Raw genomic sequence first — 72,089 nt, forward strand, 5'->3', positions numbered from 1 at the left:
TAAAACTTGATGTCTAAACAGCAGTCTATGACAGACACAGCAGACAAAATCTGGCCCATCTTTAACCTTATCCAAAAACTGTTTGATAACAAAGTCAATTTCTTTTAACATTTCCTTACGTTGCTGTTGATTTAATTTGACCCGCACTGAAACCTTTTTTTTATGTTCCATGTTACCATGATACCTTCTTCTACCAATCTCTTTTAATTTCTGCCTGTGCTGCAAATTAACCTTAAATTTCTTCTTACTCATTGCCTTTACATTTTCTTTATGCACCAAATTAAATTTATATTTTTCTTTACTTGAAGTCTTAAGTTTCTCTTGATACAGTAAATTATATTTATATTTCTCTTTATACAAAGTCTTACGTTTCTCTTGATACACCAAATCATATTTATATTTTTCTTTACTCAAAGTCTTACGTTTTTCTTGATACACCAAATCATATTTATATTTTTCTTTACTCAAAGTCTTACGTTTTTCTTGATACAGTAAATCATATTTATATTTTTCTTTACCCAAAGTCTTAAGTTTCTCTTGATACAGTAAATCTTTTTTATATATTTTTTTACTCAAAGTTTTACGTTTCTCTTGATACAGTAAATCATTTCTATATTTTTCTTTACTTAGCGCCTTTTTCTTCTGTTGATATAATGTATCAAATTGATATTTCATTCTCAACAATGCCTTTACTTTTTCTCTATGCAACCAAACTTCCCTGTACTTTCTTTTTAAGGCTGCAATCTTTTTCTCTTTATAAGAGATTTTTGTACAATACATTGCTTTACTTTTCAATTTCATCTTGTCTTTATATTCTAAATCTTGCTGGTAATCCATCACTTTTTTAAACGCAACTTTCTTCTTTAAATGTCGAGAACAAGTGCTTGAACCAATTGTTTCTTTACTGTCATTTGTTTTATTAGATTTTCTTCTCCACTTGTATGCTTTGTCTGATGCATCATTAACTTTACAAAAACCATAGCAAAACTCTTGATCACCCTGCAAGACACAAGTAATAACCTCAAAATGCTGACCATCACATTTCAGATATATTCCTTCATTTATACCAGTGGAGCTTGTACACCCATATTTTACCCATTCCTTGCCATTATGCACATACAAATTCACCCCTAATGCATTTGCAGTTGCCTGTATTTCTATTTCAGAAGCTTCATGTCCAACATACTTCATACAGGACTTCTTAACATAGTCAGACACAGAAGAAAATCCTTTCCCAACCAACCGTTTACCCTCTTTGTTCTTCTCCAAATAAGAAACAGCAGCCAGTCGTACTCTGCGATGACTCCTCTGGGAACCGCTTAAGACGTGAGACACTGCTCTGAAAAAACTGTTCCCATCTTTTACAATCTCTTCAGTCTTACACACACTCCCCAAAGGTCCAGAAACCGTGGATCCTTGTGTGTCCTGTTTCACAAATGTAATATCATACTTGTTGCACAAAGCTTTTGAAACATCTGTACACACAGGATTAAATGACAATTGTTTATTATCATTATGAATAATGACACTATCATCATCCAGTACGTAACTGTTTGCAGTTTTTGTACTGTCTAAGACAACATTAGGTTCATTTGTTGTCTTATTTCGAACACTATACCCTTGAGAAATGGAGACCCTTTCCTTACAGTAACCATAACAAAGTTGTGTTTGTGGTTGCTTAACACAAACAACTGTCTCATAATGGTTACCATGAATATTTTGTAGATACACACACTGATTTGAGAACCGACCAGCAGTACATTTATATTCAAGCCATTTATCAATATAATATGTAACAATGTTCACACCCAAACAGTCTGCTGCAGCTTGAATTTCCACTTCAGTTGCCCAGGATCCAACATATTGCATCCTTGATCTTTTAATATACTCATTTATAGAGGAATTTTCATTTCTCAAAATGTTACAATACATTTGAGGATTCCTTTCTAACTGTTTCACTACAGCAAGCCTAAATTTCCTGTGCCATTTCTGAGTCCCACTTACAGCCTGACTAATAGCCCGGAAAAAACAGTTTCCGTCCCCGACGATGGGTTCCACCTTGCATGGGATCCCCAAGTCCCCAACCAAGTCAGATGATGACTCAGCTTTCTCGCATTCTACGTTCAAGTGTTTGCAAACAGCTTCCGACACCACTTTTGAAAGAGGATTAAACTTTAACGCTCTAGTCCTCACATTGGTGACAAACACATCTGAAGTTACAAGATCTTCATGAGTTTCTTGTATCTTTTTACAAGATGAACTGCTCTGAGGTTTCTTAGGCTTTTGCCCTCTTGATTTATCTGTACACAAGACTTCCTGAACACAGACAGGTTTTAACAAATTACTGCCAAATGGACCAAATGAAGTCTCATTTCTGTGCGTGTGAATTTGCACACCACTAATTTCAAATTCCTTGGGACTGGTTCTCTTTTGCCTAGCATATCTCTCAATATAATTAAAAAGATCATCAAAGCTGTTTAAATACAAAACGTTGCTTTTCCCTGAAACACTTACCATTCCATTACAATCACGTGCATGGGAATCTACAACGGCATACTTTCCATTCTGACTTATAAGAGCGCAGGTACTTCCATTTATAGTCAGAACACAAGTTTCATATGTGGCGCACATCTTTTGCAATCCTTCACGGAGAGTAGTGTGCGCACCAGAATCTATAAACTCACCCTGGAAAACATCTACATCTCCAGCAACAAAATCTCCATACATCACATCTAAAGTACACCCGTCAATATCAACCTGCTTCGGCAAGTCTAAAACACAGAGCGTTTCCTTCCTACCACTAATCAGATTGTTGTCCCGCAAATAAGTGTACAAGGCGTCACCTCTGACAACAACATTATCTAATGTGTCAGAATGCCATGAAAAAACACTATCCATCTTGTGCTTTGCTAAAGCAACAAGAGTCACAGCTGCACACTGCAGTCCTCCGTACTTAAACCGATCATCGCCCTGATGGAATGATCCTCTAACTGATTGCTGACTACTTGAACTGGCACCATGATGTTCGTCTGTGACCTGCGTGTCAGCAATGACTGTGGTACATGCTTCTAAACCAAAGCTACTCTGTTGTACAGAAATCGCAGACATGCCATACTCCGTCGCATTTAATGATTTCCGAAGATTCATAATGTGAATCATTAAATCATTGAAGCAAGTGTTAAATACCACTACAGATGTACCAGTTTCTGACGCCAACCCCTGTAAATTTCTTATTCCACAGTCCACAATGACAAAATAAGATTCATGATGGATAACCAGGCTACATGAACCCTCAAGATTAAGAATGCACATTCCATTTCTCAACAAATACATCTGTAACTCCTCACTAAATTCCTCCTCCAGATTCAAATTAAATTGACCATATGTAGTACCCCCAATTAGTACTTTCCATTTTTTACCAAAAATACTTTGTCGCTCCACCAACTTGCAAAACTCTGGCTTTGTGCCTCTCTGAGGTCTTTCTGTATCAAGATATTCTGCCAACTTCTGACCTTCCGCATCAACTGCATCGACATCCGATGATTTCCAAGTGCAAATTGGAGAAGTTTGGTGTTTTATAGCTGCTACAACACTACTGGACATTAAAATATTGCTAACAGACTGATTACTATGACTAACTGTTCCTAAAATAAGAGAAGGGGGGAACCGCTCTGAACACCTGCAAGAACTGGAGTTAACACACTGACCTCTTGTTTGGCTGCACTCGAAATCCACCGACACCTCAAGCATCTACAACGACATTAGAAAACATCATTTCTTTTATTTGTATTCATTTCTTTACATTTACTACCAAAAATGTTGTTATACAAACCTCCCGGTCAGAAACGAGCTCGGACGGACGGACAGACACCAAACCAGGACAGTCAGACGCCTCCTGAGGATGGGGAGAACGCACCACATCGCAGACATCCACCTGTTTGGATGTTGCCTCAACCTATAAAACAAAATCATTACATTAATTCATCTGATTTTAAACCAAGATTCCAAATAATTTAAACCAAGTGTTTTCAGTAATACACTTTAAGGTTTCATATTGCTTACACATTTAACATAATAAAAAGCTAAATATGGACCACACTTACATTCTTCTTCACAGACACAAGCCCCACACCAACAGCGGCAGGAGTTACGCTCGGTGTGGCTGAAACCTGAAAGACAAAGACAAATAAATTAATTATGAACAATTATCCTCATTGAAGATCTGAAAAGTTAACTCGCTTAAGGTTTTACAAACCTGCTGTCTCACACGCCTGGTCCTTAAGACAGCTGGGTTCTTGACACGTTCCACAGGCTTCATCTATAACACAAACAACATGTCAGATCTGTGTCTTTTCTAAAAGACAATACTGAGACTGTTTTTAAATACACTTTGCTGCAACTTACCTCGTTGCCTGTGTGAACATCTGCCACTGCCACTGGAGAAACTTTTTCCATGGCAACCAACAACTCAGGTGAAAAACGAACAGGATTCAGAGGGATGTAACACTCCTTCAAAACTGGAGTAGCAATCTGTTACACAAAAAATGAAATAATGAATATACTAATCACATTAAAAATGCTTTACAACAAGTGGTTGTGAAACACTCACCTTATCAGGAACCACCCTTTCCTTGGGTGAATCAGAGTCAGATTCCCCCGAATGGCTCCTCTATAAAAAGAACACACAAAAGCCATTTCAGAACATTACACACCAACTTAAATCCCATCCTTGCATAAAAGTACATCGGGAACAACAAACTTCCTTACCTTCCTGCCGTATCTCACGGTTGTCCACTCTGGAGGGGGTGGACGTGGAACTCGTTCCACTCCCTTCACAACCACACGCGACACAAACCGTGGCTTATACGGAACAGCTGCCTGACTCGTGGCCAGTGGCTTGGGTGCAGACAGCTCCAGGAACTGATGCGCAAACACCCAAATGCGATCACTGAGGATGCGCATCCCCTTGTTGTCGTCAAGGTGAATCTAAACCAAAATAAAAGGTATATAAATCAGCAAAACAACAGACAAGTAAAATAAGTATTGAATATAAATTCTCACCACTTTCTAACTTCAGAATAAGATTGTACTTACTCCATCATAACTCCACAGATCGACGCGACTTAGGGGGAAGTCCTCGGCAATGGAATAAAACGGCATCTCTGAAAAGAAAAATATGTATAATTATACAAACATCCTTTTCACCAAAGACAACTGCCATCAAAATACTGGAAATGAACTCAGAATTATTTTACTCCATACTTAGATTTGCCGAAACACGATGATACTCCTGCTGGAATAGCTCCTGTTTCTCCATGGATTCCGTCAAGCGTGGAATCATACCGATACAGAACACCTAGAGGAAGAATTGCATTATCAAATTACTTTATTTACAAATACATCAACTACTGATGCTTGGTGTTTTAAGTTTTTTTATTTCTCTTTTGTTACGTTTATTCTTCTTATTCCTTTTTTAATGTGAAGCACATTGAATTGCACTTGTGTCTGAAATGCGCTATATAAATAAACTTGACTTGAAAATAAAATAACACACCTTAGTGCAGTGCTCACGAACTGCCTCAAGGTACAACTTAAAGGCCCGTCCTGCCTCTTGGTGGTTGATGCTGGACGTGAGGTTGTTGGATGGAGCAAAAACGCAAATAGCGTCAGGACGACGAGGAAGTACGACCTTCTCAACCTCCTTGCGCAGCTGATCTGCGTCAGCCCCTGGAGTCGACATAAAGGCAAAAGATACGAAACCTCCTTGCATTTTAACAATGCCATCTGCCAAGGACCGCAAATGGGACGCCCCGATAACAAGAACCAGCTATGGGAGGAAAAAAAAAAAAAGACAAATTATAGCAAACTGACAATAAGCAATCCATTTCTACATTGTATATTTGAATAGCATGAAAATTTTCATACTTTCTTATCAAGGCTCCCATCCGGAATGACCAGCTTGTGACGACGCCCAGTATGCTCGCTGATTGGCCATTCGTTCGCTTTGTGTCGCCGCCCAGTTCCGCGGCCTATAAAGGAAAAGATATATATTAATCACTGAAAACAATATATATTAGCACACAGAATATACAAATACTCTCCATTCTTTAATAATATATAAATGATACTCACGGCCAACAAAGTCACTGGATGGCGTTGGTACGCCAATGCGCTGAACAGGCAAAGCCTCAGCACGGCGACGAGCAGCTTGAGATCTACGACTAGTTCGTGGCATCTGCAAATTGACATTAGAGAAATATGACAAAAACATAAGAGATTACAGCACATTCTCAATGATGAGAAGACAATATACAAAAAGACAACTACTAAAATCTGTTAAAAATACATATATTTACAAGAGCAAATACTACCATTTATCCTAATTATGAAAGTAAGCAGTAATGTTAAGTTGACTGCAAATGATTTGAAAGTTTTCTGCACAGTGAAAGCCAGTAAATACATAAAACCATTGAAAAGGAACATTCAATCCTCATGGATAAACATGAAAAAAAAATTAACTAGGACTGCACTCTCCAACTTATGATATCATGATACTTTTAACAAGTATAAAAGTTTTAATATATATATATTTAATAGTATAACAGATAAAACCAAGCTCCTCTGCTCTCTATTGATCATTCCAAACATGAAACAAAACAATGCAAGCCCTTGCAAGCCCCCTGGTGTGTGCGCGCTAACTGGTGTGAACTCACGTGCACAAACTCGTCCACAGAGGGGGAAGGACCTGAAAGTTGTTTAATTTCGAATTTTCCGACTTTCAGGTCACTCCCCCTCTGTGGACGAGGTTGTGCACGTGAGTTCACACCAGTGTGCGCGCACACAAGCTAGGGGCAGACTCACGCTCAGCTTGGAACACGTGGTTGGTGACTGTTCTGCTCAGATAATAGAGAAATAATAAACCTAACGTGACTGGTTAAAAACAGCCGGGAGCGCTCGATTTTTGCAAGCATGATTACAGGCTTTAGAGAAAGCTACAGAATTTGGGAATTTTCCTAAACAGCCCATTTAATATTCTACTTCCAGAATCCCAAAACAGTTCAAGCTAATATGACTAAATAAAGGTTGCCGACGGCAGCTTTAAGAGGTATGAATCAGCCTTTAGTTTAAATAGCTTATCAAAATCAGTCACTTATTTTTAAAACAGCAGCACAAAAAAAAAAAAAAAAAAAAAAAAACACAACACACCTTTGCGGCTTATTAAAAGAAAACTCTGGTATTTTCAACATTAAGCCTCTTTTCTGAGTCGTCTGCAATGTTTTAAAACCCCCCTCAGCGCTTTTTTGATGTAGGCCATGTTTGTAGTTCTCTCGCACCAGAAATGCTGCTAGGTGTATTGCATTTCCAGTGCGAGAGAACTACAAACATGTCTTCCTTCTCTCAGAAATGAGGCTTAATGTTGAAAATACCGGAGTTCTCCTTAAAAACGCATGTAATTTAAATACCGTCTACATTTGCTACACAATTATCAATAAAACAAAATCCTTTTTAATTTCAACCGAAGAAAAGTGAACAGACTGTATTGAAAATCGTCGTAGTACAGCGCCCCGTCCCTATCCACCATGTTGGCAGTATGCTAGCGTAAGAACGCCAGTCTCCCCGTTCGTTTACATTGCAGCCTTTTGTTAGCAGCCATGCTATTAAACGCAGCACGAGGCACGCAAGCCACCGACAGCAAGCCACCGACAGCGACCCAAAAAACACAGTATTAACGCCCTTACCTTATACAGTTAATATTACATTAATTCATTATTTCGTATATTCTCTTTACAAAAAGATTGATAGTTTCAAACTGAGTAATTTTTAATAAACTTCAAAGCATTAACTATCAAAACAGAATCACGGTCAACCTTAACTGATTAAAACAAAATAACTTAACAAAACTTACCTCGGAAAGATAAAGTCCAACAATCGAAGATTTGCAGAAAAATGAAGAAAAAGCGTTCAGCAGTTTTTCAACTGTTTGAAAACTTTAAGCTCACGAACGTCCAAGACATTCATGAACTGAGAGCGGTTGACCAAACCCAACTATTTAAAGCAGGCGCGGCCAGCCCCGAAAGAATCACGTGATACAGAACACAGGCTATAGGAGGGTTTCACATGACGTCACAGTGCTGCATCGCGAGACTTAACTATGAATATAAACTCTTTGACACTCTTGGTTTCCAATAATAATCTGTAGCCTAATGGATATTTCACATGTTTCTGAACCTCAACACATTTTATGACGCCGGTTCGAATCCAGCTTGTGACATTACTTAGAGGGGATAGAGAATCCAAATCGTCTTTTTCCCGTTTTTGGTGTTAGTCCTGAGTCTCCCCGCTGTGGGGAGTACTCATGAAGTGCCAGCAAGTGTCAGAACCTCTGTTTCAAGTACTCCCCTTTTTAATATATATCCCCCTATCCATTTTTGTGAAAAAGTGACGTAACTTTATCAGCAATCGCGCCCCCCCCCGCACCCAAGTCCACAGCCACTCCGTTTCAGACACGCCCCTTTGGCGAGAAACAGGAACTTGTGTACCTTCCGAGGCTGTAAAAGCGGACTACGATCAATACAAATTCTTCCCCCAGAAAGCAATGTTCGCAATCAATGGCTTTTATTTATTTTTAAAAGCTTCCCCAACCGCGGAGTTTTCCTTTGCGCTGCGCTGCGCATTTCACTGACTACAGTTTCACAAAGCTCCGTTCCGAGCAGCTCATGGTCAGTTCCGACAGGAACAGACCCAGACTGCAGCAAGCTGTGCGCACCGCTGAGAATGTGATGGGCTGCAGCCTCCCATCTATCCATGACCTGCACCTCTCCAAGACTATGGGGCGAGCAGGTCGGATCACAGCTGACCCTTCTCACGCTGCACATGGACTATTTGCACCACTCCCCTCGGGCAGGAGGCTTCGGTCCATTCGGACCAGAACCTCCCGTCACAAAAACAGTTTTTCCCCCTTGCAGTTGGACTTATGAACACTTCATAATCACCTCATAACCTGCCCCGGTCACTTTACCATCATTAAAATTGCACTAATGAAGCTGCACAGTTGTTGCTCTGTATATTGGATACTGTGTATTGTTGTACACACCTTGTACATTTTATATTCATACATTTTCTATTCTTTATTTTTTATCCTATGTTACATGTTTGAACCTTACGCCGCAGCAAATCCCTAGTTAGACCTTCGCAACTAGTGAACACTGTTCACTAACAATGGCAATAAAACGAATTCTGATTCTTATGAAACAAGCAACGGAAACTTATATTTCATAATGAAGTTGCCAGATAAGCTCTGAAACGACGGAAAAAAACGCATTCTAAACCCAGCATAGTAACAGCTGTTTCAGAGAAGTTTTTAGGGGGGTTCTGAGCCATTACATACCCAACCAATTTTTTGGGGATACATATCACATCACAGAACAAGGATTAATGCCCCATTCAACCATTCTCTATCACCTTTAATTATTTATATAACAGACAGTTGTTTATAAATGACTTCAGTTTTACCAGGTGTCCAAGTGTTCAATCATGAATTGCAAACTTATAAAATCTGATAAAACATGATTTTATTCAAATACGAGATTTGTCGCACGCTCCGCCCGGTGGACGGGTGCGGGAGACGCGTGCCGGCGTCGATGACCACGTCGGGGCGGCGGTGCCGGCGGTCAGGCGGTCGCCAGGCCGGAGCTGCGCTTGTTACCATGTTAGATTGCTTGTCGCGGGTTCGAACCCGACTTGAGACGTCCCTACATGTGTGTTGTTAAAAATTATATCTGTTTTTCCTGGTGTCCATGTGTTAATTCATGTGTTCCAAAACTTCTAAAATCTGATAAAAATGATTTTTTTCAAATACAAAAAATACTCAAAACTGTTATTTCTCTATAATGTGGCATATTGAATATTACACCACATAGCTTATAGTTTAACCCACTGCACAGGACTGAAGCAATGCATAAAGTTAAGAAGTTTTCAATAGATGAAACATATAAAATGTTAGACTTATATATTTTTATTACATTAATATAATAATTCCAAACCAAATTTGTATATTTAAAACAATTGCATATGTTAGCCTCTAAATCTCACATGCATCATCCAATTTGCACCAAACTAGATATGAATGACCTTTGTTAACATCTAAAGAGCCCAATAGGATTATATTGGAGTGTGACTCCAGTGCGCCCCCTAGATTATTTAAACAGCTATATCTCCCTGAGACATCATCCGATCTGCACCATATTTTTTGTGCATCATTACAAAGCAACACTTGACACATTAACGTTGTTAATTTTTTACTTCACTAAACCCCGCCCCCACAAAACAGGAAGTGACGGTAACTCACGTCAGGAAGGTGAGATATCGCTCCAACTTTGAACACGTGCCGCTGGTGTCGTACTGTCGTGGACTGAAGGCCATTTGGGAGATTCGTCGCACGCTCCGCCCGGTGGACGGGCACGGGAGACGCGTGACGACGTTGATGACCATGTCGGGGGGGCGGTGCCGGAGGTCAGGCGGTCGCAAGGCCGGAGCTGCGCTTGGCTGCGAGGGCCGTTATCACTGCTTGCAGTTCTTGTTATTAGGCCCGAGCAGCTAAGCGCTGCGAAGGCCTATTGTAACTGAAGGATTTCACTATTTTTTTTTTAGGCCCGAGCAGCTAAGCGCTGCGAAGGCCTATTGTATCTGTAGGATTTCACTATTATTATTATTATTCTTCTTATTCTCGTTTCTTTTCCGCGCGGAATCGCAAATGGGGATGCCTGAACGTATTCGAAAACTCCCCAAACTTTACCCAAAATTGTCCCCCGCGTGAAATCACATGATTTTAATGTACTCGAAAGTGGGCGTCGCCAAACTGCTCTATAGCGCCACCTAACGTGAGATAGACCGAACCGTACGTCGTAGAGATCTGAAACTCGGTATGTACGTAGATCTTCTCAAATCAAGAACAAAAGTCTCTTGGAGGTATGCTCTAAAACGTACAGGGAGGCGGCCATTTTGGGTCAAAGGGCAAATTTTGGCCATTTTTCATATTTACACACCTCGCAGGAAAATTTTCACGCCCCAGGGATTTTGAGCTACACACTTCATTTTTTGTCAGTATGTAGTTAAGGGATGGGGGAACAAAAGTTATCAGAAGACTTGAGTTTTTGAGCATGTTTAGGGGGCTTGGCCAAGCGGCGAACTTGGCGTACTCGCCAGTGTAAACGAAACGCTATATCTTTCACCTAAAAAGTTTAATCTGCACCAAACTTGGTATGAGTCATCCATGTTGGATGCTTGTCAATCCTATGTGGTCATATGCTGACGTCATCTAAGCCCCGCCCCCTCAGAACAGGAAGTCACTTTTTTTACTTGGAAAGCTCCATTTCTGGCCCCCTTCACCTAATCAACATGATCTTGTGTCAGAATACAGATAACAAGTTGGTCTAACTTGCTTTAAAGCACCAAAAGTTTTCAGTTGAAGGCGTGGCTCTGGCTGCTTTGTGAAGTCAGACATCACGCCGTTACCATACGTTTGGCTCTAAATTCTACAGTTTTTAGCCGAGATGCACCAAACTCACTGGGATCGATCCTAATCCACCCCCCAACAGGTCTGCAGTCCAATATTTGATGGGCGTGGCCTAATGCCTCCACAGCGCCCCCTAGAACATCTAAAAACATCAGATCCAAGCCATGCTTTCACCGACAATCATGAAACTCAGCACACCTGTGCGTCTCTTCAGGACCTACAAAATAGTGTGGGCGTGGCAGAATGTCACATTCCAATCCCTCGCCGTTTGCATACGTTCAGCTCTAAATCTCACATGCATCATCCGATTTGCACCAAACTAGATATGAATGACCTTTGTTAACATCTAAAGAGCCCAATAGGATTATATTGGAGAGTGACTCCAGTGCGCCCCCTAGATCATTTAAACAGCTATATCTCCTTGAGACATCATCCGATCTGCACCATATTTTTTCTGTATCATTACGCAGCGGCGCTTGACACGTTGGCGTGGTACATTTCTGACGTCACTAAACCCCGCCCCCACAAAACAGGAAGTGGCGGTAACTCCTGTCTGGAAGGTGAGATATCGCTCCAACTTTGAACACGCGCCACTGGTGTCGTACTGTCGTGGACTGAAGGCGATTTGTGAGATTCGTTGCACGCTCCGCCCGATGGACGGGCGCGGGACACGCGTGACTGCGTCGATGACCACGTCGGGACGGCGGTGCCGGCAGTCAGGCGGTCGCAAGGCCGGAGCTGCGCTTGGCTGCGAGGGCCGTTATCACTGCTTGCAGTTCTTGTTAGGCCCGAGCAGCTAAGCGCTGCGAAGGCCTATTGTAACTGAAGGATTTCACTATTATTATTATTAGGCCCGAGCAGCTAAGCGCTGCGAAGGCCTATTGTATCTGTAGGATTTCACTATTCTTCTTATTATTATTATTAGGCCCGAGCAGCTAAGCGCTGCGAAGGCCTATTGTATCTGTAGGATTTCACTATTTTTTTTTTTTTTTTTATTCTTTTTCTTTTCCGCGCGGAATCGCAAATGGGGACGCCTTAACGTATTCGAAAACTCACCAAACTTTGCCCAAAATTGTCCCCCGCGTGAAACTGCATGATTTTAATGGAGTCGAAAGTGGGCGTCGCCAAACTGCTCTACAGCGCCACCTAACGTGAGATAGCCCGAACCGTACGTCGTAGAGATCTGAAATTCGGTACGTACGTAGATCTTCTCAAATCAAGAACAAAAGTCTCTTGGAGGTATGCTCTAAAACGTACAAGGAGGCGGCCATTTTGGGTCAAAGGGCAAATTTTGGCCATTTTTCAGATTTACACACCTCGCAGGAAAATTTTCACGCCCCAGGGATTTTGAGCTACGGACTTCATCTTTGGTCAGTATGCAGTTAAGGGATGGGGGAACAAAAGTTATCAGAAGACTTGAGTTTTTGAGCATGTTTAGGGGGCTTGGCCAAGCGGCGAACTTGGCGTACTCGCCAGTCTAAACGAAACGCTATAACTTTCACCTAAAAAGTTTAATCTGCACCAAACTTGGTATGAGTCATCCATGTTGGATTTATGTCAATCCTATGTGGTCATATGCTGACGTCATCTAAGCCCCGCCCCCTCAGAACAGGAAGTCACTTTTTTTCCTTGGAAAGCTCCATTTCTTGCCCCCTTCACCTAATCAACATGATCTTGTGTCAGAATACAGATAACAAGTTGGTCTCACTGGCTTTAAAGCACCAACAGTTTTCAGTTGAAGGCGTGGCTATGGCAACTTGGTGAAGTCAGACATCACGCCGTTACCATACGTTTGGCTCTAAATTCTACAGTTTTGAGCCGAGATGCACCAAACTCACTGGGATCGATCCTAATCCACCCCCCAACAGGTGTGCAGTCCAATATTTTATGGGCGTGGCCTAATTTCTCCACAGCGCCCCCTAGAACAACTAAAAACATCAGCCCCAAGCCATGCTTTCACCGACAATCATGAAACTCAGCACATCTGTGCGTCTTGTCAGGACCTACAAAATAGTGTGGGCGTGGCAAGAATGGCACATTCCAATCCCTCGCCGTTTGCATACGTTCGGCTCTAAATCTCACACGCATCATCCGATTTGCACCAAACTAGATATGAATGACCTTTGTTAACCTCTAAAGAGCCCAATAGGATTATATTGGAGTGTGACTCCAGTGCGCCCCCTAGATAATATAAACAGCTATATCTCCTTGAGACATCATCCGATCTGAACCATATTTTTTGTGCATCATTACGGAGCAGCGCTTGACACGTTGGCGTGGTGTATTTCTGACGTCGCTAAACCCCGCCCCCACAATACAGGAAGTGACGGTAACTCCTGTCTGGGAGGTGAGATATCGCTCCAACTTTGAACACGTGCCACTGGTGTCGTACTGACGTGGACTGAAGGCGAATTGAGAGATTCCTCGCACGCTCCGCCCGGTGGACGGGCGCGGGAGACGCGTGACGGCGTCGGTGACCACGTCGGGGCGGCGGTGCCGGCGGTCAGGCGGTCGCAAGGCCGGAGCTGCGCTTGGCTGCGAGGGCCGTTATCACTGCTTGCAGTTCTTGTTATTATTATTCTTTTTCTTTTCCGCACGGAATCGCAAATGGGGATGCCTAAACGTATTCGAAAACTCCCGAAACTTTGCCCAAAATTGTCCCCCGCGTGAAACTGCATGTTTTTAATGGAGTCGAAAGTGGGCGTGGCCAAACTGCTCTACAGCGCCACCTAACGTGAGATAGACCGAACCGTACGTCGTAGAGATCTGAAACTCGGTATGTACGTAGATCGCCTCAAATCAAGAACAAAAGTCTCTTGGAGGTATGCTCTAAAACGTACAACAAGGCGGCCATCTTGGGTCAAAGGGCAAATTTTGGCCATTTTTCATATTTACACACCTCGCAGGAAAATTTTCACGCCCCAGGGATTTTGAGCTACGGACTTCATTTTTGGTCAGTATGCAGTTAAGGGATGGGGGAACAAAAGTTATCACAAGACTTGAGTTTTTGAGCATGTTTAGGGGGCTTGGCCAAGCGGCGAACTTGGCGTACTCGCCAGTGTAAACGAAACGCTATAACTTTCACCTAAAAAGCTTAATCTGCACCAAACTTGGTATGAGTCATCCATGTTGGATGCATGTCAATCCTATGTGGTCATATGGTGACGTCATCTAAGCCCCACCCCCTCAGAACAGGAAGTCACTTTTTTTACTTGGAAAGCTCCATTTCTGGCCCCCTTCACCTAATCAACATGATCTTGTGTCAGAATACAGATAACAAGTTGGTCTAACTTGCTTTAAAGCCCCAAAAGTTTTCAGTTGAAGGCGTGGCTATGGCTGCTTGGTGAAGTCAGACATCACGCCGTTACCATACGTTTGGCTCTAAATTCTACAGTTTTTAGCCGAGATGTACCAAACTCACTGGGATCGATCCTAATCCACCCCCCAACAGGTGTGCAGTCCAATATTTAATGGGCGTGGCCTAATGCCTCCACAGCGCCCCCTAGAACATCTAAAAACATCAGATTCAAGCCATGCTTTCACCGACAATCGTGAAACTCAGCACACCTGTGCGTCTTGTCAGGACCTACAAAATAGTGTGGGCGTGGCAGAATGGCACATTCCAATCCCTCGCCGTTTGCCTACGTTTGCCTCTAAATCTCACACGCATCATCCGATTTGCACCAAACTAGATATGAATGACCTTTGTTAACCTCTAAAGAGCCCAATAGGATTATATTGGAGTTTGACTCCAGTGCGCCCCCTAGATAATATAAACAGCTGTATCTCCTTGAGACATCATCCGATCTGCACCATATTTTTTGTGCATCATTACGGAGCAGCGCTTGACACGTTGGCGTGGTGTGTTTCTGACGTCGCTAAACCCCGCCCCCACAAAACAGGAAGTGACAGTAACTCCTGTCTGGAAGGTGAGATATCGCTCCAACTTTGAACACGTGCCACTGGTGTGGTACTGACGTGGACTGAAGGCGATTTGGGAGATTCGCCACACGCTCCGCCCGGTGGACGGGCGCGGGAGACGCGGGACGGCGTCGATGACCACGTCGGGGCGGCGGTGCCGGCGGTCAGGCGGTCGCAAGGCCGGAGCTGCGCTTGGCTGCGAGGGCCGTTATCACTGCTTGCAGTTCTTGTTTATTCTTATTCTTTTTCTTTTCCGCGCGAAATCGCGAATGGGGATGCCTGAACGTATTCGAAAACTCCTGAAACTTTACCCAAAATTGTCCCCCGCGTGAAATCACATGTTTTTAATGTACTCGAAAGTGGGCGTCGCCAAACTGCTCTATAGCGCCACCTAACGTGAGATAGCCCGAACCGTACGTCGTAGAGATCTGAAACTCGGTATGTACGTAGATCTTCTCAAATCAAGAACAAAAGTCTCTTGGAGGTATGCTCTAAAACGTACAAGGAGGCGGCCATTTTGGGTCAAAGGGCAAATTTTGGCCATTTTTCATATTTACACACCTCGCAGGAAAATTTTCACGCCCCAGGGATTTTGAGCTACGGACTTCATTTTTGGTCGGTATGCAGTTAAGGGATGGGGGAACAAAAGTTATCAGAAGACTTGAGTTTTTGAGCATGTTTAGGGGGCTTGGCCAAGCGGCGAACTTGGCGTACTCGCCAGTGTAAACGAAACGCTATATCTTTCACCTAAAAAGTTCAATCTGCACCAAACTTGGTATGAGTCATCCATGTTGGATGCATGTCAATCCTATGTGGTCATATGCTGACGTCATCTAAGCCCCGCCCCCTCAGAACAGGAAGTCACTTTTTTTACTTGGAAAGCTCCATTTCTGGCCCCCTTCACCTAATCAACATGATCTTGTGTCAGAATACAGATAACAAGTTGGTCTAACTTGCTTTAAAGCACCAAAAGTTTTCAGTTGAAGGCGTGGCTATGGCTGCTTGGTGAAGTCAGACATCACGCCGTTACCATACGTTTGGCTCTAAATTCTACAGTTTTTAGCCGAGATGCACCAAACTCACTGGGATCGATCCTAATCCACCCCCCAACAGGTGTGCAGTCCAATATTTGATGGGCGTGGCCTAATGCCTCCACAGCGCCCCCTAGAACAACTAAAAACATCAGCCCCAAGCCATGCTTTCACCGACAATCATGAAACTCAGCACACCTGTGCGTCTTGTCAGGACCTAAAAAATAGTGTGGGCGTGGCTTAATGGCACATTCCAATCCCTCGCCGTTTGCATACGTTCGGCTCTAAATCTCACAAGCATCATCCGATTTGCACCAAACTAGATATGAATGACCTTTGTTAACCTCTAAAGAGCCCAATAGGATTATATTGGAGTGTGACTCCAGTGCGCCCCCTATATCATGTAAACTGCTATATATCCTTGAGACATCATCCGATTTGCACCATATTTTTTGTGCATTATTACGGAGCAGCGCTTCACACGTTGGCGTGGTACATTTCTGAAGTCGTTAAACCCCGCCCTCACAAAACAGGAAGTGACGGTAACTCCTGTGTGGAAGGTGAGATATCGCTCCAACTTTGAACACGTGCCACTGGTGTCATACTATCGTGGACTGAAGGCGATTTGGGAGATTCGTCGCACGTTCCGCCTGGTGGACGGGCGCGGGAGACGCGGGATAGCGTCGACGACCACGTCGGGTCGGCGGTGCAGGCGGTCAGGCGGTCGCAAGGCCGGAGCTGCGCTTGGCTGCGAGGGCCGTTATCACTGCTTGCAGTTCTTGTTAGGCCCGAGCAGCTAAGCGCTGCGAAGGCCTATTGTATCTGTAGGATTTCACTATTCTTATTATTATTATTATTATTATTATTATGATTCTTTTTCTTTTCCGCACGGAATCGCAAATGGGGATGCCTTAACGTATTCGAAAACTCCTGAAACTTTGCCCAAAATTGTCCCCCGCGTGAAACTGCATGATTTTAATGGAGTCGAAAGTGGGCGTCGCCAAACTGCTCTACAGCGCCACCTAACGTGAGATAGACCGAACCGTACGTCGTAGAGATCTGAAACTCGGTATGTATGTAGATCGCCTCAAATCAAGAACAAAAGTCTCTTGGAGGTATGCTCTAAAACGTACAAGGAGGCGGCCATTTTGGGTCAAAGGGCAAATTTTGGCCATTTTTCATATTTACACACCTCGCAGGAAAATTTTCACGCCCCAGGGATTTTGAGCTACGGACTTCATCTTTGGTCAATATGCAGTTAAGGGATGGGGGCACAAAAGTTATCAGAAGACTTGAGTTTTTGAGCATGTTTAGGGGGCTTGGCCAAGCGGCGAACTTGGCGTACTCGCCAGTGTAAACGAAACGCTATAACTTTCACCTAAAAAGCTTAATCTGCACCAAACTTGGTATGAGTCATCCATGTTGGATGCATGTCAATCCTATGTGGTCATATGGTGACGTCATCTAAGCCCCGCCCCCTCAGAACAGGAAGTCACTTTTTTTACTTGGAAAGCTCCATTTCTGGCCCCCTTCACCTAATCAACATGATCTTGTGTCAGAATACAGATAACAAGTTGGTCTAACTTGCTTTAAAGCCCCAAAAGTTTTCAGTTGAAGGCGTGGCTATGGCTGCTTGGTGAAGTCAGACATCACGCCGTTACCATACGTTTGGCTCTAAATTCTACAGTTTTTAGCCGAGATGCACCAAACTCACTGGGATCGATCCTAATCCGCCCCCCAACAGGTGTGCAGTCCAATATTTGATGGGCGTGGCCTAATGCCTCCACAGCGCCCCCTAGAACATCTAAAAACATCAGCCCCAAGCCATGCTTTCACCGACAATCATGAAACTCAGCACACCTGTGCGTCTTGTCAGGACCTACAAAATAGTGTGGGCGTGGCGAGAATGGCACATTCCAATCCCTCGCCGTTTGCATACGTTCGGCTCTCAATCTCACATGCATCATCCGATTTGCACCAAACTAGATATGAATGACCTTTGTTAACATCTAAAGAGCCCGATAGGATTATATTGGAGTGTGACTCCATTGCGCCCCCTAGATAATATAAACAGCTATATCTCCTTGAGACATCGTCCGATCTGCACCATATTTTTTGTGCATCAATACGGAGCGGCGCTTGAAACGTTGGCGTGGTATATTTCTGACGTCGCTAAACCCCGCCCCCACAAAACAGGAAGTGACGGTAACTCCTGTCTGGAAGGTGAGATATCGCTCCAACTTTGAACACGTGCCACTGGTGTCGTAATGACGTGGACTGAAGGCGATTTGGGAGATTTGTCGCACGCACCGCCCGGTTGACGGGCGCGTGAGACGCGTGACGGCGTCGATGACCACGTCGGGGCGGCGGTGCCGGCGGTCAGGCGGTCGCAAGGCCGGAGCTGCGCTTGGCTGCGAGGGCCGTTATCACTGCTTGCAGTTCTTGTTCTTATGATTCTTTTTCTTTTCCGCGCGGAATCGCGAATGGGGATGCCTGAACGTATTCGAAAACTCACCAAACTTTGCCCAAAATTGTCCCCCGCGTGAAATCAAAGGTTTTTAATGGAGTCGAAAGTGGGCGTCGCCGAACTGCTCTACAGCGCCACCTAACGTGAGATAGCCCGAACCGTACGTCGTAGAGATCTGAAACTCGGTGTGTATGTAGATTGCCTCACATCAAGAACAAAAGTCTCTTGGAGGTATGCTCTAAAACGTACAAGGAGGCGGCCATCTTGGGTCAAAGGGCAAAATTTGGCCATTTTTCATATTTACACACCTCGCAGGAAAATTTTCACGCCCCAGGGATTTTGAGCTACGGACTTCATCTTTGGTCGGTATGCAGTTAAGGGATGGGGGCACAAAAGTTATCAGAAGACTTGAGTTTTTGAGCATGTTTAGGGGGCTTGGCCAAGCCGCGAACTTGGCGTACTCGCCAGTGTAAACGAAACGCTATATCTTTCACCTAAAAAGTTCAATCTGCAGCAAACTTGGTATGAGTCATCCATGTTGGATGCATGTCAATCCTATGTGGTCAAATGATGACGTCATATAAGCCCCGCCCCCTCAGAACAGGAAGTCACGTTTTTTCCTTGGAAAGCTCCATCTCTGGCCCCCTTCACCTAATCAACATGATCTTGAGTCAGAATACAGATAACAAGTTGGTCTCATTTGCTTTAAAGCACCAACAGTTTTCAGTTGAAGGCGTGGCTATGGCGGCTTGGTGAAGTCAGACATCACGCCGTCACCATACGTTTGGCTCTCAATTCTACAGTTTTGAGCTGAGATGCACCAAACTCACTGGGATCGATCCTAATCCACCCCCCAACAGGTGTGGGGTCCAATATTTTATGGGCGTGGCCTAATGCCTCCACAGCGCCCCCTAGAACATCTAAAAACATCAGCCCCAAGCCATGCTTTCACCGACAATCATGAAACTCAGCACACCTGTGCGTCTTGTCAGGACCTACAAAATAGTGTGGGCGTGGCGAGAATGGCACATTCCAATCCCTCGCCGTTTGCATACGTTCGGCTCTAAATCTCACACGCATCATCCGATTTGCACCAAACTAGATATGAATGACATTTGTTAACCTCTAAAGAGCCCAATAGGATTATATTGGAGTGTGACTCTAGTGCGCCCCCTAGATCATTTAAACAGCTATATCTCCTTGAGACATCATCCGATCTGCACCATATTTTTTCTGCATCATTACGGAGCGGCGCTTGACACGTTGGCGTGGTATATTTCTGATGTCACTAAACCCTGCCCCCACAAAACAGGAAGTGACGGTAACTCCTTTCTGGAAGGTGAGATATCGTTCCAACTTTGAACACGTGCCACTGGTGTCGTACTGACGTGGACTGAAGGCGATTTGAGAGATTCGTCGCACGCTCTGCCCGGTGGACGGGCGCGGGAGACGCGCGACGGCGTCGATGACCACGTCGGGTCGGCGGTGCCGGCAGTCAGGCGGTCGCAAGGCCGGAGCTGCGCTTGGCTGCGAGGGCCGTTATCACTGCTTGCAGTTCTTGTTAGGCCCGAGCAGCTAAGCGCTGCGAAGGCCTATTGTATCTGTAGGATTTCACTATTATTTTTCTTCTTCTTATGATTCTTTTTCTTCTCCACGCGGAATCGCGAATTGGGAGGCCTGAACGTATTCGAAAACTCCTGAAACTTTGCCCAAAATTGTCCCCCGCGTGAAATCACATGTTTTTAATGTACTCGAAAGTGGGCGTCGCCAAACTGCTCTATAGCGCCACCTAACGTGAGATAGACCGAACCGTACGTCGTAGAGATCTGAAACTCGGTATGTACGTAGATCTTCTCAAATCAAGAACAAAAGTCTCTTGGAGGTATGCTCTAAAACGTACAAGGAGGCGGCCATCTTGGGTCAAAGGGCAAATTTTGGCCATTTTTCATATTTACACACCTCGCAGGAAAATTTTCACGCCCCAGGGATTTTGAGCTACAGACTTCATTTTTGGTCAGTATGCAGTTAAGGGATGGGGGAACAAAAGTTATCAGAAGACTTGAGTTTTTGAGCATGTTTAGGGGGCTTGGCCAAGCGGCGAACTTTGCGTACTCGCCAGTGTAAACGAAACGCTATAACTTTCACGTAAAGAGTTAAATCTGCACCAAACTTGGTATGAGTCATCCATGTTGGATGCATGACAATCCTATGTGGTCATATGCTGACGTCATCTAAGCCCCGCCCCCTCAGAACAGGAAGTCACTTTTTTTACTTGGAAAGCTCCATCTCTGGCCCCCTTCACCTAATCAACATCATCTTGTGTCAGAATACAGATAACAAGTTGGTCTCACTTGCTTTAAAGCACCAACAGTTTTCAGTTGAAGGCGTGGCTATGGCTGCTTGGTGAAGTCAGACATCACGCCGTTACCATACGTTTGGCTCTAAATTCTACAGTTTTTAGCCGAGATGCACCAAACTCACTGGGATCGATCCTAATCCGCCCCCCAACAGGTGTGCAGTCAAATATTTGATGGGCGTGGCCTATAGCCTCCACAGCGCCCCCTAGAACAACTAAAAACATCAGCCCCAAGCCATGCTTTCACCGACAATCATGAAACTCAGCACACCTGTGCGTCTTGTCAGGACCTACAAAATAGTGTGGGCGTGGCGAGAATGGCACATTCGAATCCCTCGCCGTTTGCATACGTTCGGCTCTAAATCTCACACGCATCATCCGATTTGCACCAAACTAGATATGAATGACCTTTGTTAACCTCTAAAGAGCCCAATAGGATTATATTGGAGTGTGACTCCAGTGCGCCCCCTATATCATTTAAACAGCTATATCTCCTTGAGACATCATCCGATCTGCACCGTGTTTTTTGTGCATCATTACAGAGGAGTGCTTCACACGTTGGCGTGGTACATTTGTGACGTCGCTAAACCCCGCCCCCAAAAAACAGGAAGTGACGGTAACTCCTGTCTGGAAGGTGAGATATCGCTCCAACTTTGAACACGTGCCACTGGTGTCGTACTGAGGTGGACTGAAAACGATTTGGGAGATTCGTCGCACGCTCAGCCCGGTGGACAGGCGCGGGAGATGCGTGACGGCGTCGGTGACCACGTCGGGGCGGCGGTGCCGGAGGTCAGGCGGTCGCATGGCCGGAGCTGCGCTTGGCTGCGAGGGCCGTTATCACTGCTTGCAGTTCTTGTTAGGCCCGAGCAGCTAAGCGCTGCGAAGGCCTATTGTATCTGTAGGATTTCACTATTATTATTATTATTCTTATTCTTTTTCTTCTCCACGCGGTTTCGCGAATGGGGAGGCCTGAACGTATTCGAAAACTCCCGAAACTTTACCCAAAATTGTCCCCCGCGTGAAACTGCATGTTTTTAATGGAGTCGAAAGTGGGCGTGGCCAAACTGCTCTACAGCGCCACCTAACGTGAGATAGACCGAACCGTACGTCGTAGAGATCTGAAACTCGGTATGTATGTAGATCGCCTCAAATCAAGAACAAAAGTCTCTTGGAGGTATGCTCTAAAACGTACAGGGAGGCGGCCATTTTGGGTCAAAGGGCAAATTTTGGCCATTTTTCATATTTACACACCTCGCAGGAAAATTTTCACGCCCCAGGGATTTTGAGCTACAGACTTCATTTTTGGTCAGTATGCAGTTAAGGGATGGGGGCACAAAAGTTATCAGAAGACTTGAGTTTTTGAGCATGTTTAGGGGGCTTGGCCAAGCGGCGAACTTGGCGTACTCGCCAGTGTAAACGAAACGCTATATCTTTCACCTAAAAAGTTTAAACTGCACCAAACTTGGTATGAGTCATCCATGTTGGATGCATGTCAATCCTATGTGGTCATATGCTGACGTAATCTAAGCCCCGCCCCCTCAGAACAGGAAGTCACTTTTTTTACTTGGAAAGCTCCATTTCTGGCCCCCTTCACCTAATCAACATGATCTTGTGTCAGAATACAGATAACAAGTTGTTCTAACTTGCTTTAAAGCACCAACAGTTTTCAGTTGAAGGCGTGGCTATGGCTGCTTGGTGAAGTCAGACATCACGCCGTCACCATACGTTTGGCTCTAAATTCTACAGTTTTGAGCCGAGATGCACTAAACTCACTGGGATCAATCCTAATCCACCCCCCAACAGGTGTGGGGTCCAATATTTGATGGGCGTGGCCTAATGCCTCCACAGCGCCCCCTAGAACAACTAAAAACATCAGCCCCAAGCCATGCTTTCACCGACAATAATGAAACTCAGCACACCTGTGCGTCTTGTCAGGACCTACAAAATAGTGTGGCCGTGGCGAGAATGGCACATTCCAATCCCTCGCCGTTTGCATACGTTCGGCTCTAAATCTCACATGCATCATCCGATTTGCACCAAACTAGATATGAATGACCTTTGTTAACATCTAAAGAGCCCGATAGGATTATTTTGGAGTGTGACTCCAGTGCGCCCCCTAGATCATTTAAACAGCTATATCTCCTTGAGACATCATCCGATCAGCACCATATTTTTTCTGCATCATTAGGGAGCGGCGCAAGACACGTTGGCGTGGTATATTTCTGACGTCACTAAACCCCGCCCCCACAAAACAGGAAGTGACGGTAACTCCTGTCTGAAAGGTGAGATATCGTTCCAACTTTGAACACGTGCCACTGGTGTCGTACTGATGTGGACCGAAGGCGATTTGGGAGATTCGTCGCACGCTCCGTTTGGTGGACCGGCGCCTGAGACGCGTGACGGCGTCGATGATCACGTCGGGGCGGCGGTGCCGGCGGTCAGGCGGTCGCATGGCCGGAGCTGCGCTTGGCTGCGAGGGCCGTTATCACTGCTTGCAGTTCTTGTTAGGCCCGAGCAGCTAAGCGCTGCGAAGGCCTATTGTATCTGTAGGATTTCACTATTATTATTATTATTATTATTATTCCTGTTTCTTTTCCGCCCGAGATCGCGAATGGGGACGCCTTAACGTATTCGAAAACTCACCAAACTTTACCCAAAATTGTCCCCCGCGTGAAATCAAATGTTTTTAATGGAATCGAAAGTGGGCGTGGCCAAACTGCTCTACAGCGCCACCTAACGTGAGATAGCCCGAACCGTACGTCGTAGAGATCTGAAACTCGGTACGTATGTAGATCGCCTCAAATCAAGAACAAAAGTCTCTTGGAGGTATGCTCTAAAACGTACAAGGAGGCGGCCATTTTGGGTCAAAGGGCAAATTTTGGCCATTTTTCAGATTTACACACCTCGCAGGAAAATTTTCACGCCCCAGGGATTTTGAGCTACGGACTTCATCTTTGGTCGGTATGCAGTTAAGGGATGGGGGCACAAAAGTTATCAGAAGACTTGAGTTTTTGAGCATGTTTAGGGGGCTTGGCCAAGCGGCGAACTTGGCGTACTCGCCAGTGTAAACGAAATGCTATAACTTTCACGTAAAAAGTTAAATCAGCACCAAACTTGGTATGAGTCATCCATGTTGGATGGCCGACAATCCTATGTGGTCATATGCTGACGTCATCTAAGCCCCGCCCCCTCAGAACAGGAAGTCCCTTTTTTTACTTGGAAAGCTCCATCTCTGGCCCCCTTCACCTAATCAACATGATCTTGTGTCAGAATACAGATAACAAGTTGGTCTCACTTGCTTTAAAGCACCAACAGTTTTCAGTTGAAGGCGTGGCTATGGCGGCTTGGTGAAGTCAGACATCACGCCGTTACCATACGTTTGGCTCTAAATTCTACAGTTTTGAGCCCAGATGCACCAAACTCACTGGGATTGATCCTAATCCACCCCCCAACAGGTGTGCAGTCCAATATTTGATGGGCGTGGCCTAATTCCTCCACAGCGCCCCCTAGAACATCTAAAAACATCAGCCCCAAGCCATGCTTTTAACGACAATCATGAAACTCAGCACACCTGTGCGTCTTGTCAGGACCTACAAAATAGTGTGGGCGTGGCGAGAATGGCACATTCCAATCCCTCGCCGTTTGCATACGTTCGGCTCTAAATCTCACATGCATCATCCGATTTGCACCAAACTAGATATGAATGACCTTTGTTAACATCTAAAGAGCCCAATAGGATTATATTGGAGTGTGACTCCAGTGCGCCCCCTATATCATGTAAACAGCTATATCTCCTTGAGACATCATCCGATCTGCACCATATTTTTTCTGCATCATTACGGAGCGACGCTTGACACGTTGGCGTGGTATATTTCTGACGTCGCTAAACCCCGCCCCCACAAAACAGGAAGTGACAGTAACTCCTGTCTGAAAGGTGAGATATTGCTCCAACTTTGAACATGTGCCACTGGTGTCGTACTGTCGTGGACTGAAGGCGATTTGGGAGATTCGTTGCACGCTCCGCCCGGTGGACGGGCACGGGAGACGTGAGATAGCGTCGACGACTACGTCGGGTCGGCGGTGCAGGCGGTCAGGCGGTCGCAAGGCCGGAGCTGCGCTTGGCTGCGAGGGCCGTTATCACTGCTTGCAGTTCTTGTTATTATTATTCCTGTTTCTTTTCCGCGCGAAATCGCAAATGGGGATGCCTGAACGTATTCGAAAACTCCTGAAACTTTGCCCAAAATTGTCCCCCGCGTGAAACTGCATGTTTTTAATGGAGTCGAAAGTGGGCGTGGCCAAACTGCTCTACAGCGCCACCTAACGTGAGATAGACCGAACCGTACGTCGTAGAGATCTGAAACTCGGTATGTACGTAGATCGCCTCAAATCAAGAACAAAAGTCTCTTGGAGGTATGCTCTAAAACGTACAAGGAGGCGGCCATTTTGGGTCAAAGGGCAAATTTTGGCCATTTTTCAGATTTACACACCTCGCAGGAAAATTTTCACGCCCCAGGGATTTTGAGCTACGGACTTCATTTTTGGTCAGTATGCAGTTAAGGGATGGGGGCACAAAAGTTATCAGAAGACTTGAGTTTTTGAGCATGTTTAGGGGGCTTGGCCAAGCGGCGAACTTGGCGTACTCGCCAGTGTAAACGAAACGCTATATCTTTCACCTAAAAAGTTCAATCTGCACCAAACTTGGTATGAGTCATCCATGTTGGATGCTTGTCAATCCTATGTGATCATATGCTGACGTCATCTAAGCCCCGCCCCCTCAGAACAGGAAGTCCCTTTTTTTACTTGGAAAGCTCCATTTCTGGCCCCCTTCACCTAATCAACATGATCTTGTGTCAGAATACAGATAACAAGTTGGTCTAACTTGCTTTAAAGCACCAAAAGTTTTCAGTTGAAGGCGTGGCTCTGGCGGCTTGGTGAAGTCAGACATCACGCCGTTACCATACGTTTGGCTCTAAATTCTACAGTTTTTAGCCGAGATGCACCAAACTCACTGGGATCGATCCTAATCCGCCCCCCAACAGGTCTACAGTCCAATATTTGATGGGCGTGGCCTAATGCCTCCACAGCGCCCCCTAGAAAAACTAAAAACATCAGCCCCAAGCCATGCTTTCACCGACAATCATGAAACTCAGCACACCTGTGCGTCTTGTCAGGACCTACAAAATAGTGTGGGCGTGGCGAGAATGGCACATTCCAATCCCTCGCCGTTTGCATACGTTCGGCTCTAAATCTCACATGCATCATCCGATTTGCTCCAAACTAAATATGAATGACCTTTGTTAACATCTAAAGAGCCCGATAGGATTATATTGGAGTGTGACTCAACTGCGCCCCCTAGATCATTTAAACAGCTATATCTCCTTGAGAGATCATCCGATCTGCACCATATTTTTTCTGCATCATTACTGAGCGGCGCTTGACACGTTGGCCTGGTATATTTCTGACGTAACTAAACCCCGCCCCCACAAAACAGGAAGTGAAGGTAACTCCTGTTTGGAAGGTGAGATATTGCTCCAACTTTGAACACGTGCCACTGGTGTCGTACTGTCGTGGACTGAAGGCGATTTGGGAGATTCGTCGCACGCTCCGTCCGGTGGACCGGCGCGTGAGACGCGTGACGGCGTCGATGACCACGTCGGGGCGGCGGTGCAGGCGGTCAGGCGGTCGCAAGGCCGGAGCTGCGCTTGGCTGCGAGGGCCGTTATCACTGCTTGCAGTTCTTGTTCATCTTCTTTTTCTTCTCCACGCGGAATCGCGAATGGGGACGCCTTAACGTATTCGAAAACTCTTGAAACTTTGCCCAAAATTGTCCCCCGCGTGAAACTGCATGTTTTTAATGGAATCGAAAGTGGGCGTCGCCAAACTGCTCTACAGCGCCACCTAACGTGAGATAGACCGAACCGTACGTCGTAGAGATCTGAAACTCGGTACGTATGTAGATCGCCTCAAATCAAGAACAAAAGTCTCTTGGAGGTATGCTCTAAAACGTACAAGGAGGCGGCCATTTTGGGTCAAAGGGCAAATTTTGGCCATTTTTCATATTTACACACCTCGCAGGAAAATTTTCACGCCCCAGGGATTTTGAGCTACTGACTTCATTTTTGGTCAGTATGCAGTTAAGGGATGGGGGAACAAAAGTTATCAGAAGACTTGAGTTTTTGAGCATGTTTAGGGGGCTTGGCCAAGCGGCGAACTTGGCGTACTCGCCAGTGTAAACGAAACGCTATAACTTTCACCTAAAAAGTTTAAACTGCACCAAACTTGGTATGAGTCATCCATGTTGGATGCATGTCAATCCTACGTGGTCATATGCTGACGTCATCTAAGCCCCGCCCCCTCAGAACAGGAAGTCACTTTTTTTACTTGGAAAGCTCCATTTCTGGCCCCCTTCACCTAATCAACATGATCTTGTGTCAGAATACAGATAACAAGTTGGTCTAACTTGCTTTAAAGCACCAAAAGTTTTCAGTTGAAGGCGTGGCTATTGCGGCTTGGCGAAGTCAGACATCACGCCGTTACCATACTTTTGGCTCTAAATTCTACAGTTTTTAGCCGAGATGCACCAAACTCACTGGGATCGATCCTAATCCGCCCCCCAACAGGTGTGCAGTCCAATATTTGATGGGCGTGGCCTAATGCCTCCACAGCGCCCCCTAGAACAACTAAAAACATCATCCCCAAGCCATGCTTTCACCGACAATCATGAAACTCAGCACACCTCTGCGTCTTGTCAGGACCTACAAAATAGTGTGGGCGTGGCGAGAATGGCACATTCCAATCCCTCGCCGTTTGCATACGTTCGGCTCTAAATCTCACATGCATCATCCGATTTGCACCAAACTAGATATGAATGACCTTTGTTAACATCTAAAGAGCCCAATAGGATTATATTGGAGTGTGACTCCAGTGCGCCCCCTATATCATGTAAACTGCTATATCTCCTTGAGACATCATCCGATCTGCATCGTATTTTTTGTGCATCATTCCGGAGCAGCGCTTGACGAGTTTGCGTGGTATATTTCTGACATCGCTAATCCCCGCCCCCACAAAACAGGAAGTGACGGTAACTCCTGTCTGGAAGGTGAGATATCGCTCCAACTTTGGACACGTGCCACTGGTGTCGTACTGTCGTGGACTGAAGGCGATTTGGGAGATTCGTCGCACGCTCCGTCCGGTGGACCGGCGCGAGACGCGTGACGGCGTCGGTGACCACGTCGGGTCGGCGGTGCAGGCGGTCAGGCGGTCGCAAGGCCGGAGCTGCGCTTGGCTGCGAGGGCCGTTATCACTGCTTGCAGTTCTTGTTATTAGGCCCGAGCAGCTAAGCGCTGCGAAGGCCTATTGTAACTGAAGGATTTCACTATTTTTTTTTTTATTCTTATTCTTTTTCTTTTCCGCGCGAAATCGCGAATGGGGATGCCTGAACGTATTCGAAAACTCCTGAAACTTTACCCAAAATTGTCCCCCGCGTGAAATCACATGTTTTTAATGTACTCGAAAGTGGGCGTCGCCAAACTGCTCTATAGCGCCACCTAACGTGAGATAGCCCGAACCGTACGTCGTACAGATCTGAAACTCGGTATGTACGTAGATCTTCTCAAATCAAGAACAAAAGTCTCTTGGAGGTATGCTCTAAAACGTACAAGGAGGCGGCCATTTTGGGTCAAAGGGCAAATTTTGGCCATTTTTCATATTTACACACCTCGCAGGAAAATTTTCACGCCCCAGGGATTTTGAGCTACGGACTTCATTTTTGGTCAGTATGCAGTTAAGGGATGGGGGAACAAAAGTTATCAGAAGACTTGAGTTTTTGAGCATGTTTAGGGGGCTTGGCCAAGCGGCGAACTTGGCCTACTCGCCAGTGTAAACGAAACGCTATATCTTTCACCTAAAAAGTTTAATCTGCACCAAACTTGGTATGAGTCATCCATGTTGGATGCATGTCAATCCTATGTGGTCATATGCTGACGTCATCTAAGCCCCGCCCCCTCAGAACAGGAAGTCACTTTTTTTACTTGGAAAGCTCCATTTCTGGCCCCCTTCACCTAATCAACATGATCTTGTGTCAGAATACAGATAACAAGTTGGTCTAACTTGCTTTAAAGCACCAAAAGTTTTCAGTTGAAGGCGTGGCTATGGCTGCTTGGTGAAGTCAGACATCACGCCGTTACCATACGTTTGGCTCTAAATTCTACAGTTTTTAGCCGAGATGCACCAAACTCACTGGGATCGATCCTAATCCACCCCCCAACAGGTGTGCAATCCAATATTTGATGGGCGTGGCCTAATGCCTCCACAGCGCCCCCTAGAACAACTAAAAACATCAGCCCCAAGCCATGCTTTCACCGACAATCGTGAAACTCAGCACACCTGTGCGTCTTGTCAGGACCTAAAAAATAGTGTGGGCGTGGCTTAATGGCACATTCCAATCCCTCGCCGTTTGCATACGTTCGGCTCTAAATCTCACAAGCATCATCCGATTTGCACCAAACTAGATATGAATGACCTTTGTTAACATCTAAAGAGCCCAATAGGATTATATTGGAGTGTGACTCCAGTGCGCCCCCTATATCATGTAAACTGCTATATCTCCTTGAGACATCATCCGATTTGCACCATATTTTTTGTGCATCATTACGGAGCAGCGCTTCACACGTTGGCGTGGTACATTTCTGAAGTCGTTAAACCCCGCCCTCACAAAACAGGAAGTGACGGTAACTCCTGTCTGGAAGGTGAGATATCGCTCCAACTTTGAACACGTGCCACTGGTGTCATACTATCGTGGACTGAAGGCGATTTGGGAGATTCTTTGCACGTTCCGCCTGGTGGACGGGCGCGGGAGACGCGGGATAGCGTCGACGACCACGTCGGGTCGGCGGTGCAGGCGGTCAGGCGGTCGCAAGGCCGGAGCTGCGCTTGGCTGCGAGGGCCGTTATCACTGCTTGCAGTTCTTGTTAGGCCCGAGCAGCTAAGCGCTGCGAAGGCCTATTGTATCTGTAGGATTTCACTATTATTATTATTAGGCCCGAGCAGCTAAGCGCTGCGAAGGCCTATTGTATCTGTAGGATTTCACTATTATTTTTCTTCTTCTTATGATTCTTTTTCTTCTCCACGCGGAATCGCGAATTGGGAGGCCTGAACGTATTCGAAAACTCCTGAAACTTTGCCCAAAATTGTCCCCCGCGTGAAATCACATGTTTTTAATGTACTCGAAAATGGGCGTCGCCAAACTGCTCTATAGCGCCACCTAACGTGAGATAGACCGAACCGTACGTCGTAGAGATCTGAAACTCGGTATGTACGTAGATCTTCTCAAATCAAGAACAAAAGTCTCTTGGAGGTATGCTCTAAAACGTACAAGGAGGCGGCCATCTTGGGTCAAAGGGCAAATTTTGGCCATTTTTCATATTTACACACCTCGCAGGAAAATTTTCACGCCCCAGGGATTTTGAGCTACAGACTTCATTTTTGGTCAGTATGCAGTTAAGGGATGGGGGAACAAAAGTTATCAGAAGACTTGAGTTTTTGAGCATGTTTAGGGGGCTTGGCCAAGCGGCGAACTTTGCGTACTCGCCAGTGTAAACGAAACGCTATAACTTTCACGTAAAGAGTTAAATCTGCACCAAACTTGGTATGAGTCATCCATGTTGGATGCATGACAATCCTATGTGGTCATATTTTGACGTCATCTAAGCCCCGCCCCCTCAGAACAGGAAGTCACTTTTTTTACTTGGAAAGCTCCATCTCTGGCCCCCTTCACCTAATCAACATCATCTTGTGTCAGAATACAGATAACAAGTTGGTCTCACTTGCTTTAAAGCATCAACAGTTTTCAGTTGAAGGCGTGGCTATGGCTGCTTGGTGAAGTCAGACATCACGCCGTTACCATACGTTTGGCTCTAAATTCTACAGTTTTTAGCCGAGATGCACCAAACTCACTGGGATCGATCCTAATCCGCCCCCCAACAGGTGTGCAGTCAAATATTTGATGGGCGTGGCCTATAGCCTCCACAGCGCCCCCTAGAACAACTAAAAACATCAGCCCCAAGCCATGCTTTCACCGACAATCATGAAACTCAGCACACCTGTGCGTCTTGTCAGGACCTACAAAATAGTGTGGGCGTGGCGAGAATGGCACATTCGAATCCCTCGCCGTTTGCATACGTTCGGCTCTAAATCTCACACGCATCATCCGATTTGCACCAAACTAGATATGAATGACCTTTGTTAACCTCTAAAGAACCCAATAGGATTATATTGGAGTGTGACTCCAGTGCGCCCCCTATATCATTTAAACAGCTATATCTCCTTGAGACATCATCCGATCTGCACCGTTTTTTGTGCATCATTACAGAGGAGTGCTTCACACGTTGGCGTGGTACATTTGTGACGTCGCTAAACCCCGCCCCCAAAAAACAGGAAGTGACGGTAACTCCTGTCTGGAAGGTGAGATATCGCTCCAACTTTGAACACGTGCCACTGGTGTCGTACTGAGGTGGACTGAAAACGATTTGGGAGATTCGTCGCACGCTCAGCCCGGTGGACAGGCGCGGGAGATGCGTGACGGCGTCGGTGACCACGTCGGGGCGGCGGTGCCGGAGGTCAGGCGGTCGCATGGCCGGAGCTGCGCTTGGCTGCGAGGGCCGTTATCACTGCTTGCAGTTCTTGTTATTCTTATTCTTTTTCTTCTCCACGCGGTTTCGCGAATGGCGACGCCTGAACGTATTCGAAAACTCCCAAAACTTTACCCAAAATTGTCCCCCGCGTGAAATCACATGTTTTTAATGTACTCGAAAGTGGGCGTCGCCAAACTGCTCTATAGCGCCACCTAACGTGAGATAGCCCGAACCGTAAGTCGTAGAGATCTGAAACTCGGTATGTACGTAGATCGCCTCAAATCAAGAACAAAAGTCTCTTGGAGGTATGCTCTAAAACGTACAGGGAGGCGGCCATTTTGGGTCAAAGGGCAAATTTTGGCCATTTTTCATATTTACACACCTCGCAGGAAAATTTTCACGCCCCAGGGATTTTGAGCTACGGCCTTCATATTTGGTCAGTATGCAGTTAAGGGATGGGGGAACAAAAGTTATCAGAAGACTTGAGTTTTTGAGCATGTTTAGGGGGCTTGGCCAAGCGGCGAACTTGGCGTACTCGCCAGTGTAAACGAAACGCTATATCTTTCACCTAAAAAGTTTAATCTGCACCAAACTTGGTATGAGTCATCCATGTTGGATGCATGTCAATCCTATGTGGTCATATGCTGACGTCATCTAAGCCCCGCCCCCTCAGAACAGGAAGTCACTTTTTTTACTTGGAAAGCTCCATTTCTGGCCCCCTTCACCTAATCAACATGATCTTGTGTCCGAATACAGATAACAAGTTGGTCTAACTTGCTTTAAAGCACCAAAAGTTTTCAGTTGAAGGCGTGGTTATGGCGGCTTGGTGAAGTCAGACATCACGCCGTTACCATACGTTTGGCTCTAAATTCTACAGTTTTTAGCCGAGATGCACCAAACTCACTGGGATCGATCCTAATCCACCCCCCAACAGGTCTGCAGTCCAATATTTGATGGGCGTGGCCTAATGCCTCCACAGCGCCCCCTAGAACAACTAAAAACATCAGCCCCAAGCCATGCTTTCACCAACAATGATGAAACTCAGCACACCTGTGCGTCTTGTCAGGACCTACAAAATAGTGTGGGCGTGGCGAGAATGGCACATTCCAATCCCTCGCCGTTTCATACGTTCGGCTCTAAATCTCACATGCATCATCCGATTTGCTCCAAACTAAATATGAATGACCTTTGTTAACATCTAAAGAGCCCAATAGGATTATATTGGAGTGTGACTCCACTGCGCCCCCTAGATCATTTAAACAGCTATATCTCCTTGAGACATCATCCGATCTGCACCATATTTTTTCTGCATCATTACTGAGCGGCGCTTGACACGTTGACCTGGTATATTTCTGACGTCACTAAACCCCGCCCCCACAAAACAGGAAGTGAAGGTAACTCCTGTCTGGAAGGTGAGATATTGCTCCAACTTTGAACACGTGCCACTGGTGTCGTACTGTCGTGGACTGAAGGCGATTTGGGAGATTCGTCGCACGCTCCGTCCGGTGGACCGGCGCGTGAGACGCGTGACGGCGTCGATGACCACGTCGGGGCGGCGGTGCAGGCGGTCAGGCGGTCGCAAGGCCGGAGCTGCGCTTGGCTGCGAGGGCCGTTATCACTGCTTGTTAGGCCCGAGCAGCTAAGCGCTGCGAAGGCCTATTGTTTCTGAAGGATTTCACTATTATTATTATTATTATTTTTCTTTTTCTTTTCCACGCGGAATCGCGAATGGGGATGCCTTAACGTATTCGAAAACTCCCGAAACTTTGCCCAAAATTGTCCCCCGCGTGAAACTGCATGTTTTTAATGGAGTCGAAAGTGGGCGTGGCCAAACTGCTCTACAGCGCCACCTAACGTGAGATAGCCCGAACCGTAAGTCGTAGAGATCTGAAACTCGGTATGTACGTAGATCTTCTCAAATCAAGAACAAAAGTCTCTTGGAGGTATGCTCTAAAACGTACAAGGAGGCGGCCATTTTGGGTCAAAGGGCAAATTTTGGCCATTTTTCATATTTACACACCTCGCAGGAAAATTTTCACGCCCCAGGGATTTTGAGCTACGGACTTCATTTTTGGTCGGTATGCAGTTAAGGGATGGGGGAACAAAAGTTATCAGAAGACTTGAGTTTTTGAGCATGTTTAGGGGGCTTGGCCAAGCGGCGAACTTGGCGTACTCGCCAGTGTAAACGAAACGCTATATCTTTCACCTAAAAAGTTTAATCTGCACCAAACTTGGTATGAGTCATCCATGTTGGATGCATGTCAATCCTATGTGGTCATATGCTGACGTAATCTAAGCCCCGCCCCCTCAGAACAGGAAGTCACTTTTTTTACTTGGAAAGATCCATTTCTGCCCCCCTTCACCTAATCAACATGATCTTGTGTCAGAATACAGATAACAAGTTGGTCTAACTTGCTTTAAAGCACCAACAGTGTTCAGTTGAAGGCGTGGCTATGGCGACTTGGTGAAGTCAGACATCACGCCGTTACCATACGTTTGGCTCTAAATTCTACAGTTTTGAGCCGAGATGCACCAAACTCACTGGGATCGATCCTAATCCGCCCCCCAAGAGGTGTGCGGTCCAATATTTGATGGGCGTGGCCTAATGCCTCCACAGCGCCCCCTAGAACATCTAAAAACATCAGCCCCAAGCCATGCTTTGAACGACAATCATGAAACTCAGCACACCTGTGCGTCTTGTCAGGACCTACAAAATAGTGTGGGCGTGGCTTAATGGCACATTCCAATCCCTCGCCGTTTGCATACGTTCGGCTCTAAATCTCACACGCATCATCCGATTTGCACCAAACTAGATATGAATGACCTTTGTTAACATCTAAAGAGCCCAATAGGATTATATTGGATTGTGACTCCAGTGCGCCCCCTATATCATGTCAACAGCTATAACTCCTTGAGACATCATCCGATCTTCACGGTATTTTTTGTGCATCATTACGGAGCAGCGCTTGACAAGTTTGCGTGGTGTATTTCTGACATCGCTAAACCCCGCCCCCACAAAACAGGAAGTGAGGGTAACTCCTGTCTGGAAGGTGAGATATCGCTCCAACTTTGAACACGTGCCACTGGTGTCGTACTGTCGTGGCCTCAAGGCGATTTGGGAAATTCGTCGCGCGCTCCGCCCGGTGGACGGGCGCGGGAGACGCGGGACGGCGTCCTTGACTACGTCGGGTCGGCGGTGCAGGCGGTCAGGCGGTCGCAAGGCCGGAGCTGCGCTTGGCTGCGAGGGCCGTTATCACTGCTTGCAGTTCTTGTTCTTATTCTTTTTCTTCTCCACGCGGTTTCGCGAATGGGGAGGCCTGAACGTATTCGAAAACTCCCGAAACTTTACCCAAAATTGTCCCCCGCGTGAAACTGCATGTTTTTAATGGAGTCGAAAGTGGGCGTGGCCAAACAGCTCTACAGCGCCACCTAACGTGAGATAGACCGAACCGTACGTCGTAGAGATCTGAAACTCGGTATGTATGTAGATCGCCTCAAATCAAGAACAAAAGTCTCTTGGAGGTATGCTCTAAAACGTACAAGGAGGTGGCCATTTTGGGTCAAAGGGCAAATTTTGGCCATTTTTCATATTTACACACCTCGCAGGAAAATTTTCACGCCCCAGGGATTTTGAGCTACAGACTTCATTTTTGGTCAGTATGCAGTTAAGGGATGGGGGCACAAAAGTTATCAGAAGACTTGAGTTTTTGAGCATGTTTAGGGGGCTTGGCCAAGCGGCGAACTTGGCGTACTCGCCAGTGTAAACGAAACGCTATATCTTTCACCTAAAAAGTTTAAACTGCACCAAACTTGGTATGAGTCATCCATGTTGGATGCATGTCAATCCTATGTGGTCATATGCTGACGTCATCTAAGCCCCGCCCCCTCAGAACAGGAAGTCACTTTTTTTACTTGGAAAGCTCCATTTCTGGCCCCCTTCACCTAATCAACATGATCTTGTGTCAGAATACAGATAACAAGTTGGTCTAACTTGTTTTAAAGCACCAACAGTTTTCAGTTGAAGGCGTGGCTATGGCGGCTTGGCGAAGTCAGACATCACGCCGTTACCATACGTTTGGCTCTAAATTCTACAGTTTTTAGCCGAGATGCACCAAACTCACTGGGATTGATCCTAATCCACCCCCCAACAGGTGTGCAGTCCAATATTTGATGGGCGTGGCCTAATGCCTCCACAGCGCCCCCTAGAACATCTAAAAACATCAGCCCCAAGCCATGCTTTCACCGACAATCATGAAACTCAGCACACCTGTGCGTCTTGTCAGGACCTACAAAATAGTGTGGGCGTGGCGAGAATGTCACATTCCAATCCCTCGCCGTTTGCATACGTTCGGCTCTAAATCTCACACGCATCATCCGATTTGCACCAAACTAGATATGAATGACCTTTGTTAACATCTAAAGAGCCCAATAGGATTATATTTGAGTGTGACTCCACTGCGCCCCCTAGATCATTTAAACAGCTATATCTCCTTGAGACATCGTCCGATCTGCACCATATTTTTTTTGCATCAATACGGAGCGGCGCTTGAAACGTTGGCGTGGTATATTTCTGACGTCGCTGAACCCCGCCGCCACAAAACAGGAAGTGACGGTAACTCCTGTCTGGAAGGTGAGATATCGTTCCAACTTTGAACACGTGCCACTGGTGTCGTACTGACGTGGACTGAAGGTGATTTGAGAGATTCGTCGCACGCACCGCCCGGTGGACGGGCGCGGGAGACGCGCGACGGCGTCGATGACCACGTCGGGGCGGTGGTGCCGGCGGTCAGGCGGTCGCATGGCCGGAGCTGCGCTTGGCTGCGAGGGCCGTTATCACTGCTTGCAGTTCTTGTTAGGCCCGAGCAGCTAAGCGCTGCGAAGGCCTATTGTAACTGAAGGATTTCACTATTTTTTTTTTTATTCTTATTCTTTTTCTTTTCCGCGCGAAATCGCGAATGGGGATGCCTGAACGTATTCGAAAACTCCTGAAACTTTACCCAAAATTGTCCCCCGCGTGAAATCACATGTTTTTAATGTACTCGAAAGTGGGCGTCGCCAAACTGCTCTATAGCGCCACCTAACGTGAGATAGCCCGAACCGTACGTCGTAGAGATCTGAAACTCGGTATGTACGTAGATCTTCTCAAATCAAGAACAAAAGTCTCTTGGAGGTATGCTCTAAAACGTACAAGGAGGCGGCCATCTTGGGTCAAAGGGCAAAATTTGGCCATTTTTCATATTTACACACCTCGCAGGAAAATTTTCACGCCCCAGGGATTTTGAGCTACAGACTTCATTTTTGGTCAGTATGCAGTTAAGGGATGGGGGAACAAAAGTTATCAGAAGACTTGAGTTTTTGAGCATGTTTAGGGGGCTTGGCCAAGCGGCGAACTTGGCGTACTCGCCAGTGTAAACGAAACGCTATTTCTTTCACCTAAAAAGTTTAATCTGCACCAAACTTGGTATGAGTCATCCATGTTGGATGCATGTCAATCCTATGTGGTCATATGCTGACGTCATCTAAGCCCCGCCCCCTCAGAACAGGAAGTCACTTTTTTTACTTGGAAAGCTCCATCTCTGGCCAACTTCATCTAATCAACATGATCTTGTGTCAGAATACAGATAACAAGTTGGTCTCACTTGCTTTAAAGCACCAACAGTGTTCAGTTGAAGGCGTGGCTTTGGCGGCTTGGTGAAGTCAGACATCACGCCGTTACCATACGTTTGGCTCTAAATCCTACAGTTTTGAGCCCAGATGCACCAAACTCACTGGGATCGATCCTAATCCGCCCCCCAACAGGTGTGCAGGTCAATATTTGATGGGCGTGGCCTCATGCCTCCACAGCGCCCCCTAGAACAACTAAAAACATCAGATCCAAGCCATGCTTTCATCGACAATCATGAAACTCAGCACACCTGTGCGTCTTGTCAGGACCTACAAAATAGTGTGGGCGTGGCTTAATGGCACATTCCAATCCCTCGCCGTTTGCATACGTTCAGCTCAAAATCTCACACGCATCATCCGATTTGCACCAAACTAGATATGAATGACCTTTGTTAAAATCTAAAGAGCCCAATAGGATTATATTCGAGTGTGACTCCAGTGCGCCCCCTAGATCATTTAAACAGCTATATCTCCTTGAGACATCATCCGATCTGCACCATATTTTTTGTGCATTATTGTGGACCAATGCTTGACAAATTGGCATGGTACACTGTACACTATAAAGCCCTTCCTACTCAAACTTTTGGATAGCCACACATGATATGTTGAATAGCCTTCAAGAAGTTCTCGCCAATCCTTCGCCACAGAACAGGAACTGACAGTCACTCAATTTTTTCCATTTTATTTATTAACAAGAGTGCATATTAATAACAGTACATCTGTAACATGTCAGAATTTCCATCTTTAGTCCTGGTGAACAGTTTTACATTTGCACCCTAAAAAAGAAAAAAATAAATATATATATATATATATATATATATATAAACAAAATGTTAAACAAAAGCAACAATTAAGAACTCCTGTCTGGAAGGTGAGAAATCATTCCAGCTTCAAACACATTCCACTTGTGTCATAATGTTGTGGAGTGAATCGCATTTGGGAGATTCGTCAAATACTCTGCCTCGTGCTCGGTTGCAGGAAAGGCGTGAGACGATTGATGACGCCACTGGAGCGGCAGTGTTGGCCCTTTTGCAGTCAAAAGGTCGTAGCGTTGTTCAGCAGCGACACTTTCTGTGTGTCATAACAGACCAGAATTAATCACATCGACACCAACAAAAATTTCTATTATACTCATGTTTCTCATAACTTCTTTACATTGGCACAAAACATCTTTGAACGCACACTTTGCCAGTCCAGAGTTTAAAGGTTTTCTACTTGTCATCAAAATTTGTTCAAACTTGTCAGCACAAATCAGCAGGGCAACACAGGGATTCGAACCCCGTCCCACAAGTGGGAGTACCAATACCATTGCCTTTTGCTTTTTTTAATGCTATATGACAAGGCAAAGCAAAACTTGCATTAAGAACAGCATGCTAACTTCTGTATTTTAACTTATATTAATAGCCGTTTATCAGTACTTTCAAATATATTTCTGTGGAAGTTAAATAAATGCCGTCTTAATGCAAGAAACGAAACCTTTACACAATAAAGAGTTTTGTTTACTGTTAAATAGAACACAAATTTTATGCAAATTTCATAACATAGATAATTAAAGCGCTTAGCATTGTCACAACCACTTTGCTAATGTGCCACCTCCAGGACAGGCGGAAGGGCCACTATTAGTTCCTGGAAGGATGCAGCCTCACGGTCTGCATCCTCACCCATCTTAGTCTCTGCCTTCATCTTCAGTCCTGACTTACTGAGCGGCAGCTCCTTCCGTGCACAGAAGTATGCATTGGGATGCTTCCTCCTGATGTGAAGTGAGAGCCCCCTTGGGACAGGAAAGAGACGGGGCAGGTCACACAGGCAAATCGTGGCGGAGAATCCCCCTCTTGCCTGTGAGCTGTCACAGCGTTCAACATTTTGGGATTCAGAATTCTCATTTTTTTAAACCTTGTAAAATATACAGAAAACATAAACTTCATTTAAAATAAAAACTAATAGTTCTATAAATAACATGTACAAAAATACACTCCCCCCCCCAATATAGTCTCATCTGTACTTAAACAAAAAATAATTATTTCATTAAAAACTACATCAGCTTAAAACCACACTCCGGTGTTGTTTGTTTATGTGCTGTGTGCATTGGAGTTGTTAAGCTCCTTGAGAATGTTTGTGGATTTTTATGTACAGTGTGCAATGGTAAGCCGAGGCCACCTTGTTTATCAGTGCTCGCTGTCGTCTGTCCTTGTTCTGGTGTCGTGTTGTTTCCCTGGTTCTGTGTTACTTTGTTATGTTGCTTGGAGGGTTTTGAATAGTTAAAAAACCATTAAAATAAATAAATACTTTCCCCCCCAAATATACTCTCCATCTGTACTTCAAAAACTATAACAAATAATTACTTCATTAAATAACTAAATCAGCTTAAAACCACACAGAATTCCTTCATGATCACTAAAATATGTTGGAATTACCACTGCTTCTCCCTCATAAACATCTGATTTAACATAGATGTGATCTATTAAACTACCCCTTTCAGTAGTTGCTTCCTGGACTATTTGAACATATCCTCTGGTTTTAACACAATTTAAGATAGTTGATGACTTTAAAATATCATCATTAAAATCTCCCATCAATGCTATTGTTCCAGTTGCCAATTGCTCCAGCCAGTCAAGCATCTTTACTAAATTTGTTTTAAATAATGACAGAGGATACTGTGGTGAGCGATAAATTACAACCATTTTAATGTTCAAATGCAAAAAGTTATAAATTAAACACTCTAAATTAACCTGTGGTGGCTTTAAAACTTCATATTCCACACCATCTGCAGTATACATGCCAACACCGCCATGTTGTTGGTCTTGCAACCTAATCAACGATGGCTGGGTACCATCATACGATAAACGTCGGGGACAGTTGTTGAAACTGTAACCATCAATCTTTACCGTATCAGCTTGAGGTTCAAGAATCCATGTTTCTGTTACAGCAATACATTTAGGTTTCCATTGCTGAGTACAAAAAGCTAAATCTTTAACATGTCGTTTTAAACTTTGGATGTTCATTAAGAAGACAGTAAAAGCACATGTGTCAAATCCGCTGAACTGTGTAGGTCCACACATCAAAAGGGGTGTCATACTCTGGATAGCAACTGTAATGTCATCCTTACAATAAATCCTTTTTTCATTAAAGTCTTGAATGGTCAAACCTGAAAGACTCCTAACTCTGCTTAGAGCAACATAAGCTTGACCAGGTGCAAAGATTTTGTTTAGACAAACAACAGCTTTGTCTACAGTTAAGCCTTGTACTTTGTGTACCGTACAGGCCCACGCCAATTTTAGTGGAAATTGTCGTCGCAATCCACCTTTAACAGTGGCTCTTTCCTCCTCTGGTACAATAGGTGTGGAACCAACCACATCCGAGGACCCATACACACACGTTTTCCTTCTGTGGATGCCTACACGATCGTCATCAAATCTAACATAAACCAATTTAGGAAACTTGTCCTTTTCTGGTATTATGATATCTGTCACAGTGCCACAAACACCGTTAACTAAACCATCCCCGACATCCACGTTTTTACACAGCATAACACGTGCACCCTTACCCAACAACAGAACCTCTGCCAAACCAGTATGTAAAGCTTTGGTGTGACTCCCTTGCAACAACCGCAATTTGCCTGTTTTTTTATCGTTTACAGAATCCTGTGCCTCAATTTTCACATATTCTGGGCAACTCTCAAACAACCGTTTCATATTATGCTCATTTACTTGTTCATTTGTTGCAAATATATGTAAGGCTGAGCTGACCTCACCCGTTTCACAAACTTTTAAAACGTTTATGTCACCAGGTAGCATAGGGGTCTCTTTTGAACGAGTCCTCATCCGGTTTAACAGCTGGGAAAAGACAAAATCTTTTTGCCGAACTATTTCCGTTAGTTCCACAACTTTAAATAAATCAGACCACAAGTTGCTGCCAACTCCATCAGAATACAGCGGTTTGCCTTTGACAGGAGGTAACTGGAAGAAATCTCCAACTGCCACTACGCTAATGTTTCCAAATGAGCCTACGTTTCCCGTTTGTTTGATTTGCCGCAATCTACCATGCACATATGATAGCAAATTGTGATCGACCATTGATATTTCATCTATGATGAGAATATGTACATCACTATATTTCAGACGTAATGAATTGAGCTTCTCTTCTCCCAAAGGAGTGTACGGTAAGCGTACATCAATTCCAATAGAAAATGTTGTGTGAATTGTTGTCGCTTCCAAATTATACGCAGCAATACCTGTAGGAGCAGTCAATAAAACAGGTGTGTTGTCAGGGTATTGACACATTGGTGACAATAATCGTTTTGATTCATATTCAATTGCTCTGATCAAATGACTTTTACCTGTGCCAGCACCTCCTGTAATCAAAATGTGTAACGGTTCAGGATTTTTTCCATTTACCTTGTCTAAACACCACTGCCTGATTTGGTAAAAAACAGAGAACTGTCTTTCATTCAAAGATCTAATTAATGCTAAGCCTTCGATTCTACTCAGCATGCTCTTTTTCTCAAATACATTTCCCTTGGAAGATGAGCTTAAATCTGGGATGTGTTCTTTTTCATCACTCAGTGTTGCTTTTATTTCTTTCATTCCTTCCACACCCTCCAACCGCTCCATCTCCACTTCAGGACACAACTCACACCATGCATTTTCAAGCAGTACGTCGCCAACCACCTGATCTGCTGCCTCCAGGTTAAAAGATTCCACTTCAAATTCACTTCTATTTAAATCTACGACAGACTTCACTAAATGTTTGGTTCCATCAATAAATTTAACCACACCAAGTCTATAAAATTGTTCAAATCTTTCACAACCTGAAGGCTTCAGATCACCATCAACGCGATACGGCAGAAATAATTGCATTATGCTTTGATAAAATTTCTCTGGATCTTTGCTCTCTGAAAAACGAGCATAACGAACAACTGATGGTTGTGTTCGACTTCTTTTTGCCACAAAACCTAAACCATTATTCAACTTGACAGCATTTTTACATTTTTCGTTCTTGGACAGAACCCGATAGTCAGATGCAAACTTTGCAATGCACATATCGTTAAAAATATCATCTTTTGGACGATTTTTATAGCGATCAACCAAACCAGTCATCCACATTTCCTCTGAGCTGAGATCGTTTGTAGCTGCCTTCTGTCTCAAAACAGAAATAGGTAAACTCATTTTCACAATGTTGTCTCCAGTTGGAATAAAAACAACCTTCCTAGAACACTCCTTTAAATGCATACTGGTTAGTCGATACACCGCTTCCTGAGCACAGACATCCCGATTATGTAGATATACACTACCAAGCTTCTTTAACGCTTCTTTAGCACTAACATTGCCATCTCTGGATGCTTCTCTCTGGGCATTTCCTAGCATGAGGCCAATTTCTCTCTCACTTTTTGACATATAAGAAACTATGTAGACACAACAAGCATATGCATCTACACAATATTGAATATCGAGATTAGCATTCCATGCTTTTAACAGCGGCGGACTATACTGATTAATCCAAATTTCATTAATCTCTCTTTTTAAAACTACATGTGTATGTCGACTAACTCGTTTATAGACCTTTTCAAATATTTCTTGATTTATACCCAGTCTTCTAAAAATTTCTTCTACAGTCCTATAGGGACAAGTTTCATCTGCAAGGAGACTCTTCACTTTACTTAGAATCTCCTTTGCCTGATTTTGAGCCATAGCCTCTTTACTTGCACAGGCACACTGTACATTGCTGCTCGTTTTATCCAAATTACATGTACAAGTCTTATCCTTATCTTTTTCACTACGACAAATAAATGTTCTGCTAGATGCAGGTCGGGGAAAGTTAAAACGACAAACTGTATTTTTCTTTTTACATGATTTTGAGTGACGTTTTGAATGCTGCTGGACAGATGTAACCACTTCAAACAATGGTTCGTCCTCAGATGGAAGTTCGCATGTAATATACTTATCTATAAATTCCACAACTTCCTCATCTGTGTTTTGATCTAGGATTGGAGCCCCAGAAATCCAGAAAAGGCAATGACAGTGAGGGGAACCGCGTTGCTGAAACTCAACACGATAATAATAGTCAACGACTTTACCAATGGGATTAGCAGGAGACATGAGAACTTCTCTTAAGAAAACATGCCATCGAAAATCAAACATCCTGGCAGCAGTCACAGGATTTCGACGTAACAGTTCACATTTATCTGCCCATTCCAATTGCTCAGCCGTCTCTGTTCTCCCATCCTGTTTCAAAAGGGTATATAAAAGATTAGTCCATCTCATATCTGCTGATGAAAACGACGCAAACCAAGTAGGCTTACCCAGCTGTTTAACACAGGCTAGGATGTCACGTTTTGCAGACTGCCAAAAAGCTGGAGTCCCTCTAATGGGTTTTAGGAACCGATAGCCATCATCAAACTCCAACAACTTCTTCAAAGACTCCTCATTTTTCAGCAAGTCACCCAAATTCTGGGATTTACCACATTGCCCTTTACGCAATGCTACCGACACATTAGAAATAACCTGTTCCAATTCAGACATGTACTGTGCATAAAATATATATTCAACATTGGATGAAAATCTATCATCAGCATGTAAAAGCCTGTTATTAAAATACCGAAACAATGTTAAATGATGTGACCTGTTTGCATGGTAAGTATTTTGTCCAGATGGAAACAAACCAGGGAAGCACTTGGCTTCATTTTCTGGATCGCTTAGTAATTTTACTGGATTATTACCCTCACCAGGAGCAACATTTAAAATGTTATCCAAATACTGATCCAAAGCTTCCTGGCCTATATCAACAGGCATGAGACATGTGTCTTGAAACATGCAATGCTGCTGTCGATCGTGCAACAACTCTTCAGTCTCCTCCAATTCTTTTTCAGAAATATCAGGAATGACATCTTTCTCCACTACATCATCTTCATCTCTACAAAACTCATTGATCCAATTCTCATTAAAATCTATATCTTTATAATATTTGTTAAACTGTTTTAAATACTTAAGTGCTTCCCGTACATGCAAAGTATCAACAAACTGATACTTATAATGACCTTTGTAAGTTAATTTACGCTTTAATTTTACAGCAAGCAAAGATCCTTCCATATTACAACGAGGCAATACATTACATGTTTCAACAATATTTGCTGGAACACAAGTCACTGGTCCATGAACACCATTTTGTCCCCCTTTGGGTAAAGCCAACATTTTCATGAATGGTATATGTAAAGCTATTAAATGCTGTTCTAAACTATTTAGACAAGCCAATTGTGGAGGGATAATATCAACTTTTAAATTGTTCGTCACACTTTCTGGTGGCATTACACCTTTGCTCATCTTGTAATGACAGGTATAACAAATCATCAGTTTACCTCTGGATGACTCTGTCAATTTACATTGCACAGCACAACTATTGTCACATTTGTGCACATAATCTTCAGAAATGCATTTTGCTGCAATTATAGCACTAGATTGACTTTTAGAATAGAAATCTTTCTTACAAACTAATACTTGATGTCTAAACAGCAGTCTATGACAGACACAGCAGACAAAATCTGGCCCATCTTTAACCTTATCCAAAAACTCTTTGATAACAAAGTCAATTTCTTTTAACATTTCCTTACGTTGCTGTTGATTTAACTTCACACGCACTGAAACCTTTTTCTTATGTTCTATGTTACCATGATACCTTCTTCTACCAATCTCTTTTAATTTCTGCCTGTGCTGCAGATTAAGCTTAAATTTCTTCTTACTCATTGCCTTTACATTTTCTTGATACACTAAATTATATTTATATTTTTCTTTACCAAAAGTCTTAAGTTTCTCTTGATACACTAAATTATATTTATATTTTTCTTTACCAAAAGTCTTAAGTTTCTCTTGATACACTAAATTATATTTATATTTTTCTTTACTCAAAGTCTTACGCTTCTCTTGATACAGTAAATCTTTTTTATATAATTTTTTACTCAAATTCTTAAGTTTCTCTTGATACACTAAATTATATTTATATTTTTCTTTACTTAGCGCCTTTTTCTTCTGTTGATATAATGTATCAAATTGATATTTCATCCTCAACAATGCCTTTACTTTTTCTCTATGCAACCTAACTTCCCTGTACTTTCTTTTTAAGTCTGCAATCTTTTTCTCTTTATAAGACAATTTTGAATTATACATTGCTTTATTTTTCAATTTAATCTTGTCTTTATACTCCAAATCATGTTGGTAATCCATCACTTTTTTAAATGTAAATTTCTTCTTTAAATGTCGTGAAGTATTTGAACTAATTGTTTCTTTACTGTAAATTGTTTTTTTGGATTTTCTTCTTGACTTGTATGGTGTGTCTGATACATCATGAACTTTACAAAAACCATAACAAGACTCTTGATCACCCTGCAAGACACAAGTTGTAACCTCAAAATGACAACCGTCACATTTCAGATATATTCCTTCATTTATACCAGTGGAGCTTGTACACCCATATTTGACCCATTCCTTGCCATTATGGACATACAAATTCACCCCTAATGCATTTGCAGTTGCCTGTATTTCTATTTCAGAAGCTTCATGTCCAACATACTTCATACAGGACTTCTTAACATAGTCAGACACAGAAGAAAATCCTTTACCAACCAATCGTTTACCCTCTTTGTTCTTCTCCAAATAAGAAACAGCAGCCAGTCGTACTCTGCGATGACTCCTCTGGGAACCGCTTAGTACTTGAGACACTGCTCTGAAAAAACTGTTACCATCTTTTACAATCTCTTCAGTCTTACACACACTCCCCAAAGGCCCAGAAGCTGTGGATCCTTGTGTGTCCTGTTTAACAAACATAATATCATACTTGTTGCACAAAGCTTTTGAAACATCTGTACACACAGGATTAAATGACAATTGTTTATTATCATTATGGATAATGACACTATCATCATCTAGTACATAACTGTTTGCAGTTTTTGTACTTTCTAAAACAACATTAGGTTCATTTGTTGTCTTATTTCGAACACTATACCCTTGAGAAATGGAGACCCTTTCCTTACAGTAACCATAACAATGTTGTGTTTGCTTAACACAAACAACTGTCTCGTAATGGTTACCATGAATATTTTGTAGATACACACACTGATTTGAGAACTGACCAGCAGTACATTTATATTCAAGCCATTTATCAATATAATATGTAACTATGTTCACACCCAAACAGTCTGCTGCAGCTTGAATTTCCACTTCAGTTGCCCATGATCCAACATATTGCATCCTTGATCTTTTAATATACTCATTTATAGAGGAATTTTCATTTCTCAAAATGTTACAATACATTTGAGGATTCCTTTCTAACTGTTTCACTACAGCAAGTCTAATTTTCCTGTGCCATTTCTGAGTCCCACTTACAGCCTGACTAACAGCCCGGAAAAAACAGTTTCCGTCCCCGACGATGGGTTCCACCTTGCATGGGATCCCCAAGTCCCCAACCAAGTCAGATGATGACTCACCTTTCTCACATTCTACATTCAAGTGTTTGCAAACAGCTTCTGACACCACTTTTGAAAGAGGATTAAACTTTAACGCTCTAGTCCTCACATTGGTGACAAACACATCTGAAGTTACAAGATCTTCATGAGTTTCTTGTATCTTTTTACAAGATGTGCTACTCTGAGGCTTCTTTTGCCCTCTAGATTTATCTGTACACAAGACTTCCTGAACGGAGACATGTTTTAACAAATTACTGCCAAATGGACTAAATGAAGTCTCATTTCTGTGCATGTCAATTTGCACACCACTAATTTCAAATTCCTTGGGACTGGTTCTCTTTTGCCTAGCATATCTCTCAATATAATTTAAAACATCATCAAAGCTGTTTAAATACAAAACGTTGCTTTTCCCTGAAACACTTACCATTCCATTACAATCACGTGCATGGGAATCTACAACGGCATACTTTCCATTCTGACTGATAAGAGCGCAGGTACTTCCATTTATAGTCAGAACACAAGTTTCATATGTGGCGCACATCTTTTGCAATCCTTCACGGAGAGTAGTGTGCGCACCAGAATCTATTAACTCACCCTGGAAAACATCTACATGTCCAGCAACAAAATCTCCATACGTCACATCTAAAGTACACCCGTCAATATCAACCTGCTTCGGCAAGTCTAAAACACAGAGCGTTTCCTTCCTACCACTAATCAGATTGTTTTCCCGCAAATAAGTGTACAAGGCGTCACCTCTGACAACAACATTATCTAATGTGTCAGAATGCCATGAAAAAACACTATCCATCTTGTGCTTTGCTAAAGCAACAAGAGTCACAGCTGCACACTGCAGTCCCCCGTACTTAAACCGATCATCGCCCTGATGGAACGATCCTCTAACTGATTCCTGACTACTTGAACTGGCACCATGACGTTCGTCTGTGACCTGCCTGTCAGCAATGACTGTGGTACATGCTTCTAAACCAAAGCTACTCTGTTGTACAGAAATCGCAGACATGCCATACTCTGTCGCATTTAATGATTTCCGAAGATTCATAATGTGAATCATTAAATCATTGAAGCAAGTGTTAAATACCACTACAGATGTACCCGTTTCTGATGCCAACCCCTGTAAATTTCTTGTTCCACAGTCCACAATGACAAAGTAAGATTCATGATGGATAACCAAGCTACATGAACCCTCAAGATTAAGAATGCACATTCCATTTCTCAACAAATACATCTGTAACTTCTCACTAAATTCCTCCTCCAGATTAAAATTAAATTGACCATAACTACTACCCCCAATTAGTACTTTCCATTTTTTACCAAAAATAATCTGTCGCTCCACCAACTTGCAAAACTCTGGCTTTGTGCCTCTCTGAGGTCTTTCTGTATCAATATATTCTGCCAACTTCTGACCTTCAGCATCAACTGCATCGACATCCGATGATTTCCAAGTGCAAATTGGAGAAGTTTGGTGTTTTATAGCAGCTACAACACTACTGGACATTAAAGTATTGCTAACAGACTGATTACTATGACTAACTGTTCCTAAAATAAGAGAAGGGGGGAACCGCTCTGAACACCTGCAAGAACTGGAGTTAACACACTGACCTCTTGTTTGGCTGCACTCGAAATCCACCGACACCTCAAGCATCTACAACGACATTAGAAAACATAATTTCTTTCATTTGTATTCATTTCTTAAATTTACTACCAAAAATGTTGTTATACAAACCTCCCGGTCAGAAACGAGCTCGGACGGACGGACAGACACCAACCCAGGACAGTCAGACGCCTCCCGAGGATGGGGAGAAGGCACCACGTCGCAGACATCCACCTGTTTGGATGTTGCCTCAACCTATAAAACAAAATCATTACATTAATTCATCTGAATTTAAACCAAGATTCCAAATAATTTAGACCAAGTGTTTTCAGTAATACAGTTTAAGGTTTCATATTACTTACATATTTAACATAATAAAAAGCTAAATATGGACCACACTTACATTCTTCTTCACAGACACGAGCCCCACACCAACAGCGGCAGGAGTTACGCTCGGTGTGGCTGAAACCTGAAAGACAAAGACAAATAAATTAATTATGAACAATTATCCTCATTGAAGATCTGAAAAGTTAACTCGCTTAAGGTTTTACAAACCTGCTGTCTCACACGCCTGGTCCTTAAGACAGCTGGTTTCTTGACACGTTCCACAGGCTTCATCTATAACACAAACAACATGTCAGATCTGTGTCTTTTCTAAAAGACAATACTGAGACTATATTTTGAAATACACTTTGCTGCAACTTACCTCGTTGCCTGTGTGAACAGCTGCCACTGCCAATGGAGAAACTTTTTCCATGGCAACCAACAACTCAGGTGAAAAACGAACAGGATTGAGGGGGATGTAACACTCCTTCAAAACTGGAGTAGCAATCTGTTACACAAAAATTGAAATGATGAATATACTAATCACATTAAAAATGCTTTACAACAAGTGGTTGTGAAACACTCACCTTATCAGGAACCACCCTTTCCTTGGGTGAATCAGAGTCAGATTCCCCCGAATGGCTCCTCTATAAAAAGCACACACAAAAGCCATTTCAGAACATTACACACCAACTTAAATCCCATCCTCGCATAAAAGTACATTGGGAACAACAAGCTTCCTTACCTTCCTGCCGTATCTCACGGTTGTCCACTCTGGAGGCGGTGGACGTGGAACTCGTTCCACTCCCTTCACAACCAGACGTGGCACATACCTCGGCTTATACGGAACAGCTGCCTGACTCGTAGCCAGTGGCTTGGGTGCAGACAGCTCCAGGAACTGATGCGCAAACACCCAAATGCGATCACTGAGGATGCGCATCCCCTTGTTGTCGTCAAGGTGAATCTAAACCAAAATAAAAGGTATATAAATCAGCAAAACAACAGACAAGTAAAATAAGTATTGAATATAAATTCTCACCATTTTCTAACTTCAGAATAAGATTGTACTTACTCCATCATAACTCCACAGATCGACGCGACTTAGGGGGAAGTCCTCGGCAATGGAATAAAACGGCATCTCTGAAAAGAAAAATATGTATAATTATACAAACATCCTTTTCACCAAAGACAACTGCCATCAAAATACTGGAAATGAACTCAGAATTATTTTACTCCATACTTAGATTTGCCGAAACACGATGATACTCCTGCTGGAATAGCTCCTGTTTCTCCATGGATTCCGTCAAGCGTGGAATCATACCGATACAGAACACCTAGAGGAAGAATTGCATTATCAAATTACTTTATTTACAAATACATCAACTACTGATGCTTGGTGTTTTCAGTTTTTTTATTTCTCTTTTGTTACGTTTATTCTTCTTATTCCTTTTTTAATGTGAAGCACATTGAATTGCACTTGTGTCTGAAATGCGCTATATAAATAAACTTGACTTGAAAATAAAATAACACACCTTAGTGCAGTGCTCACGAACTGCCTCAAGGTACAACTTAAAGGCCCGTCCTGCCTCTTGGTGGTTGATGCTGGACGTGAGGTTGTTGGATGGAGCAAAAACGCAAATAGCGTCAGGACGACGAGGAAGTACGACCTTCTCAACCTCCTTGCGCAGCTGATCTGCGTCAGCCCCTGGAGTCGACATAAAGGCAAAAGATACGAAACCTCCTTGCATTTTAACAATGCCATCTGCCAAGGACCGCAAATGGGACGCCCCGATAACAAGAACCAGCTATGGGAGGAAAAAAAAAAAAAAAAGACAAATTATAGCAAACTGACAATAAGCAATCCATTTCTACATTGTATATTTGAATAGCATGAAAATTTTCATACTTTCTTATCAAGGCTCCCATCCGGAATGACCAGCTTGTGACGACGCCCAGTATGCTCGCTGATTGGCCATTCGTTCGCTTTGTGTCGCCGCCCAGTTCCGCGGCCTATAAAGGAAAAGATATATATTAATCACTGAAAACAATATATATTAGCACACAGAATATACAAATACTCTCCATTCTTTAATAATATATAAATGATACTCACGGCCAACAAAGTCACTGGATGGCGTTGGTACGCCAATGCGCTGAACAGGCGAAGCCTCAGCACGGCGACGAGCAGCTTGAGATCTACGACTAGTTCGTGGCATCTGCAAATTGACATTAGAGAAATGACAAAAACATAAGGGATTACAGCACAGTCTCAATGATGAGAAGACAATATACAAAAAGACAACTACTAAAATCTGTTAAAAATACATATATTTACAAGAGCAAATACTCCGATTTATCCTAATTATGAAAGTAAGCAGTCATGTTAAGTTGAGTGCAAATGATTTGAAAGTTTTCTGCACAGTGAAAGCCAGTAAATACATAAAACCATTGAAAAGGAACATTCAATCCTCATGGATAAACATGAAAAAAAAATTTAACTAGGACTGCACTCTCCAACTTATGATATCATGATACTTTTAACAAGTATAAAAGTTTTAATATATATATATATTTAATAGTATAACAGATAAAACCAAGCTCCTCTGCTCTCTATTGATCATTCCAAACATGAAACAAAACAATGCAAGCCCTTGCAAGCCCCCTGGTGTGTGCGCGCTAACTGGTGTGAACTCATGTGCACAAACTCGTCCACAGAGGGGGAAGGACCTGAAAGTTGTTTAATTTCGAATTTTCCGACTTTCAGGTCACTCCCCCTCTGTGGACGAGGTTGTGCACGTGAGTTCACACCAGTGTGCGCGCACACAAGCAAGGGGCAGACTCACGCTCAGCTTAGAACACGTGGTTGGTGACTGTTCTGCTCAGATAATAGAGAAATAATAAACCTAACGTGACTGGTTAAAAACAGCCGGGAGCGCTCGATTTTTGCAAGCATGATTACAGGCTTTAGAGAAAGCTACAGAATTCGGGAATTTTCCTAAACAGCCCATTTAATATTCTACTTCCAGAATCCCAAAACAGTTCAAGCTAATATGACTAAATAAAGGTTGCCGACGGCAGCCTTTACTTTAAATAGCTTATCAAAATCAGTCACTTATTTTTAAAACAGCAGCACAAAAAAAACAAACAAAAAAAAAACACACCTTTGCGGCTTATTAAAAGAAAACTCTGGTATTTTCAACATTAAGCCTCTTTTCTGAGTCGTCTGCAATGTTTTAAAACCCCCCTCAGCGCTTTTTTGATGTAGGCCATGTTTGTAGTTCTCTCGCACCAGAAATGCGGCTAGGTGTATTGCATTTCCAGTGCGAGAGAACTACAAACATGTCTTCCCTCTCTCAGCAATGAGGCTTAATGTTGAAAATACCGGAGTTCTCCTTAAAAACGCATGTAATTTAAATACCGTCTACATTTGCTACACAATTATCAATAAAACAAAATCCTTTTTAATTTCAACCGAAGAAAAGTGAACAGACTATTGAAAATCGTCGTAGTACAGCGGCCCGTCCCTATCCACCATATTGGCAGGATGCTAGCGTAAGAACGCCAGTCTCCCCGTTCGTTTACATTGCAGCCTTTTGTTAGCAGCCATGCTATTAAACGCAGCACGAGGCACGCAAGCCACCGACAGCAAGCCACCGAGAGCGTCCCAAAAAACACACTATTAACGCCCTTACCTTATACAGTTAATATTACATTAATTCATTCTTTCGTATTTTCTCTTTACAAAAAGATTGATATTTTCAAACAGTAATTTTCAATAAACTTCAAAGTATTAATTATCAAAACAGAATCACGGTCAAACTTAACTGATTAAAACAAAATAACTTAACAAAACTTACCTCGGAAAGATAAAGTCCAACAATCGAAGATTTGCAAAAAAAGGGAAGAAAAAGCGTTCAGCAGTTTTTCAACTGTTTGAAAACTTTAAGCTCATTAAACGTCCGGAGAACATTCATGAACTGAGAGCGACTGACGAAATCGACCTGTTTAAACCAGGCCGGCCAGCCCCAAAAGAATCACGTGATACAGAACACAGGCTATAGGAGGGTTTCACATGACGTCACAGTGCTGCATCGCGAGTCTTAACTATGAATATAAACTCTTTGACACTCTTGATTTCCAATAATAATCTGTAGCCTAGTGGATATTTCACATGTTTCTAAACCCCATCTCATTTTATGACGCCGGTTCGAATCCAGCTTGTGACATTACTTAGAGGGGATAGAGAATCCAAATCGTCTTTTTCCCGTTTTTGGTGTTAGTCCTGAGTCTCCCCGCTGTGGGGAGTACTCATGAAGTGCCAGCAAGTGTCAGAACCTCTGTTTCAAGTACTCCCCTTTTTAATATATATCCCCCTATCCATTTTTGTGAAAAAGTGACGTAACTTTTTCAGCAATCGCCCCCCCCCGCACCCAAGTCCACAGCCACTCCGTTTCACACACGCCCCTTTGGCGAGAAACAGGAACTTGTGTACCTTTCGAGGCTGTAAAAGCGGACTATTCTTCCCCCGGAAAGCAATGTTTGCAATCAATGGCTTTTATTTATTTTTAAAAGCTTCCCCAACCGCCGACTTTTCCTTTGCGCTGCGCTGCGCATTTCACTGACTACAGTTTCACAAAGCTCCGTTCCGAGCAGCTCATGGTCAGTTCCGACAGGGACAGACCCAGACTGCAGCAAGCTGTGCGCAAAGCTGAGAAGGTGATGGGCTGCAGCCTCCCATCTATCCATGACCTGCACCTCTCCAAGACTATGGAGCGAGCAGATCGGATCACAGCTGACCCTTCTCACGCTGCACATGGACTATTTGCACCACTCCCCTCGGGCAGGAGGCTTCGGTCCATTCGAACCATAACCTCCCGTCACAAAAACAGTTTTTCCCCCTTGCAGTTGGACTTATGAACACTTCATAATCACCTCATAACCTGCCCCAGTCACCTTACCATCATTAAAATTGCACTAATGAAGCTGCACTGTTGTTGCTCTGTATATTGGATACTGTGTATTGTTGTACACACCTTGTACATTTTATATTCATACATTTTCTATTCTTTATTTTTTATCCTATGTTACATGTTTGAACCTTACGCCGCAGCAAATCCCTAGTTAGACCTTCGCAACTAGTGAACACTGTTCACTAACAATGGCAATAAAACGAATTCTGATTCTTATGAAACAAGCAACTGCAACTTATATTTCATAATGAAGTTGCCAGATAAGCTCTGAAACGACGAAAAAAACGCATTCTAAACCCAGCATAGTAACAGCTGTTTCAGAGAAATTTTTAGGGGGGTTCTGAGCCATTACATACCCAACCAATTTTTTGGGCCTACATATCACATCACAGAACAAGGATTAATGCCCCATTCAACCATTCTCTATCACCTTTAATTATTTATATAACAGACAGTTGTTTATAAATGACTTCAGTTTTACCAGGCGTCCAAGTGTTCAATCATGAATTGCAAACTTATAAAATCTGATAAAACATGATTTTATTCAAATACGAGATTTGTCGAACGCTCCGCCCGGTGCACGGGTGAGGGAGACGCGTGCCGGCGTCGATGACCACGTCAGGGCGGCGGTGCCGGCGGTCAGGCGGTCGCCAGGCCGGAGCTGCGCTTGGCTGCGAGGGCCGTTATCACTGCTTGCAGTTCTTGTTCTTATTCTTTTTCTTCTCCACGCGGTTTCGCGAATGGGGAGGCCTGAACGTATTCGAAAACTCCCGAAACTTTACCCAAAATTGTCCCCCGCGTGAAACTGCATGTTTTTAATGGAGTCGAAAGTGGGCGTGGCCAAACTGCTCTACAGCGCCACCTAACGTGAGATAGACCGAACCGTACGTCGTAGAGATCTGAAACTCGGTATGTATGTAGATCGCCTCAAATCAAGAACAAAAGTCTCTTGGAGGTATGCTCTAAAACGTACAAGGAGGTGGCCATTTTGGGTCAAAGGGCAAATTTTGGCCATTTTTCATATTTACACACCTCGCAGGAAAATTTTCACGCCCCAGGGATTTTGAGCTACAGACTTCATTTTTGGTCAGTATGCAGTTAAGGGATGGGGGCACAAAAGTTATCAGAAGACTTGAGTTTTTGAGCATGTTTAGGGGGCTTGGCCAAGCGGCGAACTTGGCGTACTCGCCAGTGTAAACGAAACGCTATATCTTTCACCTAAAAAGTTTAAACTGCACCAAACTTGGTATGAGTCATCCATGTTGGATGCATGTCAATCCTATGTGGTCATATGCTGACGTCATCTAAGCCCCGCCCCCTCAGAACAGGAAGTCACTTTTTTTACTTGGAAAGCTCCATTTCTGGCCCCCTTCACCTAATCAACATGATCTTGTGTCAGAATACAGATAACAAGTTGGTCTAACTTGTTTTAAAGCACCAACAGTTTTCAGTTGAAGGCGTGGCTATGGCGGCTTGGCGAAGTCAGACATCACGCCGTTACCATACGTTTGGCTCTAAATTCTACAGTTTTTAGCCGAGATGCACCAAACTCACTGGGATTGATCCTAATCCACCCCCCAACAGGTGTGCAGTCCAATATTTGATGGGCGTGGCCTAATGCCTCCACAGCGCCCCCTAGAACATCTAAAAACATCAGCCCCAAGCCATGCTTTCACCGACAATCATGAAACTCAGCACACCTGTGCGTCTTGTCAGGACCTACAAAATAGTGTGGGCGTGGCGAGAATGTCACATTCCAATCCCTCGCCGTTTGCATACGTTCGGCTCTAAATCTCACACGCATCATCCGATTTGCACCAAACTAGATATGAATGACCTTTGTTAACATCTAAAGAGCCCAATAGGATTATATTTGAGTGTGACTCCACTGCGCCCCCTAGATCATTTAAACAGCTATATCTCCTTGAGACATCGTCCGATCTGCACCATATTTTTTTTGCATCAATACGGAGCGGCGCTTGAAACGTTGGCGTGGTATATTTCTGACGTCGCTGAACCCCGCCGCCACAAAACAGGAAGTGACGGTAACTCCTGTCTGGAAGGTGAGATATCGTTCCAACTTTGAACACGTGCCACTGGTGTCGTACTGACGTGGACTGAAGGTGATTTGAGAGATTCGTCGCACGCACCGCCCGGTGGACGGGCGCGGGAGACGCGCGACGGCGTCGATGACCACGTCGGGGCGGTGGTGCCGGCGGTCAGGCGGTCGCATGGCCGGAGCTGCGCTTGGCTGCGAGGGCCGTTATCACTGCTTGCAGTTCTTGTTAGGCCCGAGCAGCTAAGCGCTGCGAAGGCCTATTGTATCTGTAGGATTTCACTATTATTATTAGGCCCGAGCAGCTAAGCGCTGCGAAGGCCTATTGTATCTGTAGGATTTCACTATTTTTTTTTTAGGCCCGAGCAGCTAAGCGCTGCGAAGGCCTATTGTATCTGTAGGATTTCACTATTATTATTATTATTATTATTATTATTCTTATTCTTTTTCTTCTCCACGCGGTTTCGCGAATGGGGATGCCTGAACGTATTCGAAAACTCCCGAAACTTTACCCAAAATTGTCCCCCGCGTGAAACTGCATGTTTTTAATGGAGTCGAAAGTGGGCGTGGCCAAACTGCTCTACAGCGCCACCTAACGTGAGATAGACCGAACCGTACGTCGTAGAGATCTGAAACTCGGAATGTATGTAGATCGCCTCAAATCAAGAACAAAAGTCTCTTGGAGGTATGCTCTAAAACGTACAAGGAGGCGGCCATTTTGGGTCAAAGGGCAAATTTTGGCCATTTTTCATATTTACACACCTCGCAGGAAAATTTTCACGCCCCAGGGATTTTGAGCTACAGACTTCATTTTTGGTCAGTATGCAGTTAAGGGATGGGGGCACAAAAGTTATCAGAAGACTTGAGTTTTTGAGCATGTTTAGGGGGCTTGGCCAAGCGGCGAACTTGGCGTACTCGCCAGTGTAAACGAAACGCTATAACTTTCACCTAAAAAGTTTAAACTGCACCAAACTTGGTATGAGTCATCCATGTTGGATGCATGTCAATCCTATGTGGTCATATGCTGACGTCATCTAAGCCCCGCCCCCTCAGAACAGGAAGTCACTTTTTTTACTTGGAAAGCTCCATTTCTGGCCCCCTTCACCTAATCAACATGATCTTGTGTCAGAATACAGATAACAAGTTGGTCTAACTTGCTTTAAAGCACCAACAGTTTTCAGTTGAAGGCGTGGCTATGGCGGCTTGGCGAAGTCAGACATCACGCCGTTACCATACGTTTGGCTCTAAATTCTACAGTTTTGAGCCAAAACGCACCAAACTCACTGGGATCGATCCTAATCCGCCCCCCAACAGGTGTGCGGTCCAATATTTGATGGGCGTGGCCTAATGCCTCCACAGCGCCCCCTAGAACAACTAAAAACATCAGCCCCAAGCCATGCTTTCACCGACAATGATGAAACTCAGCACACCTGTGCGTCTTGTCAGGACCTACAAAATAGTGTGGGCGTGGCGAGAATGGCACATTCCAATCCCTCGCCGTTTGCATACGTTTGGCTCTAAATCTCACACGCATCATCCGATTTACACCAAACTAGATATGAATGACCTTTGTTAACCTCTAAAGAGCCCAATAGGATTATATTGGAGTTTGACTCCAGTGCGCCCCCTAGATAATATAAACAGCTATATCTCCTTGAGACATCATCCGATCTGCACCATATTTTTTGTGCATCATTACGGAGCAGCGCTTGACACGTTCGCGTGGTATGTTTCTGACGTCGCTAAACCCCGCCCCCACAAAACAGGAAGTGACAGTAACTCCTGTCTGGAAGGTGAGATATCGCTCCAACTTTGAACACGTGCCACTGGTGTGGTACTGTCGTGGACTGAAGGCGATTTGGGAGATTCGCCGCACGCTCCGCCCGGTGGACGGGCGCGGGAGACGCGGGACGGCGTCGATGACCACGTCGGGGCGGCGGTGCCGGCGGTCAGGCGGTCGCAAGGCCGGAGCTGCGCTTGGCTGCGAGGGCCGTTATCACTGCTTGCAGTTCTTGTTTATTCTTATTCTTTTTCTTTTCCGCGCGAAATCGCGAATGGGGATGCCTGAACGTATTCGAAAACTCCTGAAACTTTACCCAAAATTGTCCCCCGCGTGAAATCACATGTTTTTAATGTACTCGAAAGTGGGCGTCGCCAAACTGCTCTACAGCGCCACCTAACGTGAGATAGCCCGAACCGTACGTCGTAGAGATCTGAAACACGGTATGTATGTAGATCGCCTCAAATCAAGAACAAAAGTCTCTTGGAGGTATGCTCTAAAACGTACAAGGAGGCGGCCATTTTGGGTCAAAGGGCAAATTTTGGCCATTTTTCATATTTACACACCTCGCAGGAAAATTTTCACGCCCCAGGGATTTTGAGCTACGGACTTCATTTTTGGTCAGTATGCAGTTAAGGGATGGGGGCACAAAAGTTATCAGAAGACTTGAGTTTTTGAGCATGTTTAGGGGGCTTGGCCAAGCGGCGAACTTGGCGTACTCGCCAGTGTAAACGAAACGCTATATCTTTCACCTAAAAAGTTCAATCTGCACCAAACTTGGTATGAGTCATCCATGTTGGATGCTTGTCAATCCTATGTGGTCGTATGCTGACGTCATCTAAGCCCCGCCCCCTCAGAACAGGAAGTCACTTTTTTTCCTTGGAAAGCTCCATTTCTGGCCCCCTTCACCTAATCAACATGATCTTGTGTCAGAATACAGATAACACGTTGGTCTAACTTGCTTTAAAGCACCAACAGTTTTCAGGTGAAGACGTGGCTATGGCGGCTTGTTGAAGTCAGACATCACGCCGTTACCATACGTTTGGCTCTAAATTCCACAGTTTTTAGCCGAGATGCACCAAACTCACTGGGATCGATCCTAATCCGCCCCCCAACAGGTATGCAGTCCAATATTTGATGGGCGTGGCCTAATGCCTCCACAGCGCCCCCTAGAACATCTAAAAACATCAGCCCCAAGCCATGCTTTTAACGACAATCATGAAACTCAGCACACCTGTGCGTCTCTTCAGGACCTACAAAATAGTGTGGGCGTGGCTTAATGGCACATTCCAATCCCTCGCCGTTTCTCATACGTTCGGCTCTAAATCTCACATGCATCATCCGATTTGCACCAAACTAGATATGAATGACCTTTGTTCACATCTAAAGAGCCCAATAGGATTATATTGGAGTGTGACTCCAGTGCGCCCCCTATATCATGTAAACTGCTATATCTCCTTGAGACATCATCCGATTTGCACCATATTTTTTGTGCATCATTACGGAGCAGCCCTTCACACGTTGGGGTGGTACATTTGTGAAGTCGTTAAACCCCCCCCTCACAAAACAGGAAGTGACAGTAACTCCTGTCTGGAAGGTGAGATATTGCTCCAACTCTGAACATGTGCCACTGGTGTCGTACTGACATGGACTGAAGGCGATTTGGGAGATTCGTCGCACGCTCCGCCTGGTGGACAGGCGCGGGAGACGCGGGATAGCGTCGACGACCACGTCGGGTCGGCGGTGCAGGCGGTCAGGCGGTCGCAAGGCCGGAGCTGCGCTTGGCTGCGAGGGCCGTTATCACTGCTTGCAGTTCTTGTTATTCCTGTTTCTTTTCCGCGCGAAATCGCAAATGGGGATGCCTGAACGTATTCGAAAACTCCCGAAACTTTGCCCAAAATTGTCCCCCGCGTGAAACTGCATGTTTTTAATGGAGTCGAAAGTGGGCGTGGCCAAACTGCTCTACAGCGCCACCTAACGTGAGATAGACCGAACCGTATGTCGTAGAGATCTGAAACTCGGTATGTACGTAGATCGCCTCAAATCAAGAACAAAAGTCTCTTGGAGGTATGCTCTAAAACGTACAAGGAGGCGGCCATTTTGGGTCAAAGGGCAAATTTTGGCCATTTTTCATATTTACACACCTCGCAGGAAAATTTTCACGCCCCAGGGATTTTGAGCTACGGACTTCATTTTTGGTCAGTATGCAGTTAAGGGATGGGGGAACAAAAGTTATCAGAAGACTTGAGTTTTTGAGCATGTTTAGGGGGCTTGGCCAAGCGGCGAACTTGGCGTACTCGCCAGTGTAAACGAAATGCTATATCTTTCACCTAAAAAGTTCAAACTGCACCAAACTTGGTATGAGTCATCCATGTTGGATGCTTGTCAATCCTACGTGGTCATATGCTGACGTCATCTAAGCCCCGCCCCCTCAGAACAGGAAGTCACTTTTTTTACTTGGAAAGCTCCATTTCTGGCCCCCTTCACCTAATCAACATGATCTTGTGTCAGAATACAGATAATAAGTTGGTCTCACTTGCTTTAAAGCACCAACAGTTTTTAGTTGAAGGCGTGGCTATGGCGGCTTGTTGAAGTCAGACATCACGCCGTTACCATACGTTTGGCTCTAAATTCTACAGTTTTGAGCCGAGATGCACCAAACTCACTGGGATCGATCCTAATCCGCCCCCCAACAGGTGTGCGGTCCAATATTTGATGGGCGTGGCCTAATGCCTCCACAGCGCCCCCTAGAACATCTAAAAATATCAGCCCCAAGCCATGCTTTGAACGACAATGATGAAACTCAGCACACCTGTGCGTCTAGTCAGGACCTACAAAATTGTGTGGGCGTGGCAAAATGGCACATTCCAATCCCTCGCCGTTTGCATACGTTCGGCTCTAAATCTCACACGCATAATTCGATTTACACCAAACTAGATATGAATGACCTTTGTTAACCTCTAAAGAGCCCAATAGGATTATATTGGAGTTTGACTCCAGTGCGCCCCCTAGATAATATAAACAGCTATATCTCCTTGAGAAATCATCCGATCTGCACCATATTTTTTGTGCATTATTACAGGGCAGTGCTTGACACGTTGGCGTGGTATATTTCTGACGTCATTAAACCCCGCCCCCACAAAACAGGAAGTGACGGTAACTCCTGTCTGGAAGGTGACATATCGTTCCAACTTTGAACACGTGCCACTGGTGTCGTACTGACGTGGACTGAAGGCGATTTGAGAGATTCGTCGCACGCTCTGCCCGGTGGACGGGCGCGGGAGACGCGCGACGGCGTCGATGACCACGTCGGGGCGGCGGTGCCGGCAGTCAGGCGGTCGCAAGGCCGGAGCTGCGCTTGGCTGCGAGGGCCGTTATCACTGCTTGCAGTTCTTGTTCTTCTTATTCTCGTTTCTTTTCCGCGCGGAATCGCGAATGGGGAGGCCTAAACGTATTCGAAAACTCACCAAACTTTACCCAAAATTGTCCCCCGCGTGAAATCAAAGGTTTTTAATGGAGTCGAAAGTGGGCGTCGCCGAACTGCTCTATAGCGCCACCTAACGTGAGATAGCCCGAACCGTACGTCGTAGAGATCTGAAACTCGGAATGTATGTAGATCGCCTCACATCAAGAACAAAAGTCTCTTGGAGGTATGCTCTAAAACGTACAAGGAGGCGGCCATCTTGGGTCAAAGGGCAAAATTTGGCCATTTTTCATATTTACACACCTCGCAGGAAAATTTTCACGCCCTAGGGATTTTGAGCTACGGACTTCATCTTTGGTCGGTATGCAGTTAAGGGATGGGGGCACAAAAGTTATCAGAAGACTTGAGTTTTTGAGCATGTTTAGGGGGCTTGGCCAAGCGGCGAACTTGGCGTACTCGCCAGTGTAAACGAAATGCAATAACTTTCACGTAAAAAGTTAAATCAGCACCAAACTTGGTATGAGTCATCCATGTTGGATGGCCGACAATCCTATGTGGTCAAATGATGACGTAATATAAGCTCCGCCCCCTCAGAACAGGAAGTCAAGTTTTTTCCATGGAAAGCTCCATCTCTGGCCCCCTTCACATAATCAACATGATCTTGTGTCAGAATACAGATAACAAGTTGGTCTCACTTGCTTTAAAGCACCAACAGTTTTCAGTTGAAGGCGGGGCTATGGCGGCTTGGTGAAGTCAGACATCACGCCGTTACCATACGTTTGGCTCTAAATTCTACAGTTTTGATCGGAGATGCACCAAAGTCACTGGGATCGATCCTAATCTGCCCCCCAACAGGTGTGGGATCCAATATTTGATGGGCGTGGCCTAATGCCTCCACAGCGCCCCCTAGAACATCTAAAAACATCAGCCCCAAGCCATGCTTTCACCGACAATCATGAAACTCAGCACACCTGTGCGTCTTGTCAGGACCTACAAAATAGTGTGGGCGTGGCAGAATGGCACATTCCAATCCCTCGCCGTTTGCATACGTTCGGCTCTAAATCTCACATGTATCATCCGATTTGCACCAAACTAGATATGAATGACCTTTGTTAACATCTAAAGAGCCCGACAGGATTATATTGGAGTGTGACTCCAGTGCGCCCCCTAGATCATTTAAACAGCTATATCTCCTTGAGACATCATCCGATCTGCACCATATTTTTTCTGCATCATTACGGAGCGGCGCTTGACACGTTGGCGTGGTACATTTCTGACGTCACTAAACCCCGCCCCCACAAAACAGGAAGTGACAGTAACTCCTGTCTGAAAGGTGAGATATTGCTCCAACTTTGAACATGTGCCACTGGTGTCGTACTGTCGTGGACTGAAGGCGATTTGGGAGATTCGTCGCACGCTCCGTCCGGTGGACCGGCGCGTGAGGCGCGTGAGACGCGTGACGGCGTCGATGACCACGTCGGGTCGGCGGTGCCGGCGGTCAGGCGGTCGCAAGGCCGGAGCTGCGCTTGGCTGCGAGGGCCGTTATCACTGCTTGCAGTTCTTGTTAGGCCCGAGCAGCTAAGCGCTGCGAAGGCCTATTGTATCTGTAGGATTTCACTATTTTTTTTTTTAGGCCCGAGCAGCTAAGCGCTGCGAAGGCCTATTGTAACTGAAGGATTTCACTATTTTTAGGCCCGAGCAGCTAAGCGCTGCGAAGGCCTATTGTATCTGTAGGATTTCACTATTCTTATTATTATTATTATTAGGCCCGAGCAGCTAAGCGCTGCGAAGGCCTATTGTAACTGAAGGATTTCACTATTATTATTATTATTATTATTATTTTTCTTATGATTCTTTTTCTTCTCCACGCGGAATCGCAAATGGGGAGGCCTGAACGTATTCGAAAACTCCTGAAACTTTGCCCAAAATTGTCCCCCGCGTGAAACTGCATGATTTTAATGGAGTCGAAAGTGGGCGTCGCCAAACTGCTCTATAGCGCCACCTAACGTGAGATAGCCCGAACCGTATGTCGTAGAGATCTGAAACTCGGTATGTATGTAGATCGCCTCAAATCAAGAACAAAAGTCTCTTGGAGGTATGCTCTAAAACGTACAAGGAGGCGGCCATCTTGGGTCAAAGGGCAAATTTTGGCCATTTTTCATATTTACACACCTCGCAGGAAAATTTTCACGCCCCAGGGATTTTGAGCTACGGACTTCATTTTTGGTCAGTATGCAGTTAAGGGATGGGGGCACAAAAGTTATCAGAAGACTTGAGTTTTTGAGCATGTTTAGGGGGCTTGGCCAAGCGGCGAACTTGGCGTACTCGCCAGTGTAAACGAAACGCTATAACTTTCACCTAAAAAGTTTATTCTGCACCAAACTTGGTATGAGTCATCCATGTTGGATGGCCGACGATCCTACGTGGTCATATGCTGACGTCATCTAAGCCCCGCCCCCTCAGAACAGGAAGTCACTTTTTTTCCTTGGAAAGCTCCATCTCTGGCCCCGTTCACCTAATCAAGATGATCTTGTGTCAGAATACAGATAACAAGTTGGTCTAACTTGCTTTAAAGCACCAACAGTTTTCAGTTGAAGGTGTGGCTGTGGCGGCTTGGTGAAGTCAGACATCACGCCGTAACCATACGTTTGGCTCTAAATTCTACAGTTTTGATCCGAGAAGAACCAAACTCACTGGGATCGATCCTAATCCACCCCCCAACAGGTGTGCAGTCCAATAGTTGATGGGCGTGGCCTAATGCCTCCACAGCGCCCCCTAGAACATCTAAAAACATCAACCCCAAGCCATGCTTTGAACGACAATCATGAAACTCAGCACACCTGTGCGTCTAGTCAGGACCTACAAAATAGTGTGGGCGTGGCAAAATGGCACATTCCAATCCCTCGCCGTTTGCTTACGTTCGGCTCTAAATCTCACATGCATCATCCGATTTACACCAAACTAGATATGAATGACCTTTGTTAACCTCTAAAGAGCCCAATAGGATTATATTGGAGTTTGACTCCAGTGCGCCCCCTAGATAATATAAACAGCTATATCTCCCTGAGACATCATCCGATCTGCACCATATTTTTTCTGCATCATTACGGAGCGGCGCTTGACACGTTGGCGTGGTATATTTCTGACGTCATTAAACCCCGCCCCCACAACACAGGAAGTGACGGTAACTCCTGTCTGGAAGGTGAGATATCGTTCCAACTTTGAACACGTGCCACTGGTGTCGTACTGACGTGGACTGAAGGCGATTTGAGATATTCGTCGCACGCTCCGCCCGGTGAACGGGCGCGGGAGACGCGCAACGGCGTCGATGACCACGTCGGGGCGGCGGTGCCGGCAGTCAGGCGGTCGCAAGGCCGGAGCTGCGCTTGGCTGCGAGGGCCGTTATCACTGCTTGCAGTTCTTGTTATTATTATTATGATTCTTTTTCTTTTCCGCACGGAATCGCAAATGGGGATGCCTTAACGTATTCGAAAACTCCTGAAACTTTGCCCAAAATTGTCCCCCGCGTGAAACTGCATGATTTTAATGGAGTCGAAAGTGGGCGTCGCCAAACTGCTCTACAGCGCCACCTAACGTGAGATAGACCGAACCGTACGTCGTAGAGATCTGAAACTCGGTATGTATGTAGATCGCCTCAAATCAAGAACAAAAGTCTCTTGGAGGTATGCTCTAAAACGTACAAGGAGGCGGCCATTTTGGGTCAAAGGGCAAATTTTGGCCATTTTTCATATTTACACACCTCGCAGGAAAATTTTCACGCCCCAGGGATTTTGAGCTACGGACTTCATCTTTGGTCAATATGCAGTTAAGGGATGGGGGCACAAAAGTTATCAGAAGACTTGAGTTTTTGAGCATGTTTAGGGGGCTTGGCCAAGCGGCGAACTTGGCGTACTCGCCAGTGTAAACGAAACGCTATATCTTTCACCTAAAAAGCTTAATCTGCACCAAACTTGGTATGAGTCATCCATGTTGGATGCATGTCAATCCTATGTGGTCATATGGTGACGTCATCTAAGCCCCGCCCCCTCAGAACAGGAAGTCACTTTTTTTACTTGGAAAGCTCCATTTCTGGCCCCCTTCGCCTAATCAACATGATCTTGTGTCAGAATACAGATAACAAGTTGGTCTAACTTGCTTTAAAGCCCCAAAAGTTTTCAGTTGAAGGCGTGGCTATGGCTGCTTGGTGAAGTCAGACATCACGCCGTTACCATACGTTTGGCTCTAAATTCTACAGTTTTTAGCCGAGATGCACCAAACTCACTGGGATCGATCCTAATCCGCCCCCCAACAGGTGTGCAGTCCAATATTTGATGGGCGTGGCCTAATGCCTCCACAGCGCCCCCTAGAACATCTAAAAACATCAGATCCAAGCCATGCTTTCACCGACAATCGTGAAACTCAGCACACCTGTGCGTCTTGTCAGGACCTACAAAATAGTGTGGGCGTGGCGAGAATGGCACATTCCAATCCCTCGCCGTTTGCAAACGTTCGGCTCTAAATCTCACATGCATCATCCGATTTGCACCAAACTAGATATGAATGACCTTTGTTAACATCTAAAGAGCCCAATAGGATTATATTGGAGTTTGACTCCACTGCGCCCCCTATATCATGTAAACAGCTATATCTCCTTGAGACATCATCCGATCTGCACCATATTTTTTGTGCATCATTACGGAGCAGCGCTTCACACGTTGGCATTGTATATTTCTGACGTCGCTAAACCCCGCCCCCACAAAACAGGAAGTGACGGTAACTCCTGTCTGGTAGGTGGCATATCGCTCCAACTTTGAACACATGTCATTGGTGTCGTACTGTCGTGGACTGAAGGCGATTTGGGAGATTCGTCGCATGCTCCGCCTGGTGGACGGGCGCGGGAGACGTGTGACGGCGTTGGTGACCACGTCGGGGTGGCGGTGCCGGCGGTCAGGCGGTCGCAAGGCCGGAGCGGCGCTTGGCTGCGAGGGCCGTTATCACTGCTTGCAGTTCTTGTTCTTATTCTTTTTCTTCTCCACGCGGAATCGCAAATGGGGATGCCTGAACGTATTCGAAAACTCCTGAAACTTTACCCAAAATTGTCCCCCGCGTGAAATCACATGTTTTTAATGTAATCGAAAGTGGGCGTTGCCAAACTGCTCTATAGCGCCACCTAACGTGAGATCGCCCGAACCGTACGTCGTAGAGATCTGAAATTCGGTATGTATGTAGATCACCTCAAATCAAGAACAAAAGTCTCTTGGAGGTATGCTCTAAAACGTACAAGGAGGCGGCCATTTTGGGTCAAAGGGCAAATTTTGGCCATTTTTCAGATTTACACACCTCGCAGGAAAATTTTCACGCCCCAGGGATTTTGAGCTACGGACTTCATTTTTGGTCAGTATGCAGTTAAGGGATGGGGGCACAAAAGTTATCAGAAGACTTGAGTTTTTGAGCATGTTTAGGGGGCTTGGCCAAGCGGCGAACTTGGCGTACTCGCCAGTGTAAACGAAACGCTATAACTTTCACCTAAAAAGTTCAATCTGCACCAAACTTGGTATGAGTCATCCATGTTGGATGCATGTCAATCCTATGTGGTCATATGCTGACGTCATCTAAGCCCCGCCCCCTCAGAACAGGAAGTCACTTTTTTTCCTTGGAAAGCTCCATTTCTGGCCCCTTTCACCTAATCACCATGATTTTGTGTCAGAATACAGATAACACGTTGGTCTAACTTGCTTTAAAGCACCAACAGTTTTCAGTTGAAGGCGTGGCTATGGCAGCTTGTTGAAGTCAGACATCACGCCGTTACCATACGTTTGGCTCTAAATTCTACAGTTTTGAGCCGAAAAGCACCAAACTCACTGGGATCGATCCTAATCCGCCCCCCAACAGGTGTGCAGTCCAATATTTGATGGGCGTGGCCTAATGCCTCCACAGCGCCCCCTAGAAAATCTAAAAACATCAGCCCCAAGCCATGCTTTGAACAACTATCATGAAACTCAGCACACCTGTGCGTCTTTTCAGGACCTACAAAATAGTGTGGGCGTGGCGAGAATGGCACATTCCAATCCCTCGCCGTTTGCATACGTTCGGCTCTAAATCTCACATGCATCATCCGATTTGCACCAAACTAGATATGAATGACCTTTGTTAACATCTAAAGAGCCCAATAGGATTATATTGGAGTGTGACTCCAGTGCGCCCCCTAGATCATTTAAACAGCTATATCTCCTTGAGACATTATCCGATCTGCACCGTGTTTTTTGTGCATCATTACGGAGCGGCGCTTGACACGTTGGCGTGGTACATTTCTGACGTCGCTAAACCCCGCCCCCAAAAAACAGGAAGTGACGGTAACTCCTGTCTGGTAGGTGGCATATCGCTCCAACTTTGAACACGTATCACTGGTGTCGTACTGTCGTGGACTGAAGGCGATTTGGGAGATTCGTCGCGTGCTCCGCCTGGTGGACGGGCGCGGGAGACGAGTGACGGCGTCGGTGACCACGTCGGGGCGGCGGTGCCGGCGGTCAGGCGGTCGCAAGGCCGGAGCTGCGCTTGGCTGCGAGGGCCGTTATCACTGCTTGCAGTTCTTGTTAGGCCCGAGCAGCTAAGCGCTGCGAAGGCCTATTGTATCTGTAGGATTTCACTATTATTATTATTATTATTAGGCCCGAGCAGCTAAGCGCTGCGAAGGCCTATTGTATCTGCAAGATTTCACTATTCTTATTCTTATTCTTATGATTCTTTTTCTTCTCCGTCGGGAATCGCGAATTGGGATGCCTGAACGTATTCGAAAACTCACCAAACTTTGCCCAAAATTGTCCCCCGCGTGAAACTGCATGATTTTAATAGAGTCGAAAGTGGGCGTGGCCAAACTGCTCTACAGCGCCACCTAACGTGAGATAGCCCGGACCGTACGTCGTAGAGATCTGAAACTCGGTACGTAAGTAGATCGCCTCAAATCAAGAACAAAAGTCTCTTGGAGGTATGCTCTAAAACGTACAAAGAGGCGGCCATCTTGGGTCAAAGGGCAAATTTTGACCATTTTTCATATTTACACACCTCGCAGGAAAATTTTCACGCCCCAGGGATTTTGAGCTGCGGACTTCATCTTTGGTCAGTATGCAGTTAAGGGATGGGGGCACAAAAGTTATCAGAAATCTTGAGTTTTTGAGCATGTTTAGGGGGCTTGGCCAAGCCGCGAACTTGGCGTACTCGCCAGTGTAAACGAAACGCTATAACTTTAACGTTAAAAGTTAAATCTGCACCAAACTTGGTATGAGTCATCCATGTTGGATTCATGTCAATCCTACGTGGTCATATGCTGACATAATATAAGCCCCGCCCCCTCAGAACAGGAAGTCCCTTTTTTTACTTGGAAAGCTCCATCTCTGGCCCCCTTCACCTAATCAACATGATCTTGTGTCAGAATACAGATAACAAGTTGGTCTCACTTGCTTTAAAGCACCAACAGTTTTCAGTTGAAGGCGTGGCTATGGCGGCTTGGTGAAGTCAGACATCACGCCGTTACCATGCGTTTGGCTCTAAATTCTACAGTTTTGAGCCCAGATGCACCAAACTCACTGGGATCGATTCTAATCCACGCCCCAACAGGTGTGCAGTCCAATATTTGATGGGCGTGGCCTAAAGCCTCCACAGCGCCCCCTAGAACATCTAAAAACATCAGCCGCAAGCCATGCTTTCACCAACAATCATGAAACTCAGCACACCTGTGCGTCTTGTCAGGACCTACAAAATAGTGTGGGCGTGGCAGAATGGCACATTCCAATCCCTCGCCGTTTGCATACGTTCGGCTCTAAATCTCACAGGCATCATCCGATTTGCACCAAACTACATATGAATGACCTTTGTTAACCTCTAAAGAGCCCGATAGGATTATATTGGAGTGTGACTCCAGTGCGCCCCCTAGATAATATAAACAGCTATATCTCCTTGAGACATCATCCGATCTGCACCATATTTTTTGTGCATCATTACGGAGCAGCGCTTGACACGTTGGCGTGGTATATTTCTGACGTCGCTAAACCCCGCCCCCACAAAACAGGAAGTGATGGTAACTCCTGTCTGGAAGGTGAGATATCGGTCCAACTTTGAACACGTGCCGCTGGTGTTGTACTGACGTGGACTGAAGACGATTTGGGAGATTCGTCGCACGCTCCGCCCGGTGGACGGGCGCGGGAGACGCGGGACGGCGTCGATGACCACGTCGGGGCGGCGGTGCCGGCGGTCAGGCGGTCGCAAGGCCGGAGCTGCGCTTGGCTGCGAGGGCCGTTATCACTGCTTGCAGTTCTTGTTAGGCCCGAGCAGCTAAGCGCTGCGAAGGCCTATTGTATCTGTAGGATTTCACTATTATTATTTTTTTAGGCCCGAGCAGCTAAGCGCTGCGAAGGCCTATTGTATCTGTAGGATTTCACTATTATTATTATTCCGGCTTCTTTTTCTTTTCCGCGCGGAATCGCAAATGGGGACGCCTGAACGTATTCGAAAACTCACCAAACTTTGCCCAAAATTGTCCCCCGCGTGAAATCACATGTTTTTAATGGAGTCGAAAGTGGGCGTCGCCAAACTGCTCTACAGCGCCACCTAACGTGAGATAGACCGAACCGTACGTCGTAGAGATCCGAAACTCGGTATGTATGTAGATCGCCTCAAATCAAGAACAAAAGTCTCTTGGAGGTATGCTCTAAAACGTACAAGGAGGCGGCCATTTTGGGTCAAAGGGCAAATTTTGGCCATTTTTCATATTTACACACCTCGCAGGAAAATTTTCACGCCCCAGGGATTTTGAGCTACGGACTTCATCTTTGGTCGGTATGAAGTTAAGGGATGGGGGCACAAAAGTTATCAGATATTTTGAGTTTTTGAGCATGTTTAGGGGGCTTGGCCAAGCCACGAACTTGGCGTACTCGCCAGTGTAAACGAAACGCTATAACTTTCACCTAAAAAGTTAAATCTGCACCAAACTTGGTATGAGTCATCCATGTTGGATGCATGTCAATCCTACGTGGTCATATGCTGACGTCATCTAAGCCCCGCCCCCTCAGAACAGGAAGTCACTTTTGTTACTTGGAAAGCTCCATCTCTGGCCCCCTTCACCTAATCAACATGATCTTGTGTGAGAATACAGAAAACAAGTTGGTCTCACTTGCTTTAAAGCACCAACAGTTTTCAGATGAAGGCGTGGCTATGGCGGCTTGGCGAAGTCAGACATCACGCCGTTACCATACGTTTGGCTCTAAATTCTACAGTTTTGAGCCGAGATGCACCAAACTCACTGGGATCGATCCTAATCCGCCCCTCAACAGGTTTGCAGTGCAATATTTGATGGGCGTGGCTTAATACCTCAACAGCGCCCCCTAGAAAATCTAAAAACATCAGCCCCAAGCCATGCTTTCACCGACGATCATGAAACTCAGCACATCTGTGCGTCTTGTAAGGTCCTACAAAATAGTGTGGGCGTGGCAGAATGGCACATTCCAATCCCTCGCCGTTTGCATACGTTCGGCTCTAAATCTCACATGCATCATCCGATTTGCACCAAACTAGATAAGATTGACCTTTGTTAACCTCTAAAGAGCCCAATAGGATTATATTGAAGTGTGACTCCAGTGCGCCCCCTAGATAATATAAACAGCTATATCTCCTTGAGACATCATCCGATCTGCACCATATTTTTTGTGCATCATTACGGAGCAGCGCTTGAAACGTTGGCGTGGTATATTTCTGACGTCGCTAAACCCCGCCCCCACAAAACAGGAAGTGACGGTAACTCCTGTCTGGAAGGTGAGATATCGCTCCAACTTTGAACACGTGCCACTGGTGTCTTACTGACGTGGACTGAAGGCGATTTGGGAGATTCGTCGCACGCTCCGCCCGGTGGACGGGCGCGGGAGACGCGTGACGGCGTCGATGATCACGTCGGGGCGGCGGTGCCGGCGGTCAGGCGGTCGCATGGCCGGAGCTGCGCTTGGCTGCGAGGGCCGTTATCACTGCTTGCAGTTCTTGTTTTTTCTTATGATTCTTTTTCTTCTCCACGCGGAATCGCGAATGGGGAGGCCTGAACGTATTCGAAAACTCACCAAACTTTGCCCAAAATTGTCCCCCGCGTGAAATCACATGTTTTTAATGGAGTCGAAATTGGGCGTGGCCAAACTGCTCTACAGCGCCACCTAACGTGAGATAGACCGAACCGTACGTCCTAGAGATCTGAAACTCGGTATGTATGTAGATCGCCTCAAATCAAGAACAAAAGTCTCTTGGAGGTATGCTCTAAAACGTACAAGGAGGCGGCCATTTTGGGTCAAAGGGCAAATTTTGGCCATTTTTCATATTTACACACCTCGCAGGAAAATTTTCACGCCCCAGGGATTTTGAGCTACGGACTTCATCTTTGGTCAATATGCAGTTAAGGGATGGGGGCACAAAAGTTATCAGAAGACTTGAGTTTTTGAGCATTTTTAGGGGGCTTGGCCAAGCGGCGAACTTGGCGTACTCGCCAGTGTAAACGAAACGCTATAACTTTCACGTAAAAAGTTTATTCTGCACCAAACTTGGTATGAGTCATCCATGTTGGATCCTAGTCAATCCTATGTGGTCATATGCTGACGTCATCTAAGCCCCGCCCCCTCAGAACAGGAAGTCCCTTTTTTTACTTGGAAAGCTCCATCTCTGGCCCCCTTCACCTAATCACCATGATCTTGTGTCAGAATACAGATAACAAGTTGGTCTAACTAGCTTTAAAGCACCAACAGTTTTCAGTTGAAGGCGTGGCTATGGCGGCTTGGTGAAGTCAGACATCACGCCGTTACCATACGTTTGGCTCTAAATTCTACAGTTTTGAGCCCAGATGCACCAAACTCACTGGGATCGA

General features: G+C 44.8%; 1 protein-coding gene and 2 long non-coding RNA genes across 3 annotated transcripts in view; all 3 read right to left on the reverse strand.

Annotated features, from left to right (window-relative positions):
• Positions 1 to 6,235, reverse strand: part of LOC142400916 (uncharacterized) — a 12,155-nt gene extending 5,920 nt beyond the window's left edge. Inside the window, exons 1-12 of the mRNA XM_075486165.1 lie at positions 6,133 to 6,235; positions 5,926 to 6,029; positions 5,555 to 5,827; positions 5,263 to 5,356; positions 5,095 to 5,162; positions 4,768 to 4,986; positions 4,604 to 4,669; positions 4,405 to 4,530; positions 4,256 to 4,318; positions 4,104 to 4,169; positions 3,833 to 3,955; positions 3,708 to 3,750 (exon numbers count right to left, since the gene is read on the reverse strand). Coding sequence (XP_075342280.1) covers positions 3,708 to 3,750; positions 3,833 to 3,955; positions 4,104 to 4,169; positions 4,256 to 4,318; positions 4,405 to 4,530; positions 4,604 to 4,669; positions 4,768 to 4,986; positions 5,095 to 5,162; positions 5,263 to 5,356; positions 5,555 to 5,827; positions 5,926 to 6,029; positions 6,133 to 6,235 — 1,348 coding nt within the window. The remainder of the gene's footprint in view (positions 1 to 3,707; positions 3,751 to 3,832; positions 3,956 to 4,103; positions 4,170 to 4,255; positions 4,319 to 4,404; positions 4,531 to 4,603; positions 4,670 to 4,767; positions 4,987 to 5,094; positions 5,163 to 5,262; positions 5,357 to 5,554; positions 5,828 to 5,925; positions 6,030 to 6,132) is intronic.
• Positions 6,236 to 47,670: 41,435 nt separating this feature from the next.
• Positions 47,671 to 49,108, reverse strand: LOC142400985 (uncharacterized). Its single transcript, XR_012773024.1, has 3 exons — positions 49,048 to 49,108; positions 48,777 to 48,899; positions 47,671 to 48,695 (listed from the first exon to the last, which is right to left on the reverse strand). It is a non-coding gene; the product is annotated as an uncharacterized LOC142400985 (long non-coding RNA).
• Positions 49,109 to 49,809: 701 nt separating this feature from the next.
• LOC142400984 (uncharacterized) lies at positions 49,810 to 50,298 on the reverse strand. Its single transcript, XR_012773023.1, has 3 exons — positions 50,209 to 50,298; positions 50,041 to 50,108; positions 49,810 to 49,932 (listed from the first exon to the last, which is right to left on the reverse strand). It is a non-coding gene; the product is annotated as an uncharacterized LOC142400984 (long non-coding RNA).
• Positions 50,299 to 72,089: the final 21,791 nt, after the last annotated feature.

Source organism: Odontesthes bonariensis, chromosome 15 (genome assembly GCF_027942865.1).
Source record: "Odontesthes bonariensis isolate fOdoBon6 chromosome 15, fOdoBon6.hap1, whole genome shotgun sequence".
In the NCBI taxonomy this organism is placed as follows: Eukaryota; Metazoa; Chordata; class Actinopteri; order Atheriniformes; family Atherinopsidae; genus Odontesthes; species Odontesthes bonariensis.